The sequence below is a fragment of the Solanum stenotomum genome, chromosome 7 (genome assembly GCF_019186545.1).
Source record: "Solanum stenotomum isolate F172 chromosome 7, ASM1918654v1, whole genome shotgun sequence".
In the NCBI taxonomy this organism is placed as follows: Eukaryota; Viridiplantae; Streptophyta; class Magnoliopsida; order Solanales; family Solanaceae; genus Solanum; species Solanum stenotomum.
Genome location: NC_064288.1, coordinates 55,316,792 through 55,369,779, shown reverse-complemented (window position 1 = coordinate 55,369,779; position 52,988 = coordinate 55,316,792). Strand labels below are relative to the sequence as shown.

At 33.5% G+C, this 52,988-nt stretch overlaps 3 protein-coding genes across 4 annotated transcripts; 1 reads left to right on the top strand and 2 right to left on the bottom strand.

Annotated features, from left to right (window-relative positions):
- Nucleotides 1–10,627: 10,627 nt before the first annotated feature.
- On the bottom strand, nt 10,628–30,898 carry LOC125870254 (probable UDP-N-acetylglucosamine--peptide N-acetylglucosaminyltransferase SPINDLY). 2 transcript variants are annotated; one of them, XM_049550640.1, is made up of 18 exons: nt 30,711–30,898; nt 29,393–29,831; nt 26,757–26,918; nt 26,486–26,661; nt 26,294–26,369; nt 25,194–25,322; nt 19,415–19,534; nt 19,261–19,329; nt 19,096–19,177; nt 18,448–18,542; nt 17,959–18,023; nt 14,073–14,271; nt 13,736–13,930; nt 12,787–12,881; nt 12,561–12,696; nt 12,199–12,416; nt 11,617–11,744; nt 10,628–11,459 (listed from the first exon to the last, which is right to left on the bottom strand). In XM_049550640.1, the coding sequence occupies exons 2-18, from the start codon at nt 29,801–29,803 to the stop codon at nt 11,020–11,022; spliced, it is 2,796 nt and encodes a 931-aa protein (XP_049406597.1). In that variant the 5' UTR covers nt 29,804–29,831; nt 30,711–30,898; the 3' UTR covers nt 10,628–11,019. The 2 variants fall into 2 exon arrangements, with proteins under 2 accessions (XP_049406597.1, XP_049406598.1); XM_049550641.1 differs by having other exon boundaries at nt 29,393–29,813; nt 30,711–30,822.
- A 1,463-nt stretch (nt 30,899–32,361) lies between these two features.
- LOC125871709 (vacuolar protein sorting-associated protein 55 homolog) lies at nt 32,362–36,690 on the top strand. The gene is made up of 5 exons (XM_049552356.1): nt 32,362–34,139; nt 34,216–34,267; nt 34,604–34,643; nt 34,752–34,836; nt 36,306–36,690. The coding sequence occupies exons 2-5, from the start codon at nt 34,235–34,237 to the stop codon at nt 36,487–36,489; spliced, it is 342 nt and encodes a 113-aa protein (XP_049408313.1). The 5' UTR covers nt 32,362–34,139; nt 34,216–34,234; the 3' UTR covers nt 36,490–36,690.
- A 2,221-nt stretch (nt 36,691–38,911) lies between these two features.
- Nucleotides 38,912–44,102, bottom strand: LOC125871009 (NAC domain-containing protein 90-like). The gene is made up of 3 exons (XM_049551585.1): nt 43,907–44,102; nt 42,178–42,482; nt 38,912–39,379 (listed from the first exon to the last, which is right to left on the bottom strand). Exons 1-3 carry the CDS (start codon nt 44,085–44,087, stop codon nt 39,074–39,076), a joined length of 792 nt encoding a protein of 263 aa, XP_049407542.1. The 5' UTR covers nt 44,088–44,102; the 3' UTR covers nt 38,912–39,073.
- Nucleotides 44,103–52,988: the final 8,886 nt, after the last annotated feature.

The following is a 52,988-nucleotide window of genomic DNA, read 5'->3' as shown; positions in this document are numbered from 1 at the left end:
CTAAAAAATTTATACGAAGCTCGTTAATGAGTGTGGGAAGCGTTACGTACAGTCCCACAATTTTGTTTTAGTCATATTTTCGCTTTTACATGACTAACTTTTAGGAATTACTCGGCTTTTTTTATTTTTCGTGTATATTAGCCCATTGATCTGACGCCTTGGAGCATCCAATTTTTTTCCTGAATAAATTTTAAGAGGACATCTGTAATGAGTTGGAGAAGTGTTATATACATCTTCACTATTTTATATAGGTATATTTTCGTATTTACAAGCCAACTTTTAAAAATTACCTGACTTTCTTGGTTTTCGTGTATATTAACTAATTGATTTGACGCCTCAGAGCACTCAAAATTAATGTTTAAAATTATTTTTTGAGGACCTCCATAATGAATTGGGGAAACATTACGTATAGTCCCACAATTTTTTTCATACATATTTTCGCATTTATAAGTCAACTTTTTGAAAATTTTCAAATTTCTTGATTTTCGTGTTTATAAGCCCATAAATCTGACGCCTCAGAGCACCTAAAATTTTTTCTAGAAAAATTCTATGAGGACCTTCGTAATAAGTTGGGGAAGCCTTACGTATAGTCCCATTATTTTTTTCAGGCATATTTTCACATTTAGAAGCCAACTTTCAGAAATTACGCAACTTTCTTTGTTTAGCGTGTGTATTAGCCCATGAATTTGATGCCTCAGAGCAACTAATTTTTTTTTCTGAAAATATTTTATGAGGACCTCCGTAATAAGTTGGGAAAGTTTTACGTGCAGTACCACAATTTTTAGGCATATATTTGCATTTACAAGCCAACTATTTGGAATTACGCGACTTTCTAGTCTTTGCGTATGTATTAGCCCTTTTTTAGTGTGTATTAATCCATGGATCTCACGCCTCAGGGCTCCAAAAAAAATTTTCTGGAAAAATTATTTGAGGACAATCGTAATGAGTTAGGGAAGTGGTACTTACAATCACACCATTTTTTCAAGCATTTCTCATTTTAAAGCCAACTTTTAAAAATAACGTGACTTTCTTGGTTTTTCGAGTGTATTAGCAGATGGATCTAGCGCCCAGAGCACCTTAAATTTTTTTCTCAAAAAGATTTATGAGGACCTTCGTAATGAGTTGAGAAACTTCACGTATACTCACACTATTTTTTTAACGCACATTTCCTCATTTACAATCCCATTTTAAAGAATAACCCAAATTACCTGATTTTTTGTATGTATTAGCCCATGGATCTGACGCCCAAAACACCTAAATTTTTATCTCTCAAAAAACCTTATGAGGACCTCCGTAATGAGTTGGGTAATCTTTATGTATACTCACACCATTTCTTTGACGCTAGTTTTCGGATGTACAAACCCTTTCTAAAGAATCGCCCAAATTTTCCAATTTTTCGTGTGTATTAGCCCATGCATTTGGCGCCCGGAGCACCAATTTTTTCTCTCAAAATACTTTATGAGAACCTCCGTAATGAGTTGGAGAATCTTCATGTATACTCACACCATTTTTTTAAAGCTCATTTCTGCATTTACACGCCCTTTATATAGAATCGCTCAAATTTCTCAATTTTTCGTGTGTGCACCATGGGTCTGGCGCCGGAGTACCTAAAATTTTTTTCTCAAAAAACTCAATGAGGACCTCCTTAATGAGTTGGGGAACCTTCACGTATACTAACACCATGTTATAACGACAATTTCTGAATTGCAAGCCTTCTTTTAAGAATCACCCAAATCCCCAATTTTTCGTGTGTATTAGACCATGTATCTGGTGCCCGGAGCATCCAATTTTTTTTCTCAAAAGCTTAAAGAGGACCTCCGTGATGAATCGGGGAAAATTTATGTATAATCACACCATTTTTTTAACGCCTATTTCTGCATTTACAAGTCCATTTTTAAGAATCGCTTAAGTTCTCCGAATTTTTGTGTGTATTAGCCCATGGATATGAAGCCCGGGGCACCTAATTTTTTTCCTCAAAATCTTTATGAGAATCTCCATAATGAGTTGGGGAACCTTATCATATACTCACACCATTTTTAACGCACATTTTCTCATTTACACTCTTTTTTAAAAAGATCGCTCAAATTCTCCAATTTTTCGTGTGTCTTATCCCATGAGCGTCCAAAATTGTTTTGTCAAAAAAACTTTATGTAAACCTCCGTAATGAATTGGGGAACCTTTACGAATACTCACAAAAAAAAATTAACACCCATTTCCACATTTACAAGCCTTTATTTAAGAATTACCCAAATTCTCTACATTTTCGTGTATATTAGCCCATGAATCTGACACCCAGAGCACCCAAATTTTTTTCTCAAAAAACTTTATGACGAACTCCGTAATGAGTTGGGGAACCTTCACGTATCCTAACACCATTTTTTCAACGCCCATTTCCGCATTTACAAAGCTTTGTTTAAAAATTCCCCAAATTTTCCAAATTTTCATGTGTATTAGCCCATAGATATGACGCTTGGAACACCCAAATTTTTTTCTCAAAAAACTTTATGAGGACATTCGTAATTACTAAGGAATCTTCACATATACTCACACCATTTTTTTTAATGCCCATTTCCTCACTTACAATCCCATTTTTAAGAATCGCCCAAATATCCCAATTTTTCTTGCGTATAAGCCCATGGATCTGGCGCCGAAAGCGCCCAAATTTTTTTTTCTCAAAAAATTTCATAAGGACCTCCGTAATGAGTTGACAAACCTTCACGTATACTCACAAAATAATTTTAACGCTCATTTTCGCATTTACAAACCTTTTTTTGAGAATCGTCCAACTTCCCCCAATTTTTGTTGTATTAGCCCATGGATTTGGCCCCCGAAGCATATAAATTTTTTTTTCTAAAAACTTTATGAGGACCACCTTAATGAGTTGGGTAACCTTTATGAATACTCACGCCATTTTTTAAACGCCAATTTCTGCATTTACAAGCCCTTTTTAAAGAATCGCTCAAATTTTCCTATTTTTCGTGTGTATTAGCCTATGGATTGGCGTCTAGAGCACCCAAAAATATTTTCTAAAAAAACTTAATAAAAACCTTTGTAATGAGTTGAGGAACCATCACGTATACTCACACCATTTTTTTAATGTCCATTTTCGTATTTATGAGCCCTTTATTAAGAATCGCCCAAATTCCTCAATTTTTCGTGTGTATTAGCTCATAGATTTGGCGCCTGGAGCGCTTCCCAAATTTTTTTCTCAAAAAATCATATGAAGATCTCTGTAATCATTTTGGGAACCTTCACGTATACTCACACCATTTTTTTAACGCCCATTTTCGCATTTACAAGCACATTTTTAAGAATCATCCAAATTTCTTGATTTTTTGTGTGTATTAGCCCATGAGTCTGGCACTCGAAACACCCTAATTTTTTTCTCAAAAACTTTATTAGGACCTCCGTAATGAGTTGAAGAACCTTTACGTATGCTCACACCATTTTTTTAACACTCATTTCTGCATTTACAAGTCCATTTTTAAGAATCGTCTAAGTTCTCCGAAATTTTGTGTGTATTAGCCCATGGATATGAAGCTTGGAGCACCCAATTTTTTCTCTCAAAATCTTTATGAGGACCTGCATAATGAGTTGGGGAACCTTCTCATATACTCACACCATTTTTTTAATACTAATTTTCGCATTTACAATTGCTTTTTAAGAATCGCCCAAGTTCTCTTATTTTTCATGTGTATTAGCTCATGGATCTAGCGTTCAGAGCACCCAATTTTTTTCTCAACAATTTTTATGAGGACCTCCGTAATGAATTGGGGACCCTTCACGTATACTCACACTATTTTTTAACGCATATTTCTGCATTTATAACCTCTTTTTTTTTTAAGAATAACCCAAATTTTCAAATTTTTCATATGTATTAGCCAATGGATTTGGCGCCCAAAATATCCAAAAAAAAATTCTCAAAATTTTTTATCCGTAATGAGTTGGGAACATTCATGTATTGTAACACCATTTTTTAACGCACATTTGCGCATTTACAAGCTTTTTTTTATGAATCATCCAAATTCTCCAATTTTTCATTTGTATTAGCCTATGTTTCTGGAGCCCAGAGTTTTTAAATTGTTTTCTCAAAAAACTTTATGAGAACCTCTGTAATCAATTTGGGTACCTTCATGTATACTCACACCATTTTTTTAACATCCATTTTCGCATTTACAAGCGCTTATTTAAGAATCGTCCAAATTCTCTAATTTTTCGTGTGTATTATCCTATGAATTTGGCGCACAGAGCACATATAATTTTTTTCTTAAAAAACTTTATGAGGACCTCCGTAATGATTTGAGAAACCTTTACGTATGGTCACACCATTTTTTAACGTCATTTCTTCATTACAAGCCTTTTTTTAAGAATCACACAAGTTTCCCAATTTTTCGTGTGTTAATAGCCCATGGACTTGGCGCTTGGAGCACCTAAAAATTCTTTCTCAAAAACTTTATGAGGACCTCCGTAATGATTTGGGAACATTCATGTATAGCTACACATATACTCACACCATTTTCGTGTGTTAACCCATGGATCAGGCTCCCGGAGCACCAAATTTTTTTTTCTCAAAAAACTTTATGATTTCCTCCGTAATTAGTTGGTGAACCTTCACATATACTCACACCATTTTCTGAACACCCAGTTCCACATTTACAAACCTTTTTTTAATAATCGACCTAATTTTTCGATTTTGCGTGTGTATATTTGCCCATAGATTTGACGTCCGGAGCAATCAATTTTTATTTTCTCAAAAAACTTTATGAGACCTCTCTAATGAGTTTGGAAACCTTTTCGTATATTCACGCCATTTTTAATGTCCATTTCCGTATTTACAAGTTCCTTTTTTAAGAATCACCCAGATTTCACAATTTTTCGTGTGTATTAGCCTATTGATTTATCACGCAGAGCACCCAAAATATTTTCTCAAAAAAATGTATGAGGACCTCCGTAATCAGTTTGAGGACTTTCACGTATACTCACACCATTTTTTTAATGCACATTTCCACTTTTACAAGCCCTTTTTTAAGAATCGCCAAAATTTCCTGATTTTTCGTGTATATTAGTCCATGGATCTGGCACCTGGAGCACTTATAATTTTTTTTTCTCAAAAAATTTTAGGAGGACATCTGTAATGAATTGGGGAACCTTCACGTATGTTCACACCATTTTTTTAACGCTCATTTTCGCATTTACAAGCCTTTTTTTTAGAATCTCCCAAGTTTCCCAATATTTCGTCTATATTAGTCAATAGACCTGGTGCTGAGAGTACCCAAAACAAAATTTCAAAATTTTATGAGGACCTCTGTATTGAGTTAGGGAACCTTCTCATATACTCACACTTATTTTTATTGTCCATTTCCACATTTTCAAGCCTTTTTTAAAGAATCGCCATAATTTTCTGATTTTTCGTATGTATTAGCTCATTGATCTAGCCCCCTGAGTACTCGTAATTTTTTTTCTAAAAAACCTTTTTGAGGTATTCGATAATGAGTCGGGGAACCGTTACGTATACTCACACCATTTTTTAATGCCCATTTCCTCATTTACAAATACTATTTTAAGAATTGCGAAAATTCTCCTATTTTTCGTATATATTAGCCCATGCATCTGGCACCCGGAGCACTAAAATTTTTTTCTCAAAAAACTTTATGAGGACATCCGTAATGAGTTGGAGAACATTCGTGTATACTCACACCATTTTTTTAACAACCATTTCCGCATTTACAATCCTTTTTTTAAGAATCTCCCAAATTTCTTATTTTTTCGTGTATATTAGCACATAGATATGGCGCCAAGAGCACCAATTTTTTTTTTCTAAAAAAACTTTATAAGGCGTCTCTAATGAGTTGGGTAACATTTACGTATACTAACATCATTTTTAACTCCCATTTCCGCATTTAGGAGACATTTTTTAAGAATCGCCCAAATTTTCCGATATTTTGGGTTTATTAACCTATCGATTTAGCGCCCGGAGCACCCAAATTTTTTTCTCAAAATACTTTATGAGGATCATCGTAATCAGTTTGGAAACTTTCATTTATACTCACACTATTTTTTAGCTCCCATTTTTGTATTTACAAACCCTTTTTTAAGAATAACCTAGTTTACCAGATATTTCGTATGTATTAGCCCATGGATTTGGCACTCGAAACACCTATAAATTTTTTCTCATAAAACTTTATTATGACCTCCGTAATGAGTTGAGTAACCTTCGCGTATGTTCACACAATTTTTTAACGCTCATTTCCACATTTACAAGCCTTTTTTCAGAATCGCCCAAGTTTCCTGATTTTGTATGTGTATTAGCCATGGATCTGGCGCTTGGACTACCAAAAAAATTTTTCTCAAAATTTTTATGGGGACCTCCGTAATTAGTTGGAGAACCTTTTCATATACTTACACCATTTTTTAATGACCATTTTCGCATTTGCAACCCTTCTTCTAAGAATCGCCCAAATTTTCCTGATTTTTCATGTGTTAATTAATTAACCCATAGATCTGGCGCCCGGAGTACCCAATGTTTTTTCTCAAAAAACTTTATTAGGACCTCCGTAATGGGTTTGGTAACTTTAACGTATACTCACACTATTTTTTTAACGACCATTTTCGCATTTAAAAGCCTTTTTTGAAGAATCCCCCAAATTTTGTAATTTTTCAAGTGTTTTAGCCCATGGATCTAGCCTCCAGCGCACCCGAAATTTTTTTCTCAAAAAACATTATGAGGAACTCCATAATGAGTTGGGGAACCTTCACGTATAATCACACAATTTTGTTAACGCCCATTTCTGCATTTACAAGCCATTTTTTAAGAATCTACCAAATTCACCAATTTTTCGTGTGTATTAGCCCTTGGATCTGGCGCCCGGAGCACCAAAAGATTTTTTCTAAACAAAAATTTATGAGGACCTCTGTAATGAGTTGTAAAACATTCATGTATAATCACACCATTTTTTAACACTCATTTCGCGATTATAAGCTTTTTTTATGAATCGTCCAAATTTCATAATTTTTCATGTATATATACTAATGGATCTGGCGCCGGAGCAATCACAATTTTTTTCTCAAAAAACTTTATGAGGACCTCCGTAATGAGTTGGGAACATTCACGTATACTCACTCCATTTTTTAATGCACTGTTCTGCATTTACAAGTCTTTTTTTAAGAATCACCTAAATTCTCATATCTTTCAATTGTATATGCCAATGGATCTGGCGCCCGAAGCAACCAAAATCTTTTTCTCAAAAATTTTTATGAGGACTTTCGTAATGAGTTGGTGAACCTTCTCATATACTCACCATTTTAATACCCATTTCCACATTTTCAAGCCTTTTTTTAAGAATCGCCTAACTTCTCTGATTTTTCGTGTGTATGGCTCTATGGATCTGGCGCTCGGAGTGCCTGATTTTTTTTTCTAAAAAACCTTTATGAGGTCCTCCGTAATGAGTCAGGGAACCTTCACGTATAATCACGCCATTTTTTAACTCCCATTACCTCATTTACAAACCATTTTTTAAGAATCACTTAAATTTCCTGATTTTACGTGTGTAATTAGCCCATGTATCTGGTGCCCGGAGCACCAAATTTTTTTTCTCAAAAACCATTATGAGGATCTCCGTAATGAGTTGGGGAACCTTCACGTATACTAACACAATTTTTTAACAACCATTTACGCATTTACAAGCCTTTTTTTAAGAATCGCCCAAATTTCTTGATTTTTCGCGTATATTAACCCATAGATCTGGTGCCTAGAGCACCTAATTTTTTTTTTCTCAAAAAACTTTATGAGGCGTATCTAATGAGTTGGGGAACCTTTATGTATACTCACATAATTTTTTAACATCTATTTTTGCATTTACGATTTTTTTTAAGAATCGATCAAATTTCCCAATTTTTCGTGTGTATTAGCACATGGATTTGGCGCCCAGAGCATCCAAATTTTTTTCTCAAAAATCTTTATAAAGACCTTCGTAATCTATTTGGGAACTTTCATGTATACTCACACTATTTTTTTAGTGCTCATTTCTACATTTACAAGCCTTTTTTTAAGAATCGCCCAGTTTCTCAAATATTTAGTGTGTATTAGCCCATCGATCTGGCGCCCGGAAAACCTATAATTTTTTCTCAAAAAACTTTATAAGGACCTCCGTAATGAGTTGAGGAACCTTCGTATATGCTCACACCATTTTTTTAACGTCCACTTCTGCATTTACAAGCCCCTTTTTAAGAATCGCCAAGTTCCCCGATATTTCGTGTGTATTAGCCCGTCGATCTGGCGCTTGGAACACCCAAAATTTTTTTCTCAAAATCTTTATGCGGACTTTCGTAATGAGTTGGGGAACATTCTCATAGACTCGCAGCATTTTTTAATGCATATATCCGCATTTACAAGCCTTTTTTTAAGAATCGCCCAAATTCCCTGATTTTTCGTGTGTATTAGCACATGGATCTGGCGTCTGAAGAACCCAAATTTTTTTTCTCAAAAAACTTTATGAGCACTTCCGTAATGAGTTGGATAACTTTCACATATACTCACACTATTTTTTTAACTCTCATTTTCGCATTTACAAGCCTTTTTTTAAGAATCTCCCAAATTTCCCAATTTTTCGTGTGTATTAGCCCATGGATCTAGCGCCCGGAGCACCTGAAATTTTTTTCTCAAAAAACTTCATGAGGACCTCCGTACTGAGTTGGAGAACCTTCACGTATAATCACACCATTTTTTAACTCCATTTTCGCATTTACAAGCCCTTTTTTAAGAATCACCCAAATTCATCAATTTTTCGTGTGTATTAGCCCATGGATTTGGCGCCCGGAGCACCCAAAGATTTTTTCTCAAAAAAACTTTATGAGAACCTTCGTAATGAGTTGGGAAACATTCATGTATTATTACACCATTTTTTTAATGCCCATTTTCGCATTTACAAGCTTTTTTTATAAATTGCCCAAATTCCCTAATTTTTCGTGTGTATATATATGCCCATGGATCTGGCGCCCGTAGCAACCAAAAAAAAATTCTCAAAAAACTTTATGAAGACTTCCGTAATAAGTTGGGGAACCTTCACATATACTCACACCATTTTTTAATGCCCAGTTCCACATTTACAAGCCTTATTTTAAGAATCGCCCAAATTTCCAGATATTTCGTGTGTATTAACCCATGGATCTGATGCCCGAAACACCTATAATTTTTTTCTCAAAAAACTCTACGAGAACCTCCGTAATGAGTATGGAAAACGTTATGTACAGTCCCACCGTTTTGTTTAGATACATTTTCGCATTTACAAGTCAACTTTTTAAAATTATGCGACTTTCTTGATTTTTCGTGTACATTAGCTCATGAATCTAGCTCCTTGGAGCACCCAAAAAAAAATTCTGAAAAAACTTTATGAGGACCTCTATAATAAGTTGGAGAAGCGTTACGTACAGTTCCACAATTTCTTCAGGCATATATTTGCATTTACAAGCCTTCTTTTAGAAATTATGCACTTTTTTTTTTCATGTGTAATAGCCTGTGGATCTGGCGCCTCAGAGCACCCAAAAAAATTTCTGAAAAAACTTTATGAGGACTTCTGAAATGAGTCGGGAAAACGTTACGTACAATCCCACTATGTTTTTCAGGCATATTTTTGCATTTACAAGTCAACTTTTAGGAATTACGTGGCTTTCTTGATTTTCCATGTGTATTAGTTCATGGATCTGGCGCTTCAGAACACCCAAAATAATTTTCTAAATAAATTTTATGAGGACCTCCTTAATGAGTTGGGGAAGCGTTGCGTACAGTCCCACCATATTTTTTCAGGAATATTTTCGCATTGACAAGCCAACTTTTAGATTATGCGATTTTTTTTCCGTCTGTATTAGCTCATTGCTACGGAACCCTTTGTATGGAGTTGGGGGAGCAGTACGTACAATATCACCATTTTCTAAGTCATTTTTGAGCATTTAGGGGCCAATTTACTGGAATTAGGCAAACTCTCAATTTGTCGTATGTTAGCCCATCAATATTTTGGTCATATGGCTTTTGAACGATTTCTTTGCGAAACCTTTGCAGAATCCTTCGTTAAATTTTTCAAAATATGTGTGACCATCTTTATTTGAGCTCGAATTTTGTGAGTCATAAGTTTTCTTTTATTTTAGTGTGTATTAGTACATGAATTTTTGGGATTTTGATTGATCGAATTTTTTTACCCAATATTTCTTGAATCTGCAATACCTAGTGAACGATATCATAGGTTCTATTGGGTCTACGCCATTCTTTATAAGCTTTTAAGGGTGAGGAAATAAGAATTCAAATTTTCTTAAGTTTCACATGTGTTAGACCTTTCGTAATGACCTAGTGAACAATATTCATAGCTTCTATAGGATTCACACCACTTTTTTTAAGCAATTAGGTCACAAAAAAAGAATTCAAAATATTTTTAATTTTTCATGTGTAATAATCCATGAATTTTTGAGAATATAAATGACTAATTTTCTTTTACTCCAATTTTTTTGAAACCCTCCCTCCTAATGACTATCCAAATTGTGTGTATGCATATTAGTACATGTCAATTTTCTTAAATTTGATCAATGTCATGTTTCCCTTTGGAACATAACATTCTTAAAAGCTGAACAGAAAAACTTTAGACAAAAATCATTCATTCCATTAGAAATATGATCCAAATCTACAAATTCCAACTTGTAACTCAAGCATAGAGAGATAACTAGTACAACCCACATCCTAATACACTATAATTCTAATTTTTTTTTGGAACAAATAATAATTTCACTAGCCCTTCCAACATTCTTCCCCGCAAAAAGAATTATGCCTGCACACTCCGCAACAGAGACGACTGCAGACATTAACCATGTCAGTCGTTCAATTTAGCGCATAACTGCCCCGTAAATTATATGATACAAGAGGCTTGGTCTCATTTCAGACATGCTATTGAAGACTTGTGTCCTTGAATCTTGGCTTCTATTACCAATCATTCCCCACTTCTTAACGGACAGGTTCACAGAGCAAACAACTAACTCTCAACTCAGGTTACCATGATTACCATTTTGATTTGACTGCACCCCATTTTCTTCACTAGTGGAAGAGTTAAGTACCAAGGCTGGTATCGTAGTGAATCCATTCTCTTTAATTGACCCGCCTGTAGGAGCAGAAGTGATGGTTCTTTCCAATGAATTAACAGGTGACTCTTCTGGAACCACCGACTCAGTTTTTGTCTGCTGCTGCTGTAATAATTCCATACGCCTCAGAGATGGCACATCGCCATCACAGTACCTGCGCCACATACTCCTATATATTGACTCGATGTTTCGGGTGAACTTGGCCCCGTCACAAAGTGGTGATTTTGACATCAGTTCTCGCAGACTCATTCTCAAGTTTGATAGAGATGTAACATCTGAAGCCAGCTGTATAGCTGACTCAACGTACTCATCTTCATTCCTCGCCACAAGGTTTTCTAACCCTAAAATGCAAAATTGCCCACCAATTGTACAATGTGTTAGAACAAACATATGATTTCCCCCTGAAACTTATTTCTCGGGGTCAATTGGCAAATGCAAGAACAAGAGCTCGTAATATACAGCAAGTTAATAAGAGCAAGATCAAAAAAACATACTTACCGACTGTCTTAAGAAGACTCACACCAACATTGTGAGCGTGTACGGAACCTCCCATAGTGACACAAGGAACTCCCATGTACAGTGATTCACATGTGGTGGTTGTTCCAGCATAAGGAAAAGTATCCAAGCTACAAAAGGAGGTCTATTTAGTTTCTTGATGAACAGGGATCTATCAAATACGAAATGTTTCTGCAGCTTCCATGACAAGCTATGTTGCGACTTACTGTTGACAGTCTTGCAGCAAATTTGTATGTTTGTATTTGATAATAATGCAAAGAAATAGTTGACTTCAGTGAAGAAAACACTAGTGAACAAAGGGATCATGAACTTTAATTTAGATATAACATATGAGTAAGATGAGAAGAGCATATGCATTGTATTCGTTGGGTATCTTCTAGGAGAAAGAAGAGAGATGGAGATAGTAATAGCATTGTATTCGTTGGGTATCTTCAAAGTGAAGCTTGATACCCCATATAAATTTGGAAGTGGAACTGAAAAAGACAGCCTTGTGAACAATTTACAAATGAAATCAAAAGCTTACACAGATTGCTGAATATAAGGCCACATGAGCAAAAGCATTACCTAATGTCCATGAGGGAATATGCTTGCATATGATCATGATTTAGAAGGATTAAGGGCAAAAGATCAACTCTCTGTGGCTCCAATCCCAACTGCTCTAGAATAGAAAGAAATCTCTGCCTCACACTATCGCAACAGAAAGGCTTGCACTTAACAATTAGCCGAGAATGTGGAACTGCAGATAGAATTCTTGCCCAAACTTGTAGAACTTTCGGTGTTATCTGTATTGAAAGCAAGTCAGCATGAATAAAAGGAGAAAGAACCACAGAATGCTATCAATGAATAAATGAATACAGTTGAACTTTAAAAAGCAAAAAACAATCCCATCACACGCTTCTCAATGACACTTGTTTCCGGATTAATACCTTGGCAAGATTGTTGAAGCTACCAAATGTAACGAAGCCATTGGATAAAGCAGGTGCTGGACACACTGGCCCAGCTTCAGGAGAGGGTGTATAACAAAGAAAGCTATTTGGCAATCGGACCAACTCTTCCACGTGTCTGCCAAAAAAATTTATAGGATTAGCCACAAGATTGTCGTGAGATCCAACTTGGTAAGGTCAACATGAAAAAAACCTTTCTCCCACTTACTTCTGTTTTGCATTAGGAGGGTCAGCCATAGCATCAGTGATTCTATAATCAATAGTGGGCAAACCAGTTGTGTTAGGGTATCCAATCCAAGTCACCTAGCAGGAGAAACATATAGAATCATGAGACAGCGCAATAACAGCTCAAAAATTCTGTCATAGCAAGTAGATTAGTTTAAGACTTCGTTTATAGCAGGGAAGCTTTGATAACTAAAAGCATAAACATGTTTTTCAGACGTTCAATAAGAGTGGATGAATTAGCATAAAACCAAAATGACAGTAAAATGAAAACTAACTATCCCATTTCGGAAAAGATTTACCTTTGGCTTCAGATGTCTTCATAAACTAATTAGCTTACCAATTTCAAATGAAAATTTTCAGTTGACAGGCAATTGCTGGACAGCCGTTTTATAACAATTCGAACCACCCATGCAATTCTCCTAGTAACACCGCTATCCATGTATCTTACAAATATATTGCCATATGACCAAAGAAGATGAAGTACGTATTTTTCCTTCTACTCGATAAGATCCACAATTTGAATCATACGAAATTACAAGGCTAGCATGGACGAAAGTCACTCTAACATAATTCGGAATGATATCGAGTGCATACATACTCATGACTTTTTATTACATGATGCACACCAATCTCCAAACCTTCTTTAGAAATATGAACTTGGTAATAGCAATGATGAAAGGAGATATTCCCTTGGGATTATTAATAAGCCTAATAAAGGAAAACAGAAGAACCACCAAATTCCAGTTTCTCATTGTATGCGAGCTCAGCTTAATCATTTCCCGTTAAAAGTATATCAAAAAATAAATAAAAATGAAAGACCAGAACATTCCCTTAAAAGCCAGACATATTTCATGTGATGCAGTTGGGCTTCAGTCAGAGCAGCAATATTGAAATCGGAAACAATTAAGTTTAGGACATAAGATAAAGATTACCTGTACAGGCGCAGGTCGGCAAGCCATGGTTCCCAGTTTATTGTTTGCTGTATGGCCTGTAAGTTCAACCATGATATCAACTTTATCTTCTCTGATCATGCTGGATACCTTTTTCTCATCAATCCCGTAGATATCCCTCCAGAGACCACCCTTTTTCATGACTTTGTCCCTAAACCTGTTTGTTTTTGCATCTGCCTGCAGTTCCAAACAAAGAACCATATAAGAGCATGCCTTAGTGATTTTGCCCAAAGAATGTCTTAATGATATAATCCGAACAGCAAACTAAGAGCTGTCTTAAAAAAAAGATAAATGAGCGATTGGAGATTGAAAAGAATACCTTTACAACAGATGAATAAACCACCACCTTGTAGTTTGTGTAATCATGATGGGCAAGTGGTGCTTCGATGAAGTATGAAACAGAGTGAGTAAAATAATCAGGTGAGACATATCCAATCACAAGTGGCCTTTCCGGAACTTTTGAGTTGTCCCATGAAGTGTACTGTGGATATAATTTCATAAAACGCCGACCCCAGTCTCTGCATTATGCAACTTACAGTCAGGATAGGCACTAACAGATCCAGAAACAGAAGCGAAACCAAAAATACAGCCAACTACAGGTACATGTATATTACTAATCATAATGACAAAGGCCACCTGAAGCTTTTTTCCATTATCTTTAATAAGGTCATATATGGGATTTTGGGGAAGTCCTATTAATCCAAGCACCAAGTGACGAAAAGAAAAATATAGGAATAATACAGTGTCATGTTTAGGTACAGGCATATCAAGTAGTAGAAAAACTCAAAGAAAACATTCTTATCCATAGTCTTCTAAATTTAATGAAAGTTGGAACACGATGGCCCACTTCTTCCAGGAAACTCACTTCCTGACTAATCCAGAAACATGCAAGGCTAAACACTTGCTGGACGAAACTTGTTATCTCATTTCACTTGAAAGTTATAGCAGGCCACGGGTTAATGCTAACAGCAACAGAGCTAATGAAAAACTTGAGGGCGGGTGAGCTTTATTGTAAGACTTGGAAAATTCAACCTCAAAATGTTGAGATCATTGAGCCTTCTCCAGTTACTGTTTTTTCCTCTATTTCAATCACCTTTTTTCCAGGTAGACAGGAAGATATTTACTAGGTCATCAGTAAGGTTATTTTGCGTCACCATTGAAACAAAAGTTGTCAAACCCCCAGGGATTAGTTCAAGTGGCGAAGGTTGAGGGACTTGTGACTTAGGTCACAGGGTTGGGCCTTGTGCCATTCAAACTAAGCTTGGTATTTAAGTAGATAAGGATGGGTAGAAGAGAGGCCCCAATAACCTGAGTTTCAAAGGTTGTGATTGGTGCTAAGGGTTTGCTCAGAATAATTTCTTGGTCATGAAAAAAGAAAAAGGTCCCCCAGCTCACTTTTATCTTTTTTTGTTTTTGGTGATAAAGAGGTTTATTAACCAAAATGATGTTATGTACAAAGCTCGAAGGGAAACTGGCTTATGGACAGTCTCATGAGTCCAGCAGACAAAATAACTAAAGAACACTATGCTATGCCAATAACTCCAGGGTAGAAATTAAGAGCATGAATTCTACTAGCTAGCTTGGGCTTTAGGCTTTCTCTCTTGACTGTTTCTCGGACAATCATTCTGGTAACTGACTCAGGGTCCCTTTCTCTGGCATTGGAGAAATCTTGCATTCTTCTCCTGTCATACAAAATACACACAACCAGCAACAACAATCCTGAACATTTCTGCCATAGCCTTCCTTCTATTCACATGAGTGACCATCCATTGCAATCATCCTCCCAACTCAGTGCAGCCCTCTGATAATTCTGCCAGATTAGTAGCCTTTTAGTGCTTAATGGTACACCAAAATACCTAAAAGGCAAGCATCCCTTGTATATTGTGTAACATGTTAAGAATATTCTGCTTAGTGGCAGTGTCAAGTCCTCCAAAATACACAGAACTTTTGTTGACATTTGCTTTGAGGCCAGAGGCTGCAGAAAAGTTCTGGAAGCAAACAAACAGTTTCATCACAGAGATCTAATCCCCTTTGCAGACCAGCAATAAGTTATCACCAAATCCTAGTGGGATAATATTAAGCTTTTCACATTTAGGGTGAATTAAAATCAGGATTTCTCCTCAGAAGCATGGTAAGGTAATGTTGTCTTAGCAGGAAAGGTGAGAGGAGATGACCCAATCTTAATCCCCTCTTAGCAGGAAAGGTTGTGAGCATACCATTAACAACAATTGCATAGAGACGATAGTGGCACAAGTCATAAACCCATTTGACAAAACCATCAGGAAAGCTGAGACTGATCAGCCCTTATTCAAGAAAAACCCACATAATGGACTCAAAGAACTTCAATACAGGATCAGTAACATTGCTGTCTATAACTGGCCTTGATTTTTCAAGGAAACAAGCATTAAATCCATTGTGGCCTGAGGACTTCATTCCATCAATGTCATTTAAAGCTTTAAGAACCTCCTCCGATGTAACAGGGGCAATTAGATGCAGCTTGTAAAGTTGGTAAGGAACTAGTATCAGAACCAAGACATTGCTTATAAAAGTTGAATTCATCTTTTTCAATATTATTTTCACCGTGTATTTGAGTCCCACACTCAGTAGTCAAATTGGAAAAATTCTATTTTGTGCAATCCTGCTTTTCATGTTGGCAAAAGAGTACTCTGAATTTGGGTCCCGCAACTTCAGCCATTGAACTCAGTATTTTTTCCTAATAACACTCTCCTCAGTTGAGGACCACTTTTCAAATTGTGCCCTGACCTCCTTTTCAGTCTCCACGAGCTCCTGGTGTAGGCCATCTGCAAGTTGTGCATCTCCCCCGGTCTTTCTATGACAGTTTTGAGTTTCTCTGAGACTCGAACCTTTCTCTGCGAGCTTGTTCCCAGTGAATAGAGTATTCCATCCACCATTAGAGCCAGCCTCAGTTTGCCCTCCTCCATTGGGGTCTGGGTTACAATCCCAGATGTCACTGTTCCATTTGTCGACTCAAACCCCAACATTTGGGGACTAGGGTTTAGTGGAGTATCTCCATTGATCACAGTCCCGACCTCATCAATCGCCAATAACTCAATAACCTTCTCCGACCCAGTCACGGTTCCATCTACAACTTGCGAATCTGGTTCTGTAGTTACTGGCTTAACACTCTCTGCACATGCAGTCGCACGAACATTCTATAGCTGCATCATAACTCCCTGGCCTCCCGATGGGGGGTAGCCTTACTCCCACTCTTACTTGGGAGTGCCAGCTATGGGTCATTAGGGTCACCCGTGGAAGCTTGCTTATCAGTGTTTCCAATCCAATGGTAGGTGCAGATTGCTTGCCATTCTTCATAAGCTTAAGGTCCGATATGTTTGCATCTTTCTCAATCATCCCTTTGCCATTCCAGCGAAGGGTGCACACTAGAGACCACTAAAGTGCACCAGGAAGGAGAGAAAAACTGCAAGCTATTCCTACCTATATTAGAATCATATCATATTGGCATTTGACCTAGTGGGTGAAATATAAAAGTCCATATAACATAGGACTAGAGTTCTATTGTTAGCACTGGCTTCCCCACTGTATAGATAGGAAAAGGAGTTACGAGAAACTGAAAAGATGAGATTTATGTGGTTTAACTCTCTCCTATCTAATGGAACTTCTGATTGATCTCATGAAATGGATTAAAAGAGGTTTATATGGGCACAAGCCCTGTAGTTACTTAGTGTCGCAAAGGGGGAAGTTGATACCTGTGATTCTGTGAATTCTGTGAAGCAGACTACAATAAAGGTTCCTATGTCCATGTTAGGTACCATATCGTACATATCACACATCAACATCAAGATTATACAGCAAACATTATTGACCACATATATATATTTTGTTGATGAGTAAGATTGACCACATATATACTATTCTTTTTAATGCACAATCAAAGGAAACTCATATGTCAGTCATGTCCTTAAAAAGTTGTTATTCGTATTATGCTTTTGGCATTTTCTTTGATAAAAATCTCACAAGGCTATTGTTATTAGTATTATGCCTATTGGCTATCTTCTGTGCAAAGAAGACTTCCTCAAATTCTTCCTTACTCTCTCAGCATGCACACCATTCTTTCTTTATCCTTTTTCCCTACTTGTTAATTTCCCTTTTTCTCCCATGCTAAGGTAGCACTTGCAGCATCATATATTATACAATAGATCCCACAAGAAAGAAGAAAATAAAACCTGTGAGCCTCATATAACTTGTCATCAGTTCCTTCATTAATGTAGTTCATGGCAAGTAACCGGTTCTGCAGAACACAAAATAAAGATACATGAAAGGAGGTATAGCAAATCCAAAAACTTCTAAACGAAGACGCAAAAATTGCCATCTCATTTTGGTCAAGTAAGAAATTCACCTCTCATATGCATAGTCAAGAGATTATCAGACATTGACTCACTTTCAAATATATTGCATTCCAACTTCTCATTTTTTGTCTATAAGGACTTGAAATATAACAGTTTATCCTATCTGACAATTATTTTTTATTTTTTATTTTGAGAAAAAAAAAAAAAAAGGATAAGTAGCCAAGGCTAAACATCCATCAAAAGTAGCATCTAATGATCGAATTCATCTATTGTTACAAATATTTTGAAGATCAGTATTTATATCAAAAGAAGGGTCTTGCAGAAAATGTCAGGATACTTCCAAAATCATAAGAGAATAGGCAATACCTGGCCTGCATTTCGGGAATCAGGATCTATCTTGAGGCATTGCTCATATGCTTCAATGGCCAGGGATATATTGCCTGCATCCCTGTAAAGAACTCCTGTACAATTCCCAACAAATAGTTGATTATCCCAATAACCTAAGGAGTAATACTTCTTCAAGGATTTAAAATATACATCTGCAAGGTTAATCACTTTCCACAACTAAATGGATTACTGAGACAAATGTGACAGCATAAACAACCTAAAAGATGGATCCAACACTTTGGAAGAACTTATCAATAAAATTGGATGGCTTAATGAGAAATTTGTGGATGAAAACATCAGAAGAGTGGAAACAGGTAATTCCATAAAATACAGGGACAGTAACCTCGAATCAATCATTTTCTCGAGCGATGCGACGAGAAAGCTTCCTATATGTTTCAAGTAGTTACATTATAAATCTCGGAAATAATGTTCTAGAGAAAGTAGCACCATAACAACCAAAAGTGTAACTGAGATAGTTAATTTTCTTCTTTCTCTTTTTTTTCCTGAGGGGCTAGGCAGAGCAACATTATAGAGAAACTGGGATGAGAAAGAAATAGACACGAGATACATAGAGAAACAAGAACAGACTGTAAGTTTACACACATAAAAGAGAGGTGGAATAACGACCTAAATTATTATATGCCTCTGCATATGTTGGGTTTGCAATGATAGCTTTCTCAATCATGCTAGCAGCAGCATCCATTTTACCCTGCGAGCAATCAAGAAAGATGTTACTAACGACAGGACATAACAATGCTACACAGACACTAGTAGATATCAATCAATGTTCACCTGAACAGTGTAAACTACTCCGAGATTGTTTAATGACTGAGAGAAGTTTGGTTTGATTGACAAAGCCATCTGTGAAACATGCAATCGCAAATTGAATAAAATATTTATATCCTCAGCCAACCCAAATATAAAAAAACACGTGCAAGATAATTGCCTGATAACATTCAACTGCTTTATCAAGGTTGTCCCTATCCTTGTATATCACTCCCAAATTGTTGCATGCTTCAGCACAATGAGGATTAAAGTGGAAAGCAAGTTCATAGAACACAATAGCCTGCACATGAAAATAAATCATCAACACCTTCACAATGGAAGCAACAAGAATAAGTTTCTCATCCAGGAGAAGAAATGACTAACAAGAGTGGAACGAGGGGAAAAAGAGAGAAGATAATGGAAACGTACTGAAAACTATACATCTATGTACTCCCTCTGTCCCATTTTAGTGGCCTTGTTTGACTGCGCATAGAGTTTAAGAGACTTTTGAAACTAGTGGTCTAAAACAAGCCATAGACATTTGCGACTATAAATCATCTCATTAAAGGGAAAAATAGGGATTATAAAGTTATATGATTTCTGTTAGAATAGTAATAAGTATTTCCTACTTAGAATAGAAAGAGGAATAGGAATATGAATAGGAATAAGAATAGGAATCCTAGTTGGAAAAGGATTCCAATGTAGTGTCTATAAATAGGGTCTCAATGTAACTATTTAGATACACAATTCAATAATATTTTTCGTATATATTTCTCACATGGCATCAGAGCATTGGTGAGAACAAACAAGTCACCGTATGTCTATGTCAATTTCCGGTGACTGTTGGGTCTGATTTTGTTATTCTTTTTTCTTTCTGTGGGTGTTGTGTGAAAACCAACACCACCACGAGGCTCGGAAATTCCCCGCGACCAAACCCCAGCCAAAACCACCGGAAAACACCACCCCACGCGCTCTCACGCGCCGATCGGAGGTGCCAGTTTCCGGCGAGATCTGTCTCACGCGCCGGTGCGTGAGGAATTTTCTGATCATATTTTTTGAGATTTTTTTTGACAGTTGGGGTCGTCCAGCCATTCCGACCAGGCCCATACTGTTTTTGACCAGATCCGATCGCCGGAATTAGGGTTCCGGCTATTTCCGGGCAGTTTCCGGCGACTTTTCTTTGAGATTTGAATTTTCCGAGACAAATTTAGCATAATGTCTTTTGGGTGTGATGTTTTTGGTTCCAAAAATATGGGGATTGGAAGTTCTAGCCCTATAATCACTTCAGAACTTTTATTGGGAAGTTCAAACTATTTATCTTGGGCTTCCTCGGTTGAGCTGTGGTGCAAGGGTCAAGGTGTCCAAGATCACTTAATGAACAAGGCTTATGAGGTAGATGTAAAGGCAAAGACTAGTGAGGAAGATGGAAAAGCCAAAGCACAATGGGAGAAAGTAGATGCTCAATTATGTAGTCTCCTATGGCGTTCTATTGATTCCAAGTTGATGCCCTTGTTTCGCCCATTCCAGACGTGTTATACAGTTTGGGAAAAGGCTCGTGCTTTATACACTAATGACATATCTCGATTCTATGATGTGATATCTCGATTGACCAACTTAAAGAAACAAGAATCCGATATGTCTACTTACTTGGGACAGGTACAGGCAGTCATGGAGGAATTTGACACATTAATGCCAGTTACTACGAATGTGGAAAAACAACAAGAACACAGACAAACATTGTTTCTAGTTCTTACTCTTGCTGGACTTCCTCCTGATCATGATTCTGTACGTGATCAGATTTTAGCTAGCCCTACAGTTCCTACAATCGATGAATTATTCTCTCGTCTCCTTCGTCTTGCGGCACCTCCCAGTCACAAGGTAGTTTCATCACCCACTGTTGACTCATCTATTCTCGCATCTCAAACCTTTGAAAAGCGTACATATCAATCTATGGAGAATCGGCGAGGGGGAGGGCGTTTTGGGAAACCTCGATCCAAGTGTAGTCATTGTCATAAGTCTGGACACACTCGTGATATATGTTATATTTTGCATGGTCCACCACCCAGTTATGATCCTATTGTTCTAAAGGAGTATAATGAGTTCCTTCGAAATCGCGCAAGTAAACAGACATCTCCACCAATAGCATATGGTGCTCAACCTAATCAACCATCCAATAATGCTCATATTGCTCAGACAGAATATGATGAGTTCCTTCAGTATCGTGCAAATAAGCAAACGTCTCCACAAGTAGTTTCGGTTGCACAACCTGATGTCTCTGTTACGGGTAATTCTTTTGCTTGTGTGTCGCAATCTAGTACTCTTGGAACATGGGTCATGGACTCTGGGGCTTCTGATCATATCTCTGGTAATAAATCACTTTTATCCGATATTGTTTATTCACAATCTCTTTCAGCTATTACTTTAGCCAATGGGATCCAAACAAAACCAAAAGGGGTTGGAAAAGCCAAACCCCTATCTTCTGTCACCTTAGACTCTGTTCTTTATGTCCCTGGTTCTCCTTTTAATCTAGCATCTGTTAGTCGTTTGACGAAAGCCCTACATTGTAGCATAACTTTTTTCGATGATTTTTTTCTCATGCAGGACCGCAGTACGGGACAGATGATTGGAACAGGACATGAATCACAAGGCCTTTACTATCTTACCTCTTCAAACTCCTTAGCAGCATGCTCCGTTACAGATTCCCCAGATCTAATTCACAAACGTTTGGGACATCCGAGTCTATCCAAACTGCAAAAGATGGTGCCTAGTTTGTCTAGTTTATCCACATTAGATTGTGAGTCGTGTCAACTTGGGAAACACACTCGTGCTACGTTTTCTCGTAGTACTGAGGGTCGTTCAGAGTCTATTTTTTCATTAGTTCATTCAGATATTTGGGGTCCTAGTAGAGTCAGTTCCACCTTAGGATTTCGTTATTTTGTTAGTTTCATTGATGATTATTCAAAATGTACTTGGGTTTTCTTAATGAAAGATCGTTCTGAGTTATTTTCTATTTTCAAAAGTTTCTTTGCTGAAATACAAAATCAGTTTGGTGTTTCTATTCGTACTTTTCGTAGTGATAATGCCTTAGAATACTTATCCTCCCAATTTCAGGAGTTTATGACTCACCAAGGCATTATTCACCAGACTACTTGTCCATACACCCCTCAGCAAAATGGTGTAGCTGAAAGAAAAAATCGGCATCTTATTGAGACCGCTCGTACTCTTCTCCTTGAATCCAATGTTCCACTGCGTTTTTGGGGAGATGCAGTTCTTACGTCTTGTTATTTGATAAATAGAATGCCCTCTTCTTCTATTCAGAATCAGGTTCCCCATTCCATACTGTTTCCTCAGTCACATCTCTATCCTATCCCTCCTCGTGTCTTTGGGAGCACATGCTTTGTTCATAACTTAGCCCCAGGAAAAGATAAATTAGCTCCTCGTGCCCTCAAATGTGTCTTTCTTGGTTACTCTCGAGTCCAAAAAGGGTATCGTTGTTATTCACATGATCTTCATCGATACCTTATGTCCGCTGATGTTACATTTTTTGAGTCTCAGCCTTACTATACATCTTCTGATCATCCCGATGTCTCTATGGTCTTACCCATACCTCAGGTTTTACCTGTGCCAACCTTTGAGGAATCTACGGTTACTTCTACATCTCCAGTTGTAGTGCCACCACTACTAACTTATCATCGCCGTCCACGTCCAACCCTAGTCCCAGATGATTCATGTCATGCGCCAGACCCTGCTCCTACTGCGGACTTGCCTCCTCCTAGCCAACCGCTTGCACTTCAAAAAGGTATACGATCCACTCGAAATACTAACCCACATTATACCTTCTTAAGTTATCATCGTCTATCATCACCCCATTATGCATTTGTGTCGTCTTTGTCCTCTATTTCCATTCCTAAGACTACAGGTGAAGCACTTTCTCATTCTGGATGGAGGCAGGCTATGGTTGATGAGATGTCTGCTTTACATAAGAGTGGTACTTGGGAGCTTGTCTCCCTTCCTGCAGGTAAATCTACTGTTGGTTGTCGTTGGGTTTATGCAGTTAAAATTGGTCCAGACGGTCAAGTTGATCGACTTAAGGCTCGCCTTGTTGCCAAAGGGTATACTCAGATATTTGGGCTAGAATATAGTGACACTTTCGCTCCTGTGGCTAAAATTGCATCTGTTCGTCTTTTTCTATCTATGGCTGCCGTTCGTCATTGGCCTCTTCATCAGTTGGACATTAAGAATGCTTTTCTGCATGGTGATCTTGAGGAAGAAGTCTATATGGAGCAACCACCTGGTTTTGTTGCTCAGGGGGAGTCTAGTAGCCTTGTATGTCGATTGCGCAGGTCACTCTATGGTCTAAAACAGTCTCCTCGAGCTTGGTTTGGGAAGTTCAGCACAGTAATTCAGGAGTTTGGCATGACTCGTAGTGGAGCTGATCACTCTGTGTTTTATCGGCATTCTGCACCAAGTCGATGTATCTATTTGGTTGTTTACGTTGATGATATTGTTATCACCGGTAATGATCAAGATGGTATCACCGATTTGAAGCAACATCTCTTTAAGCACTTCCAAACTAAAGACCTTGGCAGATTGAAGTATTTTCTAGGTATTGAGGTTGCTCAGTCTAGATCAGGTATTGTTATTTCTCAACGCAAGTATGCCTTAGACATTCTTGAGGAGACAGGAATGATGGGATGTAGACCTGTTGACACTCCTATGGATCCGAATGTTAAACTCCTTCCAGGACAGGGGGAGCCACTTAGTAATCCTGAAAGGTATAGACGACTTGTTGGAAAGTTGAATTATCTCACAGTGACTAGACCTGACATCTCTTTTCCTGTGAGTGTTGTAAGTCAGTTTATGACTTCCCCTTGTGATAGTCATTGGGAAGCAGTTGTTCGTATTCTGCGATATATAAAGTCAGCTCCCGGTAAAGGACTACTCTTTGAGGATCAAGGCCATGAGCATATCATTGGATATACAGACGCTGATTGGGCAGGATCACCCTCTGACAGACGTTCGACATCCGGATATTGTGTTTTAGTAGGAGGTAATTTGGTGTCGTGGAAGAGTAAGAAACAGAATGTGGTTGCTCGATCTAGTGCAGAATCAGAATATCGAGCAATGGCGACAGCAACTTGTGAGCTAGTTTGGATCAAACAGTTGCTGGGAGAACTAAAATTTGGCAAAGTTGATCAGATGGAACTTGTGTGTGATAATCAAGCGGCTCTTCATATCGCATCAAATCCAGTGTTTCATGAAAGGACTAAGCACATTGAGATTGACTGTCACTTTGTCAGAGAAAAGATACTCTCGGGAGATATTGTTACGAAATTTGTGAAGTCAAATGATCAGCTTGCAGATATCTTCACCAAGTCCCTCACATGTCCTCGTATTAATTACATCTGTAACAAGCTAGGTACATATGATTTGTATGCACCAGCTTGAGGGGGAGTGTTAGAATAGTAATAAGTATTTCCTACTTAGAATAGAAAGAGGAATAGGAATATGAATAGGAATAAGAATAGGAATCCTAGTTGGAAAAGGATTCCAATGTAGTGTCTATAAATAGGGTCTCAATGTAACTATTTAGATACACAATTCAATAATATTTTTCGTATATATTTCTCACAATTTCTAAACACAAGAAGTGGTCATTCGTTTTGGCCTTTGGGATAGACTAAAGAGAAGTGTGCCACATAAATTGGGACAGAGGAAATAGTAGAGAGTGAACCTCAGCCATTGTGGGCTGCAGAAATAAGTGCAATCTCTGAAAAATGTGGCTCTTCAATGTTGATCTAGATACCCCACAAAACTAACCAACAACTTCATAGCTGATAACTCAACAATCCTATTACTGCATTATGCTACACAGCCCTTATGTCAACTGCAAGAGCACATATTATTCTAAAATGTTGTCATTTTAGAGTGAAAGTGGAGGGACTTGAGCACAAAATTACCATGTCAAATTTCAGCATTTCACCATAGGCAACACCCAGATTATACATAGCATCAGCATAGTGCCAGTTATAGCAAAGAGCTTTCTTGTAATATGCCACACCTTGGTTGATGTCTCCTTCCAACTTAACCTGAATAGAAAAAACAAGAATTCATAAGCATGACAAGATTTTGGAAGTTCTAGAAGAAGTGACCTGAGAAACCAGAAAAGCTCTAACTTGATTTATTATAATGAAGAAGGAAAAAATCTAATTTGTTAAAACTTAAAACTGCTAATAAAAGATAAGAACAAGCATATGTCTTCATATTTGTTCCCTTGAAAACGTGATCATTGTTAAATTAGGTCTTGGGCCTAAGTCACACCCCAAAAGCTAGTTCAAAGGTAGGAGGATTGTCCAAATCTTATAAGGAGACCACCCATCTCTTTAACCGATGTGGGATTTTCTCATTCTTCAACAATAATGTTTATTGGAACCTCCACCTCAAGGTAACCTCCATTTTTTCCCAATGGATTGGGGCGGGGAGTTGTCAATTGGAAACTTCTTATGCTGCTAAGATAATATTTCAGCCTTCATAGCAAGCAGTATCTGCTAAATGCTCACCACTCAAAATATTTATCCTTCAATGGCTTTTTTGACTTTGAAATAAGCAAGGATTTTTTCTTTGAAACGTAAGGCTGAATTTGGTTGTGGTATCAATTTGAATCAAACACTTGTAGGATTCAAAACAATTGTGTCCAATTTATTGTATGAAAAAAATCTTATCAAAATTTGTATGGATTTCTCATTTAAAATTTGAAGTATGTTCATCTAGAACAAAAATAAAATTAAATACTTAAAATAATAAACTTGAAACATATCTTCTAATGTTCAACAAGAAGCAAAAGATAGATATGTGAACTATAAGGCAGAAAGTGAATGTGAAATGCTTCTAAGCATGGTTACCATGCTCTTCACTATGAAATTGCAATATGGACTGTTAGATTAACAGTACAGGAAGCCGATATAGCGATAGTAATAACTGCTAAATTAGTAAAAAGTCTTCACATTGAAGGATTTGAATGCCATTTAAAAAAGTTAGGACTATTCACACACTAATTTACCTTTGTGCCTAAATCAGTCAGAGCAATTGCCATGTTATTCTTTGCGATCTCAAAATTTGGGGACACAGCTAAACACCTGAATAAGCATAACGAGAAATAAAAGTAATCAGATGGAGACTGCAAATCATATATAACCACCTCACATAAAATACAAACTTCAATCAAATAAACTGAATTTAACATTGAAGCAACCTCTCATAACAAGCAATTGCAGACTCCAAATCCCCACGATTTTTGAATATAACACCCATATTGCAATAAGCTTCAGCATACATGGGCCGCTCCAGTGCAGCCTTCTCATAGCAATTAAGGGCCATATCGTATTGCATCATTTCTGAATATACAACGCCAAGGTTATAGTAAGCAGGCTGCAAATACAACACAACATGTTAAAGTTTGGGCTTTCGTGATAAAGCCATGGTAAGCAAAGTAAAAAAGGTCACTGGAAAGTGGAATTAATCACCGCATAGTGTGAATCAATTTTGATAGCTTCATAGTATTTTTGAATTCCCTCCTGAGTGTTGCCAGCAAGCTTCAGGCTGGTTCCAATATCAGTCAATACAATTGCAAGGCATTCTGCTGCTGGTTTATATGAGGGGTCAGCTTTAAGTGCTTTCTCATAGGACTGCATTGATTCAATTTAAAGATAAAGATTAACTGAAATTATAAATGAAGCAAAAGAGAGCTCTGATTAGTGATAAGCTTCTGATTCAAATTCAACATAAAAATTAAGTGAACTATAAATGAAAAGATTAATAGCTTCGAACAGTGGTTATTTCGTCACGAAAAAAACACCAGAATAATTTAAAGCAACTCATGTAAACTTTTGCAGTAAACTAATGAAGCTAGATCATTTGCTTAATCAGAATTCCATCTAATCCTGATCACTTCCTAAATCTTTTAGTTTGAATTAACCTTGTCAAAATGATGCCCCCAGGGCTCAGCTCACTTGGCAAATGTAGAGGGATTTGAGAGGATCCAAACAAATTTCTCGGTATCAAAAAAAATTAACTTGTCAAAACGATCATATAAGAGGTCAATTTACCATCTCTAGAGCAAATTTTGTCCAGCTCTTCCATCAAGGCAGACTTCGAAATCCAGTCACATTAGCACCATAAGAATGAACTCCTTGGTGCATTTCTATTCTTTTCTTTTTGAAATTGCCTTGGTGCATATTTCTATCTTCAAGGCCTTTAAGACTCCACTTCACCAAAAACAGAAGTCCATTTCTGTATTCAACTATTTCTACCTAGCTTTTAGCTTGATATTTATCAGCCTAGTTTGTCGGAGATCTGAAATCTTTGAACTAATTAAAATAATATTTCAACTCATTTGCTGCTAAAAAGGTAAGCATTCATCTACTCTCATTGATACCATATTTTTCTCCAAATTTAAATCTCTTCCCACCTGCCTCTAATCATTTCTGCCTTCAAAAAATTTGACAGAGCATTGGCTACTCGGCAAGCATATTACTATAAGTTATTACTAGTTACTTCCAAGCTTCTTACAGGTCTCTTGTGTCAATGAGAAGGATACAATGCAATACAAAATTAAAGTAACTACAAAAAAATTAGACTTCGGGACTGCTTTGGACTGTTTTTCTTAAGCCAAGGGTCTATTGGAATCAGTCTCTTTACCTCTGAGGTAGGGTAAGGTCTATGTACACTCTACCTTCCCTAGACCCCACTTTGTGGGACTAAACTGGATATGTTGTTGTTGTACCAAAGAATTAGACTACGTTCCTTCGTCTTCACCTCCTTCTCCCGCTCTTCCAACTCTTTCACAGTATTTTGCATTGCCCAAGGGTGCCAAACCACCTAAACATATCCCACAATAATCTCATGGTTAGCCCGCAATGTATAAGAAGATGATCCACGTCTCACCCGACTCCTTACACATGTAGCACCAACTAACACAAATAACCTTCCGCTTTCTAAGATATTCTACTGTCAAAATCACCCCTTTAGTAGCTAGCCATGTGAAAAAAGCACATCTTTTTTGGCACACTTGGAACCCATAATGCATTACTGTATTTTTGCTTTAAAATGGGTCATGCCGGAGACCATAAAAGAGGCACACTTGAACTGGAGCTTGTGGAGAGTTTATAAGGCTATCAAAAGGATTTGGAGGATGATCCCTGCTGCTATCTTCTAGTCCATATGGAATGAAAGGGATATGAGGTGTTTTGATGGAATCTCAACTCCAAATCACTCCCTCAAAACAAAGTGATTACTTTATCCTTTTTGCTGGATTAATATGACTACTGTAATTAGCATTAATCAGTTGCTGGATTTGTTAGGTCCCTTGTCTTAGATTGACACTGAAAAGGGATTCATTAGTGCATTTGTTAATACTTTTTCCTTTCCTTCTAACTACGCATCTACTTTATGCTCTTTTGTGGATGATGCACCGTTTATCAAAAAAAAAAAAAAAGAGAAGATGAGATTCTCACACTTGCAGTTTGTTTCCGTCAAACCTATCAAAACAAGGAATCATGAGTTATTAACATCAGAAGCTCCACTATATCCATAACAGATTGAATGTACAACAACATCATGCTAGTGCAGTTCTACAAAGTGGGGTCTGGGTAGTGTAGAGTGTATGCAGATCTTACCTCTACCACTAAGGTGAGGTAGATAGGTTGTTTCGATAGACCCTTGGCTCAAGACAAAAAACAGTCTAGAAAAAGACGTAATGGAAGTGCAAGAGACGAGAGCTAGTAACAAAAACAACATATAGTAGTAGAAAAGTATTACAACAAATAATACTATGATCGAACTAAACAAAACAACAGATATCAACAGAAATCGAAGAGCAAGAAACTACAAGCGTAGTTTTATGACTACTGGTAAGGCAACAAGACAATCCATTCCAACCTACTAGTATGGACGCACTCCTACCTATTAATTTTCTAGCCTTATTCGTGTCCTCCACACCTTCCTATCTAAGGTCATGTTATAAGTAAGACGCAACTGTGCCATGTCCTGTCTAATCACCTCTCCCCAATAACATCTCCAATGTGATCATTATTATTGGATACCACTAAATGTGATCAGATGACTATTGTTAATACCAGTAAAAATAACTCCATGCACATACCTCAGCAGCCTCGACCAGGCGACCCTCATCTTTGTACAAAATTCCACAATGGGTGAGGGCACATGCATTTTGTGGGTCCACTTTGATGGCTTCAGAAAAACTTTCAAAAGCAAGCCTCCCCATATTTTGCATCTGCAGGCAAATACCTTTGCCAATCAGAGACTCAATACTCTCGCTATCCTTCTGCAACACACTCTCATAGATTGCAAGTGCATCAACAAACTTGTTCCTAGAGCGAAGAATATTTGCATAAGTGATGGCATCCTTGTCTTCAAAAATCTTCTTTACATAACTTATTCTACCAGGAGAACCTTTGGAACCAGAAGAAGATTGCCCTCCCTTCAGAAAACCATTGTTACCAAGTGAGTCACTTTCTTTTCCATTCTCGACATCTTTTTCCGTCCACGCCATCTACCTAAACCTGCAGAACCACTTGAACCTGTCAAATAAAAAGTAGCTTCTTTTAATAAACAACCAAGGAAAAAAGTAACAAGAAAAGGTCGTGTTAGCTGTAACAATCCCCAAGTAAAGTTTAACATCTAGTTCACATTGACTCCTTCACGACACCTCGCCGTAAATAAAAGTTACAACAATTTGAGCACAGTTAGGTGTTCATGCTGACTACTGAATTAAGCATCAATTAAGTACACACTCGTGATATTCTAAACAAACATGAGTATCAATTACAAACAGATGAACAAAGCTTGAACTCTTAACTACTCTCTCCTTTTCAATTTGTTTGTCTGAATTTGACTTGGCATGAAGTTTAAGAAACTAAAGAAGATTTTTTAAACTTGTTGTCTTAAACTAAAGATACATAGAATACAAAAATGTCCTTCAATCTCATGGTCTCAACATGTCATGTGGAAAGTTAGAAAGTTGAATAAAGAATTGCCAAAATGGGTAATCAACATTCTTTTTTTAAACATACTAAAAATGAAAGCAAGACAAACAAATCGAAACTAAGCAAGTAAAAAGAAATTAATTCAACATTCAAATGAATAACAAAGACTCCACCACAGCAAATGTTGCTACTTTTAGTATGACGATCCTAACTAGTTTACCCTAACTTTATCAATAAATGAAACAGTACATTACTATCCAACAAACACAATTTACCCAAAAAAAAAAACTCAACTTTCACCAAAACCCCATATCAGTTAAACCCCTAAAAACTAAAAAGACAGCTTTTTTTTTCCACAAAAATCAACTCTAATACTGAAACTAAACATGACCCATTACACAAAAACATAAACTGATCATGATTAACCCAAATAAAACTCAAGAAAAATTAGGGCAAACACTTTGAAACCCTCACCTATTCAATCAATTTCACTGCTGTTATGCTTTCACCATAACTCCCACACATCAATACACAGCTTCTTTGATTTCTGTTTGTTGGGTGGTAGGTTAAGTGGGGTGGGTGGGTGGGGGGTCGGGTAGGGGACAAGTAGGAGGGTCTCTTTCCGACACTGAGGTTTGATGTCTGCCAAAGCACCGGAGCCCCTGGTGTTCGTCCGTTAACTACAATGGCAAACATATACAGAAGGACTCTTCATTAATTACCCTTATTTGTTCACATAATCACGATATTGCCACTGTTTTTGCGCCGCGTGAGTATTCTTTTCATATACTCCCCTTGTAATTTGTATAAACTTGTTTAACGCCCATATAGTTTGGTTTAACTTTGTTTTTGACACTACACTTTGTGATATTTGAGCTAATTGTCTTTTTCTAATTTAAGAGTTTTGAACTAATTTTATTTTATATATAAACTTGTTCTTTGGCTAAGTTGTATATAAAAGGCATTTGGTGGATGAGATATTAAAAAGGAAAAGATTAATTGGAGCAGTTAGAAGAAATATTTGTCTTGTATAATTTAATAAAATTTGCTGAATTATTTGTTGAATTTTATGAGAAGTATGTGAGGAATTAATAATTAATTTTTGTTAAACAACAAAAATTAGTCAAATGACATTTATGAAGGTTGATATTTGTTGAGTTTATTTATTTTCTCTTCTTACTTTATTTATCCATTTATATCTGAGGTCTTTTCTTGTTGACGTGAATTGTAATTTAAATTTGGTTAATTCTGACTTTTATTAGGTTGTTTGTCGATCCAATCTAGCATAGTTCTAAGTTGGTGCCTTTTAGTGCTCGTTAATAATTTGCATACTTTTTAATTTGTTGTACTTGAGTTGAGGGTTTATTGAAAACAATCTTTATACCTTCATGAGGTAGCTAGGGATAAGGTTTGTGTAAACTCTCTACCCTTCTCAGACCCCACTCATAAGATTTCACTTTCCTTATTATTTGTTGTGTTATCTTCACTATCATTTTTTTTTCATACACTTTGATTTGTTGCACCTTAAGCCGAGGATCTTTCGAAAATAGTTTTTCTATCTCCATGAGGTAGGGCTACTCTTTACGAATTATACTTATGAGATTTCACTAGATATGTTGTTGTTGAGCACAATTAGGTATTTATGATGACTATTGAATTAAATATCGATAAAGTATTCTCGTGATATTCCAAACGGACATGTATCTGTCACGAACAAATTAATTTCATTGTCTGATTCAATTTTTGACACTGCAGTTTCTAAAATTTAATAAGACTTTTGTGGTTTTCTTTTGTTCTTTTTTTTTTTATCTTCTTCACACTAGAGCTTGTTAAAAAAATGATAAAGGCTAAAAGTGCTCGTTGTTTATAATTTTTAAAAATAAATTGATCAAAATATATTTAAGGTATTAATTTAAATCTATCCTTATATAAGAATATATACCATTTTTATCATTTTCTTGAGCAATATACATCACACTACTAAAGAAAAACTACATTTGGGGCCTTAAAAGTTTTTTTTTCCAAACATTAAAGCACAAAACAACAAAATAACAAAATATGGGGGAATCTCCTACATTAATACTATTTACAGGGTCCTTATAGAAAATATATCCAAATTTACAAAAGCCCAAATTTTGAGTGCTTTATTTCAATTGTTTCAGTTTCAAGAATCAGACTTTGGATCAGCAGATCAAAAACAATTTTTTCTTCCTATTTTGCCCCTTCAAAATTAACCATAAATGGCGATGACCATTGAAGGTACAATCTTTTTGCTACTATAGTTTCAGTTTTGAATTAGCAATAAACCGTTTTTAACTTTTTTGTTAAATTTTTCTTTTTTTAGTTATATTATTTAGTGCTTGTTTTTTTTGTAGTTGTTTTGTATCATAAGTTTGAGGTTTAAGGTAGTTGATTTTTAGATTATGGTTGGTGGGGTTCTTTGTTGGATGAATAGAAATGACCTAATTTTACTACAGCTGAAATAATTTTGATTAAACATTAAGCTCCTGTTTGGCAATAGATTTTGAAGTTGAAACTTGAAATATGTGTGTTTAAAGATGTGATTTTTGGAATTTGAAGTCGTATTTGGACGTGCATTTTAGTTGAAAAAGATTGAATTTTTGTTAGTGGAAGTACCAAAAACTGGTTTGAGTTGTTTTTGTGAACTTGAAAATATTTGAAGATCAGATTTTGAAAGTCTGATCAAATTTTATGGCCAAACGCTAGCTTATGCTTATAGTTCAAAAAAGTTCGCATCTTTTGATTTCGCTTTTTGCTGGAACTAGAATTCTTGATTCATCCATGACCCAGTTTTAGTTTTTTGAGTTCTGTAATAATTTTACTACAGCCGAAATACTTCTGATTAACATTTAGGGTTATGGTTCAAACAAGTTTTACATTTTTCATATTTAATCTTAGCTTTTGGCTGGCAATAGAGTTCTTAAAAAATCTTTAATTCTGGGTTCCAGTGGAGCTTATGATATGTCTTATCATTTTCCTTTTCACCCAAGCTTGATTCTTGAGTTAAAAATAATAATGACAATCGAGGCTTGATTCTTGAGTTCAAATAAAAAATCAGTTTGCACTAGAATTTGAGCAAGTTGCATTGTATTATCAATAAGAATTGAACTGCAGAAAGTTCACATAGATCCAAACACCATTTAAGCGGATGTAGAATGGACTGGCATTCTCATTTTGGCCATCCGATTGCGGATGGTAAGCTGACCTATGGTGCAATTCAACTTTCCAGTGTTGCTTTAGTAGATAAGTTATTGGCTGTGTCTAAACACATGGAAGCAATGGAGAACTCGCAAAATGTGTCAGGTTTTATGGGAGCAATACATCTTGGAGATATCATCCAAACTTTGTATTCAATTCGCTTTTGAAATTATACTAAGAATTTTTGATAAGGGGATTGTAGTTTAATATTTCATCCTCTGGTGCGTGGTGACTGCTTCTGCCATCTGTAAGTACAACCAGCTGCGGCTGTGGATCGTGGACTATGACTGCCTCTTACTCTGACTTCTAATGAAACAGTGATACTCATTTGTAATTAATCACAAGCCTACTTGTTAATCAATAAAACTCTGATAATTTTCGAACTGATCAGTTTACTGAATTTACTGTTCATGAAGCTACTAAGGTTGGGTCTATCTGGCTAGACTGGGGTGAATAGAGTGGGGCATTGCTTTATTTACTTGATGTTTCTCTTTGAGTTTTCTATTTACAAAAATGATGGTATCACCAAAACAATTAATTTGATCATATTTCTTATTCCATGTATCTTGTTAACTTTTAAATTGTCGAATATCATTATGTTCATACAATTACTAACTTGATTTTTTCTGGTTCTCTGCATCATCTTTATGGTTCATTTGCTGGTTTTCACTTCTTGGATAAAGTGTAAGTGGATTCAACTAATCGTTGCCTTTGGTCTGTATTTCTGGTAGACTGTGTTCTGATATAATGTCTTATTCAGGCTTGCGGGGCTTGCCTTCATGTTCTCTTCCAGCATCTTGTTACAGATTCTGGTAGGTCTTATAAATGTTTTCCTCGTGATGAGTGTGTGTGTACCCCTGTATTTCCAAGGGTTGTGCAAGTACAAATGAGTTTAGTGTATTTGCTTGTGTAGAAATAAGTTCAATTAAGGTTCTCTACTTTCTCATTACCCCTTGTATTCCAACAATCTACCCCCACCATGCATTACCATAACATGTGTGTAATATATATGTGTGTTGTAAGTAAACAAGAGGATCATTCTGTTTGCTTTTTGTGCATCTAATCTGTTTTTTTAAAGGAAACAGTGTCTTTTGTCTTTATCCAAAGAGTTAATTGTAATGCTTTTGCTTCAATATTGTTTCTTGTAGGCTTGTGCTTTATACAATAACTGGTGGCCAATGTTATCAGGTTTGTGAAAGAAATGAGATCTACGTATTGGCTTATTACTCATTTCTTTCTTAAGCAGAGTAAGACTCTATCTGTTGGCTAACTAAGAAGATCACTTGGTTTTGACAGCTCTTATGTATGTTGTGGTTCCCATGCCATGCTTATTCTTTGGCGGTGGATCCACACAATTCCTAATAAGTCGAGATGGCGGGGGGTAAGATACTTTTCTCTCATGAATTTTCTTGCATACTGCTGTAAAACGTGCTTTCTTTTCTTATGAAAACTGAGGATAAACTGTGTCTTTTGTGATGTCGAATAAACGGGGCACATGTGAAGTATGTTGTCTGATAAAAGATGATCTTGCTGCACCCACTAACATGGATGTGAAAATCGGGGTTCATCCCTTGCTTTTTTAATGATTAAAAACTACATAATACAAACTCTTTATATAGTGTGCTACTGTGATTCAGTTTGGACTTTGGAGTGCTTTGAAATAAAAGTCATATATAACTTATATACCAGAAGTTGAGGTTAGACTTGTAAGAATTCAGGAATGTAACTATGTTTTAAAAAGTTGCTTTAAGAAGAACGGAAGGATCGGTTGTGTTTCTTTTATTCACGATGCTCTAATAGCCTGTTTGACAAAGCTTCTAGTAAGCCAAAAGTACTTCTCCCTCCGTCCCATTTTATGTGGCACCCTTTCCTTTTTAGTCTGTCCCAAAAAGAATGTCACATTACTATAATTAGAAACAATTTAACTTTAAAATATCCCTTTTACTCTTAATGATTTTCAACCACACAAATGTCTAAGGATTGTTTTAGACCTTAAGTTTCAAAAGTCTTTTTTTTCTTAAACACCATACCAAGTCAAATGGTTCCGCATAAAATGAGACGGAGGAAGTACTATTTTTTTTAGTTATGCCATCACCAAGGATCATGGGTCCTTGATGTGGGGATTAGGCTTGAGCCCTACCATGTCTATTCATATGCAGAAAGTTACATAATTAGAGGGGCACATGGACCAAGGCCTCTAATATGGAAATTACATCAAGCTCAAAAACCTATAGTCCTACTCAATGCCCTTTTGTTCAAAGATGAGGGCAACTTTAAGTAACCAAAAAATTACATTAATCATTTCTCCTCCTCAGAGAAGGGAATTTTCATTTATGTCTAGTGAATTAAGCCTTTAACCTCTCTAGGAAGATGTCGTGAAGTATAAAAGGTTTCAATTCCACTCGATGAAGCCATTTTAGCAACAAAAAAAAAACTGCCACCTGCCACTAGATGAAGCCGGAAGTACTTATTTAAGAGATTTGGCATTTGAACAAGATTTTAGGAAAAAGGCAAGTGTTTTTGAGTAGTACCAGGAGTTGTTGCTGAAAAACGTAGTGTTTGGAATTTTGGCCAAACACAAATTGTTGCTCTAATATTAACAAAAGTGTTTTCCAAACTGAATTGCTTCTCTCTGAAGTATTTTTTCGAAAATGCACTTCTGACAAAGAACACTTTACAAAATGACGATTTTGAAAGTTTGGTCAAACAAGATATATGTCGCGAGTATCTATGATTTGATGTTTTACTTTATGAAAACCTCCTCCTTTCTTGTTGCTTTCTCGTCTTTTGTTGTGTACTTCTCACGAAATTGTTCTCATTTTAGGCCTTTTCGTTTTTTCATCTTTGCAGCTGGATGGATGCTGCTAAATTCTTAACAGGGGCATCAGCTGTGGGAAGCATAGCCATCCCCATTATTCTCAGACATGCAGATCTTATCCAGACAGGTGCAATGTTCATCGAATTCGTGTCATTCTTCATATTTGTCTGCACAGTCATGTGTTATCATCGTGCCAGTCTTGATGACGAGTGGTGATATAAAAATCGAGGCATTGTGCTTTAAGTTCCTCGACTGTAATTACGTTGCCTGGTTCTAACAAACAAGAAAAAAAAATGCAAACAAAAGGTAGCTGAGAAGAAACCAATGCTAGAAATGAAACTAGAAATTTGATTTACCAATGTGTATAACTTTGTCAAATGTCACGTTTATAATTTCTTGATGTGAGAGTTGTTTTCTCGAAGTTTGAACATTTTGTTATGGAACAAAGATCATATTTTTAGTTACTATTTGCATAGATAGTTGCTAATAGATCATAAATACTCAATTCTGAGGATGCTTCTTCTTGAACTTGTGCCTTTTTTTTTTCGATTTTTCACCCGGTGTCTGGAGCATCGACTAAATTCAGCTCGCACATTGCAGCAGCCCCGATTAAATTTGGATCGCGTAGGCTCATTGTGGGGTGATGCTCCCAACAAGATTTTCTTCATATCCAAGGCTCGAACACGAGACCTCTAGTTAAGAGTGAAGCAGTCCCACATTGCACCACAATTCATGTTGCTCTTCTACTTATTTGAATCATAATTGGTGCATTTTCAAAAGCCTATTTTTAGTTGAATTAAAAAAAATTACTAGTTGTTGTTGCATATTAATATGATCTTAGAATTTTAGTTTGAATCATGGACTGTTCTAAGATTACTAAAAACTCCTTTATCTGTTGTATATAAAAGTATACTTTAAGCCTTAGAATTATGGAGTAAAATTAGCAAAAGAAATGAAATAATAATCTATGGTGTATTTTTTTCAACTTTATTTTTATATTTGGTTGGTTAAAATATTTTGAAAAATAAATAAATTTCTGAAAAATAAAGAAAATGATTTCACTTGTGAAAATAAGTTTTATAAATAACATTCCGAGTTTCTAGTGTTTGCAAACTTATTAAACACTAAATAATAAGTAAAGAACTGGAAACACCGCAATCCAAAAAAATAAATTAAATTATAAAGGCTCTATTAACTACAATAGAACGAATCCAGTATAAATGTATATTATCATAAATAAGATCTGAAGAGAATAGAATGCTTACGGACCTTTCATGAGCTAAAAATATTATTTCGGGTAAATTCTTGACTGAAAAAATGTAATCAAAGCAAGAGCTTTATTAACTACAGAAAAAGAAATTTCTAAGATTTTCAGTATTTCTATTCTTGTCCTTTGGTTTACTTGCAAAAAAAATTCTAGTCAAATTGCACAAAGTTTTCTAGTCAATATATCAGTTTTGTCTGTTCATAAAATCCCCAAAAAATAATGTACAAAGACAATAATCCTTAGATAAAAAACAAAAATCTTGCATTGAAAAAATATAAACATGTTTGTGTATACATAGACATAGATAAATCTACTTTTACTATACTATATAATTAGACAAAAAAATTGTTTCCTATATATTGACTTTTCTTGCCATCTTGGTGTGATTACTTTTTTATATTTTAACATATTCTGGTGAAAAAGTTAATTATATCGATCACTTTCTGATATATGTGTGGTGAAAGATAGTTAACAGGTTGAAATTAATTATGGAGCTCACACACTTGATGTGAATATTATAATTATATACAAAAAATTTAATCATATATAGTGGTTTTAGAAGTTTTAAAAAGTCTAAACATGACAAATACATGACTAAATAATTGTGTAAATTATATTTGGAATATTATTCAGTCAAGAAAACTTATATTGGGGTCCTATGAATTATGAAAAGACAAAAAAATCAAAAACCTTAGATATATTATTGGACCCATGCTCTTCCAATTTTTTATGTAAAGATACTGAAAATTTCAACAATTATAAATAGTAGTCATATTTATATAAATATTGTAGAGTGAATTATGAGAAAGTGAGATTAGTGTTTTGAAAAATAAAAAAGTTTGTTGAAGGAAGATGTTCTTTTTTATGGAGCTTTCGATATGACAATTTATTTAATGTTTGTTTGAATAGACATACGATATTGTCGTGTTGTTGTATATTTACTTATTGAGGAGATAAGTCGAGAGGATTACTATTGGATCAGTGAAGATTTAGCTGCAGCTGATTAAATTTCCTCAAAGAGACTGCTGAGATATTGATCACACCTTTTTAAAATATAATTGTATGTTTACCAACACATGACAATGACGATATATGGAAAGATGGAGATATAAACATGAAAAACATATACTCTATTTTCACGACCATTCCTCTCTTTAGGCAATTCTCTCTTATAAAAATAATTCGATTGATTTGACTTACGATCCATAAAAAATGACCAATTTAATTAAGACATTCAAAGCGTACAAAAGAGAATATATATAACATTAGAGTACATACTCCAATTATTATTTCCAATAAATTAAAATCCAAAAGAATGTCATCATAGTTCACTCAAAGTATTTCCAACAACATTAGTAGATTTATTGAAACTTAGCTCTCTTAATTATTACAAAAGAGTACAATTTAATTTCTAAACTTTTGAGATCTAAGAATTGATGGATATATTTTGAGTTATTTAACCCTATTAGATAATCCATCAAGTCATTATACATATAAAATCATAATTAATCCTATCTAAATAACATTAATTTTTTAAATAAAATTCCAGTCCTCAAAATCCCATAATGGGGTTTCAGACAAATCACTGTAGTTTCCCATTGGCTGTATTATTTCTCTTGATGATGAACTTGTTCCAATATTATTATTATTATTATTACTATTATTATTATTATTATTATTATTATTATTATCATCATCATTATTATTATTATTATTATTATTATTAATTAGTGGTTGATTAGGGGGTAATAATAATCCAGAACCAGCTGGCCTTCTATCAAATGCCCTAACACATTTTGATTTCTTGTAAACTCTGCACAAGCTAAATTCATGTTGTAACTGCATAAAATTAAAAAAAAAAGTTATATATATGTATCGATAATGTAAATCAAACACAATATAAATTTTATTTCAGATTTAATCATAGCTATACTAAAGAAATCAACTCATAAGGTTATATGTATCGATTTCAAAAGGTTTTTACATCATTAGGTCATTTAATAGGTAATTTACAAGTAAATTTCTTGATAAAGGTGATTCACATGTTAATATTCACTAATATTGATTTATTTATTTATTTGTAAATTGTAATGTAATGTATATTATGTGTATAACTTAAATTCAAAACTTAAAAAAAAAAATATTATATGATTTGCCTGTGCAACAAATATGTACGTGATAAGTTAGGTCACTTATAAAATAATTATACATAAATTTCTAGAACAAGAACTAATAGGTAACTCGATAAAAATAATAAATTAATTACTATAATAAAACTACACTGATCATATATATAAAAAATTTACATTGTCAATATATATACGTTTATTTAAACATAAAAAGGTGAAAAGAATTTGTCACTTCGTACGTTATATATCTGAAAGTTTTTATTATTAATGGAGCACGATGGTGTCTCTCTCAAGAAAAAGACAATGTTATCTAATCATGACATTTTTTTCATAAATTTTGTAAAAAACTTTACACAACAAAAGGAGGTATTCGTTTGACTCATGGATTAAGTTATTTCGAAATTATAATTTTTATATTAATTTATTTCACTTGAAAGATAGAATAAAATAATATCAAGTTTGATAGAATAAGGTGAGACATGCATAAATCAAAAATTTATATTTTATTTGTTTGAGGGTATAAGATAAATTTATGTTTTTAACCAAATAAATATAAATTTAATTTTAAACTTAATTATAAAATATTTTTTCATTGCATCCCATGAACCAAACGATCCACATAACTTTCCAAGTAAATCCATACTTCAAAAATATATAAATTTGGGGGTAATTAACAATCAAACAATAATCATAAATTTTAAAATATTAAGTTAAAAAAACATGCGTGTATATATTTCATGTGTGGTGAACAAAAATAATTTTATTAGTTAATATAATGTATTGTCTTTATCATATACTCAATAAATAGTGGAAAAGCAAAAGAAGATAATCATGAAGAAGCATATGCCAAACACTAGATGATATCTACTTAAAAACAAGCAAATAATCCAATGCTAATTCTTTCTTTTTTTTCAATACAAGTTGACAATATATTCAAACTATAAATAATTTTCCTAGGGGCCCATGTATTGTACTTGTTGAATATAAACTTAAATAAATAATTTTTAAATAACCTAAATATTTAAATAAGATTATCACGGATTTTTATTTGTTATCACGCATTTAATTTCATACCAAAACAAATAAAAATCCTCATATTAAACCTTACCGCCACTATTTATCAAAAATAATAATTAATTCACGTGTTTGACCAAGGAAAAAAAAAACAATCAGGCCCCATGTACATAAGCAAAGGTGTATCGAAAATAAAATACTTTTTTTGGTCTGAATTAAAAATCATTATGACAAACTTAAATTGTAAACATCGTTGCTAATTCATCACTAAATTGCTTCTAGTTAAAAAAAATAATTTAGTAATCCATGGATGTATGGAAGTAATAACAAATTTATTATTTAGCTATAAAATTTATCTAATATCACTAATTCTTATTATTTTAGTAATGAAATATCATACAAAAAAATAATTTAGTTTAGACTCTCTATTTTATTGTTAACGATGTGATTTATAGCTATATATAAATATGTATATTTTAGATATAATTTTTGAAAGTTGCCTTTCCTAAAAAATATCATCATATGCTTCTGTATCTGTATAAAGAAATGATTAATGAAGTACAACATTTTTTATTATGCCTTATTGTCAGAACCAACAAACCAAATTTTCTGAAGAATTCACTGGTTTAACACATGTAGAAGTTTCAATTACAAAAATAAAAAAAATAAAAATATTACTGTTATATAGAAGAGCTACAAGCAGACAATTGTTCATCGACGTATTTGTTTTTATTTGAAGGTATTTTTGAAAATTAGTAGTTTCTACGTTTTAATTTATATGTATTATTTTTTTGTTTAGCTTGTTATATATTTGAAAATTACGTATAAATATTATAAATTATAATAATTAAAAAAATTTAAAGAACACATAAAAAAATTATGAGTACTTTTAAAGTTCTACCGATGTCGCATAAAATTAGGACAGATTGAAAGGAGTAACATATATTATTTGATATTATAGTACTTTTTTACGTAATATCATATTGAAATATATAACTATTTAGAGGTAGATTCACGATTTAAAATTTATAATTCTTTCAATGATAATACTATAATAATAATAATAATAATTGAGTTCACTATGAACAATAACATATAGGGACCTCTAGATCTGCCTCTATCATTTCATCTAAAAGCTTTTCATTAATAATTATGTTTCAACAACATAACTAGTTTTGCTTATTATGAACAACTATTATAGTTATTATATATCTTTTTGGTGACGTGATGATATAAAAATTCAATGTGTTGAGTTTTTTTTTCACCTGATTTTTGGTATCTATATTGATGCTTTGATTAATTTAAATTCACGTTGTGTAAGAGGAAGAACTTATTCCGACAATTTTATTTTTTTACCTAGAGCTCAGATACAAAAAGGATGAATAGATCTTACCCATCCCACCAGAATCCTATTGGTATATTAAAGTTAAAAGTCATGATATAAAAACCTAGAAGTACTAGTACAACTAATATTTTTAGGGTTGCAAAACTAACCTTTAAATTTGTGATGTGATTATTGGTTAGTGAAGGTTCTCCATGAGTACTAGCTTTATACTCATTCATCTTCCATTGTGTTTTCTTCCCATTTGGAGCTCTTCCTTTATAGAAAACCATTGTTCTTTTGCCTCCAATAATTCTATTATTGTTTGATGAATATACAAAACCAGGAGTACCAGTAGCTTTCCAATATCCTTGTGTTGTAAGTCTAGTCGGTCTTCCTCCTCTTGCTTCCCTATCTTGAATTGGAATGAAGAAAAACCATTGCTCAGTGTCATGTTTAATCACTTCTCCTGCCATTTCTGGTTCATTTTCAAGAATCACATGTTTAGAAAAACAAGTGTTAAATAACAATTCTATGAACTACAACGTTAACAATAACATATTCGGTGTAATCCTATAGGTGGCGTTTAGGAAAGATGGTGTGTATACGTAGTTTTACTCCTACCTTGTGAAGGTAGGGAAATTGTTTCTGAAAGATCCTCGAGTCAAGGAGAGCATAACAAAACCAAGTATGTAAAGCAAATAAAGAACAATTATATGAACGACGACAACAAAAACAACAATAACATATTCGGTTTAAGCCTACAAGTGAGGTCTGAGGAGGATCGATGATGTGTACAAAATCTTATACACCTATTTCGTGGAGGTAGAGATATTGTTTTCGATAGACCCTCAACTCAAGTAAAGCTTGACAAAAATCAAATATGTATATCAAATACAATACAATTCTATAAACTGACAGTATAAAAAGATTCACACTACAGACATCGACGAATTCAAGATTTTCGTCAAGAAGATTCAAAATATACAAAAGAAAAAAAAAAAAAAAAAAAAAGCAAACTCACAAAAATTTTACAATACCTAAAAGATATTATATAATTACATGTAGTGTTATTAATTAATAACTAAGACTACTAATTATTGAAGATAAAATTAAGTGAATAAAAATGTGCTTCCTCTCCTAGATTAAATTTAGATTAAATGATTGCATACTTCAACATTAACCTAAAAAATCAATTTATAACATTTTATAATAGATCAGGAAACACTAATATTGTAAAAAATATTTAGGTTAGAATGTTAAATCTTATTTTTTTTTTAAAAAAGGTTTATCAATCATCCTATCAAGTATATTGGTGCATATACTAAACACACAAAATCTAAATTGTTCTTTATGTCTAGTTATGATTTGAATTATTAGATTCTTTTAGTTTCAATTTGATTCTGGATATCTATTGAAAGAATCAAATCAATGAAGAAAGGACTTAAAAGTTACATAAAATGAAGATTAAGTAACAAATAATTGATCTTTTTTACAGCAATAAAATGCTTGATTTAATAATTAAACCATAATATAACAAAAATTGAAGAAAAGGCTAACTTAAACTTGAATGGTTTAATTTTCATTTTATTAGAGAGAATTAAAGTCATTTCTCAAAAGAATTACTTAAAATAATTTCACTCAAAAATATCGTCCGATCTTCAAAAATATTATGAAATCATTAAGAAAAAACATTTGAATCACCAAATTTTATTAGGGCTAAAACTTTCTCTCAACATATGACAAAGAAATTAATTACAAACATAGCGAATTGGAACTTAATTACAAAACAAAATTTAATATATATTGTATGATATATCTATCTAGGTTTTCAAAAACATAAAATCATGCACAAACAATAAAAAAATTACCAAAAATAAAATAAGATGTATATATGCAAACCTGGAAGTTCAGATGGATTATGATGATAAATATTAACAACTGGTATAACACGTTGAATATCATTTCTTTTTCCATCAAGCTTATTTCTTAAATAAAATTCCACCAATTCTTCTTCTGTTGGATAAAATCTATATCCTGGTGGTAACACATTATTATTATTATCATACATATTATTCTCCATTTTTCCAATAAAAAAAATATATTTTTATGTATATATAGAATTTCTCTCTATTTTTTTTTTCTTAACTCAATAATATTGAAATTCTCACTCACTTATTAATTTTGTGCATGTCAAGGTTTGTTCTAGCTTAGTATTTATAGAGTAAAAATGTGAGAAAAAAATATTATTATTTTTTTTGGAGGGGGTGGGTGGGGGGGGGTGGATAGGAAAGGAGTGAATAATAAAACGAGTAAGATAAGGAAAAAAGACAGAAATTTCAACGGCGCGTGAACGTACAAGAGGAAACTTTAATACATTTTCCTTCTTTCAAGAGTCGTACTTTGTGTATTGAGTAGTTGTACATTCATTTTTTAAAGAAATATGTGGAATTAGTCAAGTAATTTCTACTTCAAAAACATGCACATGTTTTTTTTTTAATTACTAGAAAAGGAATGTTGATGAAATCAGAAATTTCGTTAACAGTGTTCAAAGTTTTAATTAGTGATCTGAATATTCAGTGTATAGTCTCATAAGTGGGGTCCATTTCCTACTATTGAATAAAATAGAGAAAATTACTAGTCCATCCATGATGTATAAATTAATAATGTTTGAACTGATCCATTTCAAATCCATCTGGAGGTCTTTGGGCGTTGTTATGGACTAAAATTCTAAAGAAGAGCGAATACAATGGCCTTCTCAACCTAGGTCAATGATCTTTTTCAATCTTCTTTTTCAGGGACAAAATCCAGTCAATTGTTACGATCAGTAAAAGATAATAACATATATATGTATGAGTGTGGAAAAGCAATAATATTTGTACATATTTATGCTTTTTGTAAATATAATTTTCAGGTGAAGGATATTAAGCAATCGACCATCCATTGGAGTACATAATTTTGCCCATGTATCTTGTTACTCATGTATTTGATTATATATGATGCAATAAAAACAAATAAATTAGGAATTACTTTTGTTGGACAAACACATAGTATTAGTTCAAAATTCAAATAGATATTTATAATATTATCATGCATCGAAGACATGATGTCTAGAATCACCTTGTATATGTTATGACGCAAATTAGTTATTAATATTAACAATAGTATTATCTTTTGCATAACAAAAAAGTCAAGAATTATCCAAAAAAAATTCCATATAATTAACTTTGCATTAAAAAAATAAATCAAAGTCACGATCTTATTTCCTTGACTTATTTAACCAAGAACGTGGAAACGGTAAGATTAAAGTCAACAATCTATTTGTATGTTAAGTAAAAGAAAAGCCAAACAATATGGGCCTGTATGGAAGGACACTCTGATAATTGGATTTGGTGTAATTGGTGTAATTACATTGTCTTATCCTGTTTGGAAGGACATGTAATTACTTGGTCAGCAGATAATTGGTGTAATTGGCAGGGGGTAATTACACTCTACAATTCACAGGCAGAGACTGTGAATTGCTGGTAATTACATGGTGTATTTACCACCTGATTACTTTTTCATTTTTTTTAAATTTCTATTTTTATTTTTTTTGTTTTAATTTTTGTTTACTTCTATTATTTTAATTTCTTTTTATTTTTATTTTTATTATTCTAAAAAATTGTAAAAGTCTATTTTTTATTTTTTATTATTATATTTCATTTTATTCTTGTTCCCAACCTTACTTTACGTGATTCTATGTAATTTTCTCGTATTATCTATTTCTTTATGCCATGTTTATTTTTTCATTAGCATAATTTTATTAGTATTCTAATTTTTNGTTATAAGAGTATTATGTTAAATTTTTTGTTTTGAATTTATTACTTATGTTATATTTTCAGTTTCATTTGTTTTAGTAATATTGAATTTACATTGCACGTCATTTTTTAATTAGACTTGATAGATTATATTTTTGTCAAACATTTAATAATTTATGATATTTTATTTATATATTACTATTCTTTTTATCAAACATGCATTTCACAATGTTCGTAGAAACTTCATACTTTTAGTTGTTACGATCAATACAATTGAAATATATTAATTTGAAAAAATATAAATCAATTATTTTTTCATAATATTAGTTACAGTAAATATGTTTATTAATTAATATATTTTCAAAAAAGAATATATATCTTAAATATTTAATTTAATGTCATTTATAAAATTTCTTATTTGTCTAGTATAAATTTAAAATGATTAATTTTTATTTTTAAAATTTATTATAATTTTATATTGCAATTGTGCATCCAAACAGAACATGTGTAATTACATTGTGGCATCCAAACAGGACATGTGTAATTACACTGTGGCAACCAAACAGGTCAGTGTAATTACTAGACTGTGTAATTACTAGGCTGGTAATTACTACCCTAGTAATTACACCAATTTCAATTGCCTTGTGGCTTTCCAAACATACCCTATATGATTTTGTTAGTTTTACCCCTTTAACTAAGTTTGATTATAAGCTCACTTTCTTGCTATTTTTCATCAGCATATGTATCGAGTAATTTTGTCTCCTATTATGAATAATTTTGTCCATCATATGCATATGAGATTTGGACATAGATCTCCAAGATTTATAATCACTTCATTAATTATTAAGCCACGTTCTTGAGCATATTATTTCCTCAACCCCAACTTTCTACAAGATAATTGTTTTCTTGACACCCTAAAACTATTTATTTATCATTCGTAGTTTCCTATTACAAAATATGATAGTTTATATTGCAAATTATCGTTTATATAAAAAAAAAAAGAAGTGTATTTTGAATGAGTTGATTTTGTTTCAACCTAAGTTTTCAATGCATGAAATTAACTAATAACTAGCTATGGTGAAACCTCCCATAGAGAAAATTATTCAAATGGATTCGACCAAATTCAGATTTGCATCGAAAAGTTTAACAATGAGGTAAAACGTTTCCTAACAAAAATCAACAGGGCTCGAATCTGATACATATATATGGTTAAGGACGAAGGAATACTTACCACTACTCCACCCGCTAACCTGGTTGCAATCTCCTATATATATATATCCAACCATGAAGATGAAAATATAGTTCTACTTAGTAATCTAGACAGAATTTAGATAGACTTTTAATATAAATTGAATATTTTTTACATAATATATAATGTAAATATTTGTTTTGGTTATACTGATCAAATCCTAGGGTTTCATGTATGCATAATGGCTTGAAATTCAATACTATACTATTATTTTAGTATAATTAAGAAAGAAAATGTTGATTCCTAAAAGCTTGAAAATATATTCTTCAGTCAAATTTTAATCTTACCAGGAAAAAGGAATTTACTATATATTCAAGTCAATTAAGGACCCGTTTGTCTTTACTTAGACTAATATATGTCTAATTCCAAATATTAAGAATATTGTATAAAAGATCTCGAAAAATTTTACGTTGTTTATCCATCTCATCGTCTAAATAGCTAACGATGATGTTTGTAATAATGTTACGTTGTTTAACCATTTCATCGTCTAAATAGCTAACGATGATGTTTGCAATAATGTTATGTTGTTTAACCATCTCATCGTCTAAATAGCTAACGATGATGGTTGTTGTTGGCAATCACAACTGAAAATTGTGGTAATAAAAAGTTAATGGTAGTAGCTAGTGATTGATAGCGGTAATAATTGGTGAAATATACTGGGATACTCATTATTGATAATTATCGATAGTGATTAATGACGGTTTAAGAATGTTCACTACAAAGAAAAAGCACGTCAAGTATTGAGAAATTTCATTGTTTGAATATTTTTTCTTTTCACACTTCACTATATATATATACCGCGTCAAATGTATATATGGAATCCTAGTTAACATCAATATAGGAATCTTTGTCTACTTCTTGTCTCTCTATTTTATTAATACTATAAAAAAAAAACTCTTAATAGTCAACTTAATTAATTAATTAATTTTAATACTATTAATTAGATCAATATTTTTCATTTCTTATGTAACTATTTAAAAATTAAGTCAAAACCGGCAAATGTGGTCGATTTCTTAAAGAAAAATCAACGCTAAATCGATGGACTGGATATCGTCAGTTTTTTGTGGCAACTCAATTTAGGATACGTAGTCACACGGTAAAACACATGAGAGATATTCAGTATATAAGTAAGCATGGTTTATACATCCTAGTGACGCGTTTTAAAGTCGTGATGGTCTAGGCCTAGAACAAACAATATAACTAGTGAGATGGGTTGTTACAGATGGTATCGAAGTAACTCCTTTTGTTAGCCTTGTCGATCTGGATTAGAGTTAAACTGAGTTTAGGTAATTCCAATATGACAAAGCAAACCTCAGTGCTAAGTCTAGGCAAATTTTATGCAGTGGAGCAAACTTTTGTGAGGAAGTTAGGTCTCAGCAAAACACAACAAAGACATTGGATATATAAGTAAGTAGGTCTATCTGACACTAGTGACGCGTTTGTCATGCAAGTCTAAGCCTCGCGAACAATATCACTAGTGATTTGAACCGCTACGATTTTGCCTTCACTGATTTTGTGAGATCGATTAAAATCGAGATACAATCGATATATTCTATCCGTTAATTTTTCAGAAATATACATAAAAACATTATTTTATATTTTTTGGAGGCTTAATTTAATTATAGTTGGATGACCTATTTGTGGTCGCAAATTAAACATAGTGTTGACCAATTAATATAATAGAACTTTATTCGATTCCATTTTCTACAACTGGAATTAATTAGTCATTTGTCAATTAAATAAAAGTTGTGGAAAATGGAATTCAAATAAAATAAAGTTCAACTAAATCTGTTGGTCAACACTAGTTTAATTGTGACTACAATAGATAAGAATATATTATTTCAACTCTAATAATTAATAAGTAATAATTGATTTTTTTAAAAAAAAAGAACTTGTAAAGGGGAATTGTAATATTACATTTGAATTGTATTTTTTTTATATATATAATATTATGTTAATATAATGGTTATGTTATAATAAATATTGACATCATTTTGAAAAAATTCTACTATGCTATTATAAATATATTCTTTTTAATGATTTGATATAGTATAAGAAATTTTTATACCGCTATTGATATATATAAAAATACTACCAAAAGATAAGCTGCAACAGATGGAGCTGTTCTTTTCTTAATCAGAGATCTCGAATTCGAGCTCTAGGTATGGAAAAAATCATTGATAGAAAGAATTTTTCTCTAAATGGAGCTCTATACAAAGCAAATTCATTAGATACAAAACACCAAATGAAAAAAATACCTTAAAACTATTAATATTTTTTCATGGACTTTTTTTATGGACTTCTCTACTAAGTTAGTTAAGGTTTGTTGGCAATAACAATAGAGACAAAAATATCGAGGTGGAAATTATTTAGTTTGTATAAAGACTTATCATTAATATTTATTAATATATAAATGCTCAAACTCCTTTGACCATTTAAAGAGGAAAAAGGTTTGTGTAACTTTGATACCAACATTTCTCCCTTAATTTGACTCGACTCGTAAATTTATTATATATTATTTATTGAATATACTTGAAAATACCTCTAAATTCGAAGTGAATTATTAGCTTGAGACAGTTTTAAAACACTTTTTTACTTGACTAACTAAATTTAAATACATCCCTGATTTTTTAATATGAATGAAATACACTCCTAAACTCTCGTCAAGTTTAAGGATATTTTCAACACTTTTTCAATTTTTTTATTATGAGTCTCGTGCTTCTATAAGAGTTTGAGACCATTTGCTATGTCATGTGATCGAGGGTGTATCTAAGTTTAGTTAATCAAGTAGGAGGATGTGTTTAAGGTTGTCAATAATCAGAGATCAAAATTAATAATTTATATTAAATTTAGAGATGTTTTCAATACTTTTCTCAAATTTATATGCATTGGTGCAAGGAATTTTACATATTTATATGTTTTAATTAATTATGTTGAATACACATGTAAGATTAAAATTAATTTTAGTTATATATAAAATATGTTGTATTTACTTGACCTCGTCTTGTGTTTAATTTTTTACTCCCTTAGTGCAAAATTTTACTTGCACTACTGATTTAAACTTATCATTAACAATTGTGTTTAACTAACATAATATACAGTAATAATATAATTCTTTTTATATTATTAGATTATGTTTACCTGTTATTGCTGATAAACAACTTCATTTGAAAATTACCAAATAACATATATCGGATAATCTATAAAGTTCTTTTATATATTGAATAATATTGTCACTTATATTTTACCTTTTTAAGTACTAAACTGGCTAATTATAATTTGTTGTGATGCTGGTCCACAGGCCTTATTTGGGGTTCCTTCCATTAGAGAGTTCTCCTGTCTTGGGCTATTTGGTATTTTATTTTTGTTAATTATTATTTTGTATAAATTATAGGAACCACATATTATAAGTACTAAACATCCTATTCCTTTTAGTTTTCTATTCACCAAAAAATCCTTAAAATGATGTTTGCGGGATACATAGCGTTGTGCACGGGATAAATTAGGTTTGNTGTTTGCGGGATACATAGCGTTGTGCACGGGATACATTAGGTTTGATACATTCCACATAGCGCGATACATATTGTTGTGCAGGGAATACATTAGGTTTGATACATTCCACATAGCGGAATACATAGCGTTGTGCACGGAATACATGCGGGATACATATCGTTGTGCACGGGATACATAGCGTTTGATACATTTCACATAGCGGGATACATAGCGTTGTGCACGGGATACATGCGGGATACATAGGTAAATAAGGGATTTTTGAAATTTTTGAAATAAGTAGGGATAAATGGATATTAAGATAAGTAAAGGAGTGTAGATAAGTAATTTGTCCTATTATTTTTTATGCGAGTAAAAATAGTTTTTCTTTTTTTTACATTTAGAAGGATTAATTATGGTTTCATTTAATTTTAGTGTAATTCTCTCAATTAATAAATAAACGAGTTACTAAATTACGTAAGACGAGTTATGTCTTCACGGGCTAATTATTCCAACCCTAAATGTGTCCCACTCTTGATAGGTGTCATCTCAATCCTATCACGTATATCACTTGACAAAAAAAAAAAAAAAAAAAATTAAATTTTATGAATTCATATCCGAAGTTTCATTATAGGAAAAATTACAGAAATCCAACATTTTAATTTACTTATTATCATTATCCCCTATAAGTTTTACAAATCTCCAAAATTCCTTATTTTTGCGTATCAGATTAATGTATCAGCGCTTATATTAATGTATCTCGCGCATCAGATTAATGTATCAGCGTTTATATTATTGTATCCGTTTGAGGAATTTCTATAATTATAAATTTTTAAGGGATAGATTGTAATTTTTCCTTAAAAGTATGTGATTGCTGTAATTTGCCCCTATATTATACCCCATCTAATTTATTAGTTAGGTGGTTGTGTGATTGGTTTGAATCATGTCTTTTAAGTTTATTTCTTTAAAACTTACGGGTCGTTTGATACGAGGGATTAAAAATAATAGTGATGGGATAAAAAAAAATTTATCTTGATTGGTTGTTATGTTTGGAATAACTTATCCCATCATTTATATCATAGTGATGAGATAAGTTATCTCATATACATGGTTGTGGGATAAGTTATCCCAGGATAGCTAACTCCATGATAACTTATCCTGGGTTAACTTGTGAATCTCTAGTACATAAATCATTTAAGAGTCAATTTGGTAAGGTATACACAAATAATGTTAAAAAGAATGTATTAATAACGTTGATATGCTAAAATTATTTCTTATACATCATTTGATTTGATATATTAAAAAAAACATTCAATTGCATAATATCTATATATATTTATTAAAAAGGTATCCTCCACAAATATGATGGAAAAGATATGAAAAAGACTTTAAGGAGTAGTTATGTTTTTAACCATATTAATAAATGCATTTAAAATTCTTATATAACTAATACCATAGTTTGTTGTATATTAATGGGAAAAAAATCTGAAATATATTTGAATTTTGATCGAAATTGTTGTTACGATATTGAACTTTGGAAAGGACCTTTTACCCCCCTACACTATTTAATAGTGTATTTTAAAAGGTATATATGTGCTTACGTGGATATCATAAATATTGCATAATTATAAATAGTAACGTGTCCACGTGAACACATATATACCTTTAAAATACACTATTAAATAGTGCAGGGGTAAAAGGTCCTCCATAAAATTTGGTATCGTAATATCAATTTATGCCAAAGTTAAAGTATCTTTCAAACCCTTTTCCCTATATTAATTACATTATGGGATACATAACCTAATGTCAAATAGTTAATACATATATTATTTTTTTCTAATGCAATCGCATATTAATTATATATATACATAACCTAATATCAAATAGTCAATACATATATTATTTTTTTCTAATGTGTCTACCAAATTACCATTTGTTTTCTCTTACTCTTGCATTCTTGCATTTTACATTATATTATTATTAGTTGAAAAGTTGGATAACTTTTTCTTTGACTAGATTTTCTTTTTCTTCTTCTTATGGTCTTACTTCTTTCTCATTTTTTTTTTAACATATAGTCATGCCGATACATATAAAAAGCGAAGAAAAAAATCCTCATTTTATATATAGCGTTCGAAAAATGCAGGCTTGATCGAGGANATTTATCTATAATATTCTACCCCTTTTCGGCCTACGTGACACTATCCTTGAAAATTTTGTCAACCTGCGTTGGGCCCACAAGATAGTGCCACGTAGGCCAAAAAGGGGTAGAATATTACATAAAAAATAAGTTTGGGGGTAATAGGACCTTAGTAAAGGTTAAGTGTGCCTCTGGAATTTCGGACATAGGCTGGAGGGGTACTTATGCATTTTCCCTTTTTTTTTTAACATATAGTCATGCCGATACATATAAAAAGCGAAGAAAAAAAATCCTCATTTTATATATAGCGTT

Excerpts from the sequence above, each read along its gene's own strand:
- LOC125871009 (XM_049551585.1), bottom strand. The coding sequence starts at position 44,087 with ATGGAGAATAATATGTATGATAATAATAATAATGTGTTACCACCAGGA. Across the intron at positions 42,483-43,906 it reads TAATCCATCTGAACTTCCAG|AAATGGCAGGAGAAGTGATT; the intron begins GTTTGCATATAT and ends AAAATGAACCAG. Across the intron at positions 39,380-42,177 it reads ATCACATCACAAATTTAAAG|TTACAACATGAATTTAGCTT; the intron begins GTTAGTTTTGCA and ends AATTTTATGCAG.
- LOC125870254 (XM_049550640.1), bottom strand. The coding sequence starts at position 29,803 with ATGGCGTGGACGGAAAAAGATGTCGAGAATGGAAAAGAAAGTGACTCA. Across the intron at positions 25,323-26,293 it reads TGACTGATTTAGGCACAAAG|GTTAAGTTGGAAGGAGACAT; the intron begins GTAAATTAGTGT and ends TTTTCTATTCAG. Across the intron at positions 19,535-25,193 it reads AAATGCTGAAATTTGACATG|GCTATTGTGTTCTATGAACT; the intron begins GTAATTTTGTGC and ends TTTCATGTGCAG.
- LOC125871709 (XM_049552356.1), top strand. The coding sequence starts at position 34,235 with ATGTTCTCTTCCAGCATCTTGTTACAGATTCTG. Across the intron at positions 34,644-34,751 it reads CTGGTGGCCAATGTTATCAG|CTCTTATGTATGTTGTGGTT; the intron begins GTTTGTGAAAGA and ends TGGTTTTGACAG. Across the intron at positions 34,837-36,305 it reads ATAAGTCGAGATGGCGGGGG|CTGGATGGATGCTGCTAAAT; the intron begins GTAAGATACTTT and ends TCATCTTTGCAG.